Here is a 72,089-nt window from a genome sequence, read left to right as displayed (position 1 = left end):
AAACCAAGGAAGACAGAGGTGCCACACTTCAGCCGTCTGAGACGTACTTGGAAGGGGACAGGATGGAGAGCAGGGAGACAGCGTTTGCACAAAGGCACCATGTGATCTTGCAAGGTCAAGAGGCAGGAGCTGTGAGCAACAACTTCTATAGACAGGCTAAGGTAAAATACACATTTTCCTAGATCACAAGTTAGGTATCTGGGCCCTCTTGACACATGGAGAACACTCTTCAGCAGTATCATCTCAGAATAATGGAAGACAAAGACAAACACAATTGATACAACCACTATGGAGGGCAATTTAGAGGTTCCTTAAAAAATTAAAAATAGAGTTACCATATGATCCTTGATTCCCACTCCTGGGCATACACCCAGTGCATGCTTAGTCACTTCAGTCATGTCCAACTCTTTGTGACACTATGGACAGTAACTCACCAGGCTCCTCTGTCCATGAGATTGTCCAGGCAAGAATACTGGGTGGGTTACCCTTTTAATAATTCAAAAAGATACATGCACTCTAATGTTCACTGCAGCATTATTTAGAGTAGCCAGGACATGGAAGTAACCTAAAAGTCCATCAGCAGAGGAATGAATAAAGATGTGGCCTATGTATATAATGGAATATTATTCAACCATAAAAAAGAAACGAAACTGGGTCATTTGTAGAGATGTGGATGGACCTAGAGACTCATACAGAGTGAAGTAAGTCAGAAAGAGGAAAACAAATCCATATGAATGCATACATGTGAAAAATGGTATAGAAGACCTTATTTGCAAAACAGAAAAAGGGACACAGACATAAAGAATAAACATAATGAACACCAGGTGCAGGTGAAGGGGGTTGGGATGAATTGAGATATTGAAATTGACATATATACACTATTGATACCATGTATAAAATAGGCAACTAATGAGAACCTAGTGTATAGCTCAGGGAACTCCACTCAGTGCTCTGTGGTGACCTAAAAGGGAAGGAAATCCAAAAAGGGGGCTCTCTCTCTACATATATCTACATATATCTACATATATGTATAACTAATATACACATATAGCTAATTCACTTTGCTGTGCAGTAGAAACCAATAGAACATTGTAAAGCAATTATACTCCAAAAAAATTAATAAAACAATGAAGCCATGTAACTTGGCAGCTTCAGTGATATCAACATACATTAAATGTGCCAGCAGCAAATGCTTACTTTCCTAAGGTATGATGACACAGAGAAGGGAGACCAATTGTTCTTCCTCTCCGAGAGGAAGTACACTTAAGTAGCATTTCAGGGGTTACAGGGCAGTGTAAGAAGATCCTTTCTGATGGGAATGTCCTGAGACACAGACACAGCATGGATTACAGCGCAAGGCTAAGGAAGTTCCCCCTAGGGGGCGCTGCCTGCTCTCCTCTGTATTCTATGTGCCCTATTTCAATAAACTCTTACTAAACGTGGTTCCCATTGGAAAAGACCCTGATGCTGGGAAGGATTGGGGGCAGAAGGAGAAGGGGACAACAGAAGATGAGATGGCTGGATGGCATCACCGACTCGATGCACATGAGTTTGAGTAGACTCCGGGAGTTGGTGATGGGCAGGGAGGCCTGGCGTGCTGTGATTCATGGGGTTGCAAAGAGTCGGTCATGACTGACCGACTGAGCTGACTGAAACGTGGTTCTCTAACTTGTGAGCGCCGAAGAATTGATGCTTTTGAACTGTGGTGTTGGAGAAGACTCTTGAGAGTCCCTTGGCCTGCAAGGAGATCCAACCAGTCCATTCTGAAGGAGATCAGCCCTGGGATTTCTTTGGAAGGAATGATGCTAAAGCTGAAACTCCAGTACTTTGGCCCCCTCATGCGAAGAGTTGACTCATTGGAAAAGACTCTGATGCTGGGAGGGATTGGGGGCAGGAGGAGAAAGGGACGACAGAGGATGAGACGGCTGGATGGCATCACCGACTCAATGGACGTTCCGGGAGTTGGTGATGGACAGGGAGGCCTGGCCTGCTGCAATTCATAGGGTTGCAAAGAGTCGGACACGACTGAGCGACTGAACTGAACTGAACTGAACTTGTCCTCATTCCTTGAAACCTGACAGAGTCTGAAGCACAACTTGAGATCCTCCATGCCTCTGCTCCTGACATTCTCCGTCTGACAGAGCATCCGTTAGCCACTAACTGGCTCCCTAGACATCTCTGGCCCGGCATAATCTTTCAATGTTATAAATCTCCCTCTAAGAACTGCTTTAACTGCATCCCACAGTTCTTTATATGCCGTTATTTTTTAGTTGTTAATTTGTTTTATTACCCAGAATATGGTCTATTTTGATGAATATCCCTGTGCACTTCAGGACTGCCCCTGTGGCTCAGCTGTAAAGAATCCGCCTGCAGTGCAGGAGATGTAGCAGGCATGAGTTCGATCCCTGGGTCAGGAAGATCCCCTGGAGATGGACATGGGGACCCACTCCAGCATTCTTGCTTGAAGAATCCTGTGAATAGAGGAGTCTGGCAGGCTCCATGGGGTCTCAAACAGTTGGACACCGGTGAAGCAACTGAGCACGCATGCACACGTGCACTTCAGTGTGAACTTTGCTGCTGTTGAATAAAACATTCTATAAGTATCAATTAGATACATTTGGCTGAGACATTATTTTGTTCTGTTTCATCTCTGATTTTATTTTGACTTGTTTTTCATAACTGAGAAAGAAATGTTGCAACTTTAATTTCTCCTTTTATTTCTATCACTTTTCCCTGTATTTTGAAGCTTTTTGTTAGGTATATAAACATTTAGGTTATTATGTTCACTTGGGGTTTTATCATTATGCAGTGTCTCCCTCTACCCTTGTTAATTTTCCTTGCTCTGAAATCTACTTTATGTGATATTTACATACCACTTACTTATATAAGATTTTCCCTTATTGATTGCATAGAGGGTATCTTTTCCATCCTTTTACCTATCTGTATCATTATTTTAAAGTGGGACCCTTTTAGATAGTATATGGTTGGATCTTCTTTTTATCCATAACGACAGTCTCCATATTCTGTTCACTTCCTCTGTTTTTCATTCCTCTTTTTCTCCTTTGATGCTTTCTTCCAAATTATTTGAATTTTCAAGTATTTTAATTTTTCTATGGCCATGTATAATTATTTTAGTGGTTCCTTTAGGAATTACAATATATATACAAACTTAACTTTTCATAGTGTATTTAGGGCTATATTTTACCACTCCAAGTGGGATGTTGAAAACTCCCCATCACAGAAATTTCTTTATTCTCCCCCATCCTTTGTGGTAGTTGCCATGTATTACATCTACACACTTCAAAACTCCATTGTTATCGATAATGCTATGACATTATCTCTCAACTGCATACTTGAGCCAAACAACATAAGAGGGAAAGAATAGTTTATTATTTCTATTTATATATTTATGATTTATTTCATCCTTCCTTCATTGCTGATGTTCCAAGTTTCTCTCTGATATAAATTCCCTCTACTTGAAGAATTCATATTAACATTTCTTTTATATAGCAGGTCTGCTAACAGCAGATTCTCTTATTTTTCTTTCATCTGAGAATATTTTTATTTCATTTTTCTTCCTATAAAGTTTTCTTTTTTCTTTTTTTTTTTGCTAGATATGCAGTTCTCAATGGATGGTTCTGTTCTTTCAGCACTTTTATAATGTTGTTGTACTGCCTTTTCTTTCCCTGGTTTCTGATGAGAAATATGTAGTCATTCTAATCATTGTTTCCTTATAGGTAACACATTTATTTCTCTAGCTCCTTTTTTCTATTGCTTTAATTTGCAGTTGTTACATCATGTCTGGGTGTGGATTTCTTTGAGTTTATCCTTTTGGAGATTTGTTGTGCTTCTTACATCTGTAAGTTTATGTCTTCTGCTAAACTCAGGAAAATTTCGGACATTTTTTCCCCTCAAGCAGGTTTTCTCTTTGCGTTCTCTTCTCCTTCTTGGATTCTGATGACATAAATACTAGATATTTTGTTTTCCAGAAGTCTCTGAGTCTCTGTAGAATTTTTTTAAACAATTTTCTCTCTGCTGTTCAGATGGTATAATTTCTTTCTTCAGTTCATTGACTCTTTCTTCTGTCATTTTTGTTTTGCTATTGACCTCATCCATTGAATCACTATGTCAACTTTTGTATGTTCTAGCTCTCAAATTTCAGTTTGCTTCTTTTTTCATATTTTCTATATCTATGCTCAGATTTTCTATCTTACTGTTTGTTTAAAGAGTGTTCAGCCTAACTTCTTGGAACAAAGTCATGTTCACAGCTTTTGATTGCTTTTTCCATGATAAATTGAAGTTTATCTGTTTTTCATTTGCTAAGCCATTTTGGATTATATCTTGAACATTTTGAATAATGTATCATGAGATTGTAGATCTTATTTAAATCTTGAGGAGACTGTTGACTTTTTTGACTGTTTGATTTAGCAAACAATTTATCTAGTTAGTTTTAGTCTGCAACTTCTAATCTACCTTCTTTCAGCTATGGTTTCAATACCCATTTATTTTCCTTTGGCGTGCTACTTGGGCTGATCTAAATGGAAAACCTGAAAGCCAGTCTGAGACACGACTGGTTGTCTATCCTCTAATGAAGTTCTCAACACATATAGTACACTATTTATAGTTAGATACAATCATGGACAGCTCTCAGATAAATCTAGTTCATAAATAACATTATTGCATTGACCTCTTTATCTCCTTTGTTTCTGCAATATCCTTGAAATTTTCTTTTCAAAAAATTTTAAAATATTTATTGATTTGGTTTTATTTCTTTGGTTGTGCAGGGTCTTAGTTGTGGCATGCAGAATCCTCATTGCAGTGTGAAGAATCTTTTAGTTGTGTTATGTGGGATCTAAGTTCCCTGACCAGGAATTGAACCCATGCTCCTTGCATTCGGAGTGTAGAGTCCTAGAAGCTTGACCACCAAGAAAGTCCTTCTTTGAAATTTTCTTGATCCCAGATCTCCCTCTCACTTTGCCAGCACTTTAGTCAGAAAGCCAGAGCTTTATTTTCTCTTTTCAGCTTCACAGTTCCCATAACTGCATTTGTATTAGGACCACGAATCATAGAGCAGAGAAAAAAAACAAAACAAAACAGCAATAGGCATTGCCCCACCCTCTTGTGAGTACAGTTCCTCTGGTCAGAGTGAATTCTTTCCCTTTAGGGTGGTTCCCTTAGGCCCACTGCTGCCATCATCCTTGCCTCTAACATATCATCATGGTATTGTCAGGGGGCTGAGTAGAAAAGAAAAGAAATAAAGGAGGGATTTCTCCCTCTCTTTACAACACTTAGGAGTCTTGTGGCCTGCTCTTGGACTTATAAGAGAGACATTCTTCCAAAGTTTTTCCATCTCCACCTGCTCTACGTCTTCATCTGGGTTTTGGCTGCTTTTTAGCCCAGGCAGAATGATCCTAAAGGAAAAAAAAAAATGAGAAACTCCCTGCCAGTGTCATATTACATCAAGTTAGGGTTTCTTTTCTTAATTATGCCTGCTATCATTTACTTTTGAGAGTCGTTAGGGAGTTGTTTTATGGATTCTGTCCAGAGTTTATAATTGTGTTTAGTGAGAGAATGTCACAGGATAGAGTGTATTTACTCCATCTAGCTTGGAGTCAGAACATTCTGGACAGGGTAATTTTTGTTAGCTAAACTTTGTCTGTTACATAAGGAAACATCCCAAATTGTTGGATCTGACCAGTCAGATATGTCTTAATTTTTTTGGATCCTTGTTTTATATTGTTAATAAAATGATGTTGTTTTATTCTCATAGTATAGTACATATGTCTTTTTAGTCTCTTCTGAAAATATTCTCTTTATCATACCATTGATGTAAAGCTATTATGCTTTATGTTGAACTGGTGTGGTTAAATCCAATTGAATGTCTTTGACACATTTCACCAACTGAGATTACAGCTTTTCTTCTTTTATTTTTTTAACATCAAGACTTCTGAATTCACAGCTGCTTTAGGGCAAAAAGGCTTTATAGAAAAAGTAACTTATTAGATAACCATAATTGTATCACCATATTCAAAGAGAGTTATTATTCTTAAATAAAGTGACAATTCAGCCATTTAAATAGGTCCAGATTGAATAAAAAGTAGAGATGGAGAAGAAGGATCGATTTTCCACAGTAGCCAACAATAAGATGTGGTCAATATGAGGTCCCATATGGGATTCATGGTCTGTATTACAAATGACTGGTAGAGACTGATCAGAAAAGCCAATAGTAACTTGCAGTTAGTCTTCTGATAACAAAAAATAGCATTACAAAACTCACAATGTTTCATGTTTTCCTAAAGAATTAAAGAAAAAGATTACCTGTAAACTTTTTTCAGCTAATTTTGAAACACATCAAATTTTCCTCATGCTGCTGCTAAGTCGCTTCAGTCATGTCCGACTCTGTGCAACCACATAGACGGCAGCCCACCAGGCTCCGCCATCCCTGGGATTCTCCAGGCAAGAACACTGGAGTGGGTTGCCATTTCCTTCTCCAATGCATGAAAGTGAAAAGTGAAAGTGAAGTAGCTTAGTCGTGTCTGACTCTACGCGACCCCATGGACTGCAGCCTACCAGGCTCCTCTATCCATGGGATTTTCCAGGCAAGAGTACTGCAGTGGGGTGACATTGCCTTCTCCGAATTTTCCTCATAATGACTCCTAATTGAAATTTTTTTAATTTGAGTTGAATATTTTTGCTTTTCCCTCTTTAATGATGCTTTAAAGAAAGACTTCTGTATGCATGTATATATAATAAAAATTAACATAAATATTTTATATAAAATAAAATTAACATTAAATATATATAAAATAAAAACTAACATAAAATAAAGACTTCCAGAGAACAATAGCAAAACCAGCATAGGCACATAACAATTCCAGCTCTCAGATTTTTATTTAAATAACAAATGGAAGTCAAAGCAGAGATCAACCTCTACCAGCATCAGGAATACCATCCACATATTAGAAACATCAGGAAATATAGTTAGCAGAAAGTAGTATAAATCAGACTCCATTTTTAAGAAACAGCAACTGCCTGAGAAGTTGTCAGAGAAGATGCTAATAAAACTCCTCTAAGGTCTCTTAACTCAGCAATAATATGAGAGCTAGAGGTGAGAAAAGACCACAGGAAGAATGGAGCCCTCTGTCACCTGGACGTGGCCAATGCAGGCAAGGCCATAGTTGTTGGTGTGATTGACATGAAGGGGGAACAGGGAGGGGACTGTCTCCTGCCATTGCTTATTTCTAGAGTTAGGCCATGCTAGAGGGAAAGCTGATTGCCGGGGAGCTTGTGTCCACCTTTTGTTTCTTCAAACACAGTGAAAGAATTTTAGAATCAAAATATGCTAGAATCAAGTGATAGTTTACCCACTTTGCTAGATTTGGGGGGTGTTTGCAAATTAATGCATAAATACAGTAAATGTCATCTTTTTCTTTTCATTCTGGATCCAAAATTTTCCTGAAGATGCTAATCCCATTCTTGGGATAACTATAATTCATGTTTAACCATAGACTAGTGTGTAAAGATGAACAAAAAGAAAAAAAATCATTGACTCTCTTAAAAAATATGGCATATCTATGAAAAAAAATTCTCTAGGAAAACAGAGTAACTTGCTACAAAGAACAGGAGGAAATTTTAGAGAATTTCTCATGTTCAATTCCAAGTGATTGAAGAGGACATTTTATCTTTAAAACAAATTTGAGCAGTCATGAATAGGGCTCAAGGGAGTCTGTGAAAAGAATGAAAATATATATGGGCTGGTTGAAGGATTATAAACAAAACAAGTAGAGTATGATAGATTAGCTTTTGCAAAAATCATATTGGAAAAATAGTAGACACATATGAGAAATTTCAAAGTTACATGGGAAAGATGAAAAGAAGAGAATAATAAATAAAAGCTAATTATGTCTACTACTATTGGCTGATCTATCTGAACAGTGTCTTAACTGTTAGCTGAGCAGCCTCTGTCCTGTTGAATGATTTAATAACTTGCTCTGCAATCAAAGAAGCGATGAATGTACTCCAACTACAGACGATACTCTGGACAACCTCTCTAGCAGAATCCTGGCGGTGATGGAGGTCAGAATGTGATGGGTTATTGTTCTTGGCCTGCACTTTATCAAGGGTGAGAAAGAGTTTAACCATAGATCACACAGTCAATTTGATGACAATAAATTTATCGGGAAAAGCAAATTAGGTTGTGATTCTACTTTTAGATTCATGGCTGAATTGTAACCATAAGTTGGCTGTAAATACTAGAGTTTGGCAAAAATCAGTGAAAGCATTTTGTGAGAATCAATTAGCTATATTGGATTTCAATAAAAAAGTATTGTAAATTTTTAACAGTTGTGTGCTACAATCCTTTATATCAGTAAAATTTTTATCCCTCTGTATATGTATGTGTGTATTGTATATATATATATATACACATATATACATATACATACATTTTCCAGAGTCAGTTATTAAACATCTACCAGCTGTCACTTTTTGTAGATGATATTTATTAAAAAAAAAAAAACAAACCTAACTGCATAAATTAAGGCAAAAATACTTATGGAAATATTTTTAAATTAATTAATTTATTTTAGTTGGAAGCTAATTACTTTATGATATTGTAGTGGGTTTTGCCATACATTGACATGAATCAGCCATGGGTGTACATGTTTTATTTGATAAAACTAAGTGTATTTGGTTTATTCATGAGAAAACAACTTATTCAGTAAAGAATCATTAAAAATTATATATGTATATATATATTTACATATACACCTGAGAAATACTATTTCAATTTAAATATTTGAAAATTTGCCACAAAGGGGCATGAAGTTAAGGCCATTTACTTTAGTGTGTGTATCCATTAAAATTCACTTTCTTACATAAATCACATTCATTAATCCAAAGACCTCAAGACACCTGTGACTTGGTGTATACAACCTGCCCAAGGTCTCACAAGCAGGTAAATGACAGAGCTGAGATTTGACCCCAGACAGTTTGGACACACAATCTGTATTCTTTAAACAGTTACCTTGGTTCTCCTGGGCAGATGCTGGAGAGCAGGAGACAGATCATTGTTCAAGAGGCATTAGCCAATAGGCCTAACAGAGACACAGAAGGAAGAGGCCTTGAGAGGATCTATTATAAGATTTGCTATAACTTTATAGCAACAATAACTAGTTTAAAAGTATTCTAAAAAAACAGATAATGACAAGTGTCAGCAAGGATGGAGAAATTGGTACCCTCATACAATGCTTATGGCAAAATTCAGATTTAAACTGAAGAAAGTAGAGAAAACCACTAGACCATTCAGGTATGACCCAAATCAAATCCCTTACAATTATACAGTGGAAGTGACAAAGAGATTCCATGGATTATAACTGATAGAGTGCCTGAACAACTGTGGACAGAAGTTTTTAATAGTCTACAGGAGGCCGGGATCAAAACCATCCCTAAGAAGAAGAAATGCAAAAAGGCAAAATGGTTGTCTGAGGAGGCCTTATAAATAGCTGAGAAGAGAAGAGAAGCAAAAGGCAAAGGAGAAAAAGAAAGATATATCCATCTGAATGCAGAGTTCCAAAGAATAGCAAGGAGAGGAAACAAAGTCTTCCTAAGTGATCAATGCAAAGTAATAGAAGAAAACAATAGAATGGGAAAGATTAGAGATCTCTTCAAGAAAATTAGAGATACCAAGGGAATATTTCATGCAAAGATGGGCAAAATAAAAGATAGAAATAGTATGGACCTAACAGAAGCAGTAGATATTAAGAAGAGGTGACAAGAATACACAGGAGAACTATACAAAAAAAGATCTTAATGACCTAGATAACCACAATGCTGTGATCACTCACCTAGAGCCAGATATCCTAGAATGCAAAGTCAAGTGGGTTGTAGGAAGCATCACTACGAACAAAGGTAGTGGAGATGGTAGAATTACAATTGAGCTATTTCAAATCCTGAAAGATGATGCTGTGAAAGTTCTGCACTCAATATGCCAGCAAATTTGGAAAACTCAGCAGTGGCCACAGGAAGGGAAAAGGTCAGTTTTCATTCCAATCCCAAAGAAAGGCAATGCCAAAGAATGCTTAAACTACTGCACAATTGCACTCATCTCACACGCTAGTAAAGTAATGCTCAAAATTCTCCAAGCTAGGCTTCAACAGTACATGAACTGTGAACTTTTAGATGTTCAAGCTGGATTTTGAAAAGACAGAGGAACCAGAGATCAAATTACCAATGTCTGTTGGATCATAGAAAAAGCAAGAAACTGAAAGCGAAAGTCGCTCAGTCGTGTCCGACTCTTTGCGACCACATAGCCTATACAGTCCATGGAATTCTCCAGGCCAGAATACTGGAGTAGGTAGCCTTTCCCTTCTCCAGGGGATCTCCCCAACCCAGGGATTGAACCCAGGTCTCCTGCATTGCAGGCAGATTCTTTACCAGCTGAGCCACAAGGGAAGCCCAGAAACAGTGAGAGAGTTCCAGAAAAACATCTACTTCTGCTTCATTGACTACACTAAAGTCTTTGACTGTGTAGATCACAACAGACTGTAGAAAATTCTTAAAGAGATGGAAATACCAGACCATCTTACCTGCCTCCTGAGAAACCTGTATGCAGGTCAAAAAGCAATACCTAGAACCGGACATCAGACAACAGACTGGTTCCAAATGGGGAAAGGCTATATATTGTCACCTTGCTTATTTAACTTATATGCAGAGTACATCATGCAAAATGTTGGCCTGGATGAAGAACAAGCTGGAACCTAGATTGCTGGGAGAAATATCGATAACTTCAAATATGTAGATAACACCACCCTTATGGCAGAAAGTGGAGGAACTAAAGAGCCTCTTGATGAAGATGAAAGAGGAGAGTGGAAAAGCTGGCTTAAAACTCAACATTCAAAGAACAAAGATCATGGCATCTGGTACCATTACTTCCTAGCAAATAGATGGGAAAACAAAGGAAACAGTGACAGACTTTCATTTCTGGGGCTCCAAAATCACTGCAGATGGTGACTGCAGCCATGAAATTAAAAGATGCTTGCTCCTTGGAAGAAAAGCTATGACAAACCTAGACAGCATAATAAAAAGCAGGGACATTACTTTACCAACAAAGATCTGTCTAGTCAAAGCTATGGTTTTTCCAGTAGTCATGTATGGATGTGAGAGTTGGACCATATGGAAAGCTGAGCACCAAGGAATTGATGCTTTTGAACTGTGGTGTTGGAGAAGACTCTTGTGAGTCCCTTGGACTGCAAGGAGATCCAACGAGTCCATCCTAAAGGAAATCAGTCCTGAATATTCATTAGAAGGACTGATGCTGAAGCTGAAACTCCAATACTTTGGCCACCTGATGCAAAGAGCTGATCCATTTGAAAAGACCATGATGCTGGCAAAGATTGAAGGCAGGAGGAGAAGAGGATGACAGAGGATGAGATGGTTGGATGGCATCACCGACTCAATGGAACTGAGTTTAAGCAAGCTCTGGGAGTTGGTGACGGACAGGGAGGCCTGGCTGTGGTTCATGGGGTCGTAAAGAGTTGGACACGTGAGCGACTGAATTGACTGACTGACTGACATACACTGCTAGTGGGGATGCAAAATGGTAGAGCTGTCATGAAAAATAGTCTGGTAGTTATTCAAATGGTTAAGTATAGTGTTACTATACGATCCATTAATTTCACTTCTAGGTATCTACCCAAGAGAAATGAAGACATGTCCACACAAAAACTTGCACAATAATATTCATAGCAACTTTATACAGAACAGCCAGAAAGTGAAAACAGCCCATATGCCAACAACTGCCTTTAAAAATCCCAATGAAATATTAATACATATGTTAATAAGTATAACATGAAATGCACTTGTTCTATATGAAGAAAATGCTATAACTTTGACTAGGAACATAGAAGAAACTTTGAAAAAAGAGACTTATGGATTTGTGTAAACAGAATTTTGTGTTCTGTGAGTACATAATGTGATGGAGAATTTGGTATTATAAGCAGATTAACTTTTCCAAAGTTATTTTAAATTTTAAAGTTAATTATTTAACTTATTTCAATAAAAATACCATCTTTCCCTGTTTTTGTACTTGTTTTAGGATTATAATGCTTACTTGAAATTTTAAACTATGAGAAATGTTTTGCAATTAAAAAAATAAAGTTTTATTCCACCACATATAAAATATTATCAATTTTCAGTACCTGTACAAGTATGAAGAAGTCAATATTTTAATTAACAGCAGTGCCCAAGAACATGATTTAATAGTATATGATTAAATTTGTATACAAAATAATTGGGGAGAGAAGCAATTGCTGAAAAACTTATGACAACTGTTAAAAGATAAAATATAATTATTACCTCACATCATACATTTAAGTACTTTTCAGAGAGAAATTATCCTAAGGGAATAAATAATAATGTTAAAAAGTAATGTAAGGACATTCATTATTGTATTACTGATTTTTACAAAAAATAATTAAACAGTAAAAACTTAATGATACCCAATAAGGCATGTTCCCAGAAAATTATGGTAAATCCACATGGTTGAAAATCACTAACAATCATGCTTTAAAAAAATTTAATCATATGAGGATAAAGCTCAATGATACATCATCAGAAACTTTATGCACATGATTTCAATTATTTCTATGTGTACACACATACACACACATATACATACACACATACACATGTGTGCACATACACAAAATTACCAAACCATGTGAAAAAATTTTGCACATGAACTGGAAAAAATATGCCAAGAAGTATATGACATTTATCACTAGTTAATGGCATCACCAATAATTTTCATTTTCTCTTCTAGGTTTAACTTTTTTCCAAATTGTCTATAGTAAATCTATTTCTTTCATAAGTGGGAATTAAGTTACTAAAATAAAAACATAATTTTAAATTGAAGGCATTACATAGAATTTTATGATTAAATCATGCATATTCTATCAACAAACATAGTGAGTATTTACTATGTGCCCTGCCTTATTCTCTGGTGGTGCTAGTGGTAAAGAACCCTCCTGCTAATGCAGGTAGACATAAGAAATGCAGGTTTGACCCCTGGGTCAGGAAGATCCCCTGGGCATGGTAAGCCCCTCCAGTATTCTTGCCTAGAGAATCCCATGGACAGAGGAGCCTGGTAGGTTATGGTCCATAGCGTTGCAAAGAGTCGGACACGACTGAAGCTACTTAGAACGCTGTATTGTTCTGGGTGCTGGTCATACAACAGAGATAAAACAGACAAATTTTTCTCCCATGAAGAACTTTATATCCTAGTAATAGATCACACAAAAACATCTCCCTCAGACTCTACTGCCAATACAAGTATGTTTTAGGGGCTCAAAGCAGTTAAGACTGAGAGAGGAATCTTATTTTAACTCAGCTAACTCAGGAGGAGTTCTCTACCTATGTGAACACTGCTAAACTTTGGACCACTCATAGGTAAACCACACATTCACATCCAAGGGCTCTGGTACTTGATGCCATAACAGCAATTATGAGTTATTTAAGTCCAAATTCATCCTCTTTTCTAAAACTCAGAATTGGTAATCTTGATTTTCCAAAGCTTGGCATTTCAAATGTCTATACTTTTATAGATGATTTGTAGAATTTTTGCTGCCTGGTTTATGCAAATTCATTAGTAGTCTCAGATCTGCAATGACATGCCTGCAAATCTGTAAATACAGCAAATGGGGGTGAAAATACTTATTCCGTCAACTCCATCAAAAGTGTCATTTAAATAAGTTCAGTTATATCCACATTTGTTCATTCACATTAGATTCTAAATTCTGGAAGAAAGGGACCCTAGAGGCTACTCTGAAGTTTGTACAGACACTAACTTAAACACATTAATTCTTAATAAGAACTCTAATGCTTCAGGATGATTAACACTGGGTTACTCAGTACACAGTAGCGAACTGTGCACATTATCTGATTAACGACTTACCTAGAGTGGTATATAAATGCTCTCTTACAAACTTGTCCATACATGCTTTGATAGTCGTGCTGAAAATCACATTTCCAGACTATTTATGCTAAATAAAGCTGAAGCTGCCACAAAAAAGTGTTTTATTCTTGCTTGAAAGGATGTAAGTATATTCTTGATGAATATTTTTGTATAGGAGTCTATATTATGATGGGCACAATATAATTATGTATTTCTGTTTCTTGGGGATATATTCAAGGAAAAAGAATATAGTTAGGGATAGATTATTTCTAGATCAACATATATATTGAATCTGTGAAGCAATGGTTTATAGTAACATATTTCATTTGTTCTATCTCTTTCCATTTCTGAGAAAATAGATTTTGGCTATTCTTGCACATTCACCATTTTGTTTAATTAGGACACATGCCCTATTATTAGGAGATCCAAGAAACATCCCAAAATCTAAATAGAACTCAGAAGACTATTTCATCATCATTTGACTTCTTAAAACCAGTACTTTAACCTTTTGTGAGCAGCAAAATCTCCTTAGAGCTTTTCAAAACAATTTCCTGGGGCTCATTCTCAGTGATTATAGTTTTAATAGATTTGGCTGCAACCAAAGATTGCTTCCCTGGTGGCTCGGATGGTAAATAAAGAATCTGCTTGCAATGCAGGAGACACAGGTTTGATCCCTGGGGTGGAAAGATCCTGTGGAGAAGGGAATGGATACCCACTCCAGTATTCTTGCCTGGAGAATTCCATGGACAGAGGAGCCTGGTAGGCTACAGTTCATGGGGTTATAAAAAGTCAGGCACGACTGAGTAACTTTCATACAAGGACTGCTATTTAAAACAGGCAAAAGTTACACAGGTGATTCTGATATGTCCTAAAGGTAGAGAACCATGATCTTGAAATACCCTAATAATTTGTCAATGATTTTAGCAATCATTTCAGAAAATTAATTGTTCACATGACAGAGTTTTCCCATATAATTTAAATATATATATTTGGTTCAACTCAACAAATATTTATTGAGAATATATTATGTACAAGCCACCTACCTCTGATTGGAGAATATGCTATAAACAAACAAACAAAATCCCAAACCTATTGCACAATTACTTTCATATTTAAGCTTCAAGGGGGAATCTGGTAGGATCTATAAGAGATGGAAAATGTGCTATGAGAGTTTGAAGGAGGGAAAGGTCTTCCTGATACCATAACATCTTTATTAAAGATGTATTTGAGATAAACACTGAAGGGTTGATGGCAATTTTGACAAGCAGAAGTTGCAGGGCAGGCCAGGGCAGGACACTGCAGAATGAAGGAATGGATAAATATGGGACAAATTGACTGGAGCTTAAGTAGAAAAAAAATAAAGTGGGAAAATTCTTTTGGGAAATTAATTCTATAGGCAAGAACTCAGTCCAAAGAAATGAAAGAAATTCCCATACCATGATAGAACTTAATAAAAACTCATTTTCAAAGAGAAAGCTCAGAAAAAATAATAGTAAAGACAATAGAATGAATTGAGGGGAAAAGTGATTGCAGTTAAAGCAATAAAACAAGGAATGAAATGACAGTATTAGAAACACATACATTAGAAACTATAATAAAGAGAACACTGTGCCTGAAATGTAATTATTATAATAAAAGCTTGAGATACAAGAGTTAGTACAGAGGACAAATATAAAAAAATAAAACATTAAGATAGATGATACCATGTTTCGTTAAATCAAAGGTGCCATCAACTGTAAGACACACCATTAGTTTATGTACCATTCAAAAAGGAAAAAAACACTGCCAATTACATTATGACATGATGCTGTCTTATGTCTTAGAATTTTTATATTTACCAAAGGAGTTCACTTAATCTTAGACATTGATTATTTTACATCACATATTGTTCTGGTGCATACAAAAAAGATACGTTATCAAGATATATACCAAAATAAATTAGTTAAGACATTCCTAGTTCTTCTCATAGTGTCCAATTGCTCTGAGTCCCTTTTCAACTCAGAATTGTTGATGTCTGTGTTTTTTTCTGTTTAATACTCAGCAAACCCAACATAACACAGCATCATCTAATTGTGACTATTACTGCTTGGTAAGAGAATACAGGGACTTCCCTAGCAGTCTGGTGGTTAACACACCATGCTTCCACTGCAGGAAGCATGGGTTCTATCCCTAGTTAGGGAACTAAGATCCTGCATGCCATGAGGCACAGTCAAAATTATGGGGGGGGGGCGGGGAAGAAAATATGTCAGTGAGTCATTCCCCAATTTGAATGAAAGGATATTTGTTTCATAAATATTTGTTTCAAAGTAATCCAATATATAAATGGTAGATGTAACTGAATAAAAAACTCAAAGATATACTCAAATTGTAAGGAAAAACTGTCCATAGGATAAGATATACTCTGATTCAGAAAAATACATCTATAGAATTTAGATATGTGAGAAATGCTGATTAAGACATCACATTTCAGAAATAAACTGTATGGTGTAGTTTTGAGGCATTTGGGGCTGGGAGTCAGACCCCCCCCACCGAGTTCAGACCACACTTCCGCCAGTTACCATCTGTCTTCCCTGGCAGTCTGTGCTACTCTCTGGAGGCTCAAAGTGTACACATCTCACAGGGGTGTCATGAGGATTAACCAACTGTCAGTAACTGTGTCACTAACTGTTAGGTACCACTGCCATAAAAAAATAATCACTCAGAGTTCCATCTGGCCAACAAAGAGTAACAAGGACTGGATTTACTCTCCCCCTTGACACTAAAAAATAGACCAACCATATGAAACAAAGGTTTTAAGACATTAGATTCCCAGGCAACAAACCACAGTGATCCCTGGGAGACTGGTAACAAGTTGAGCCTTACCACTGCCCCATTTTTCTTCCTGGGGAGAATTTCCAGGCTGCAGTGTAGAACAGGGTACCCCAGGCCAGTCCAAAGGGATTTCCTTGAGCTGAGGAGATGGAGGTGGGCATCCGGTGCCCAGAGGACCCAGGACAGAGTTCTGGACAGGAGAGAGCTGCCCAGAACCGGCTCTGGAGATCTGCAGGGTGCCCCATCCGGCCTGCAGCTGAGTAGGGCAACCAGTGCACTAGAGGGAGGGAGCTGAGAACCACTGAAAGGATTAGGGGAAATAGTTTCTGAGGTTCACACAAAGCCAGAAATTGTTCCTGTTCCCAAGAGGAGATGGCAAACCTCAAAAATCGTAGGCCATCCGGTAGAGTGTTCTACTGTCTCAATCATAAGAACAAATTCCCTCTAGACTAAATGCTGCTCTGGGTCTGCCTAATAAAGTTTAGAAGCAAGACTCAAAATGTTTTCAATGTGTTCAATGTTTCCAAGTAACTTCTTCAGTTATGTGTCTAACCAAGTTTTTGTCTTTCTTTTTCAGCTGAATTTTTAGTTTTCTATTATTGTTTCAAAAATTCTTCATATATTCTTTTTATACAGTTTTACTGAGACATATTTGATGTATAACCTTGTACTGGTTTAAGGTGTATAACATAATGATTTAATAGACATATATAATGCAAAGGTGACCACTCTACGTTTATTCAGTATCCATCAACTCACATAGTTACAAATTTTTTCTTGGGATGAGAATCTTTAAGATCTACTCTCTTATCAATTTTTAGATATACTATATATATATGTATATTTGATACAAGACCTTTGTACATATGCAGTTTGCAAATACTTTCTTCCAGTGGGTGGTTTATATTTTTATTCTCTAAGCAATATCTTTCAAAGACGGCAGAAATTCTCATTTTCTTAAGTTCCAATGTACACACACACACACACACACAAGTTCATAGCAGCTTTATTTGCAATATCAAAACTCTGGAAACAGTATAAATGCCATCAACAGGTGAGTGGATAAATAAATGTTGGTGAAAGCGTACAATGGACTAATCAGCAGTGATTCATATATGCAACAACATGGATGAATCTCAAAATAATTATGCTCAGTGAAAGAAGTCAGACCTAAAAACAGAGTGTACACTGTATGACTACACTTATATATAACACTAGAAATTGCCAGATAATTTGCAGAGCAGTGGTTTTCTGGGGAGGGGGAGATGTAGGCATGATGGAGCAATTAAAAAGGGGCACAAGCACACATTTGGGGGTGATGAATGTATGATCTTGATTATTTCAAAGTAATGTGCATTTTTAAAATAGTGGTTCTCCAACCTTTTTGGCACCAGGGACTGGTTTCTTGAAAGACAATTTTTTCATAATCTTTTTGGCACCATGTTGGGAGGAGATAGTTTGGGGATGATTCTCATAAGGAGCACACAACCTAGATCCCTTGCACACACAGTTCACAGTAGGGTTTGTGCTCCCATGGGAATCTGATGCCACTACTGATCTGAGCTCAGGAGGCAGAGCTCAGGCAGTAATGCAAGCTATGGGGAGCAAATATAAATACAGATGAAGCTTGGCTTGCACCCCTGCCACTCACCTCCTGCTGTGTGGCCTAGTTCCTAACAGGCCAAGGAGGGGTACCAGTCTGTGATCCAGGGGTTGGGGGCTCCTGTTTTAAAACATCAAATTCTACACTATAAATATGTACAGTTTATTGTATGTAAACTATATTTCCCCAAACGTTCTAAAAATTAGTTCTTCAAGTAATCTAAGTATAGGAATTGAGCTCTAAAAATGGTGAAAATTTCAAAACAACCTCAAATTTCTACATGACAATATCATTTTATTTTATTAGGTAGTGATTTTATGAAAACATTTGATGGAGTTTCTCAAGTATGTAAAAACCCAGAAGATATACCTCTATGACAATTTATTTAAAATCACAAATTGTTACAAAAGTGACCACAGCTTTAGGCTAGTTTTGGGTGCTGTTGGACTGTGGTCTGGATCCAGCCTGAGCATCTGAGAATGGTGTCCCTGGAGATAGCACATCTGGCTAAGATCAAGAAAAGTTTACTTTGTGAAGAGGAGTCAGAAGAGTGTTTTGGAAGAAAGAACATGTGCAAATGAGGTTTTCCTTTACAGTGAGCTCAAATATGCTTTAGAGGGTGGGTACCAGACCTTCGAAACTCAATTCAGATGTTTAAGGGCTTGGCCAAAGGCACACTTGGAAGTGACAAGGACTAGATAAAACCTAAACCACTCTATTTAACCTATTTGATCCCTTCCCCCGCAAAAAAAAAAAAAAAAAAAAAAAAGTCTGCAGAATTTAAACTTCTGGGCAGAAAAAAAAGAAGAGACATAAACAACCATTGGGAAAATACAGAAGACATATGCAGAAGTCTCCAAACATCTTTCTTTAACCAAAACAAACAAACAAAAAGATTCCCATTGCTTAGCAAGTTCTTCCTGGATAAAATTCAGACACATTTGTGCAGCATACAAGACTGCATCCTTTGCTTAAGACCTACTTTTCTGTATGTCCGTTCACACAGAACAACCTTGGACTCCCAAATGTCTTGCTGTCTTCCACCTTTGCTAGTTCGGTTCTCTCTATACAAGGCTCAGCCCCTCCTAGGCCATTAGCCACGCCCTCCACTGGATTGACTTCCACGAAGCCCTCACTTGGGTGGAGCCTCTTTGGCAGCACAGAGGATGTGCTTCACCAAACCTGCCCACATCCTTGTCATTTTTCAAACCTCAAAAGGAATTATAAAGAGAGATCTGGAAGTTAAGCGTCTTAAACCACAACATTTCATGGGTTGATGGGCAACACTGAATTCCCCAGGAGAGAAAGATCATTTTAGAAATGCTGAACTCACACTGGGATGTGGTGTTTTTGAAACGTTTTGAACGATGGAGGCTCTTTCTTTTTTTCACATGAAACGTTACTTTAGATTCCAACATATAATATAGATGAAAGAAGAACTTTATGAGTCAAAGTCTAATTTATAATTTCACATTTGTAAGGGCAATCAATAAGAATAATGGGGCAGTTTAGGGAAAACCACATTTTGGTACGTAACGCATCTGAGCATATGTGCTTTTTTTAAGCTCAATTTTATTAAAAGCTTTTAATGTGTTCTTTAAAAAGCCATTCAAACATTTGCAGACCCTGAAGCAGTCCTGAACCTGGCTTGAAAATGACTGCTTTAAATCGGGAGGAGTAGGGCTTAGACTGGAATGAACGGGCATTCAGGGAATTCAATGGTGTTGCTTGATTTAAGCCTGGGTCTTTCCAATTCTGAAACCCTGTACTCTTTCCATTGCATCACTGCTCCGCAGGCTTTGTGAATTCGCCCTGAGGAGTTACAGACAGGCGTTTGCAGTCCTGAGTCTCTAATTAACAGACCAGAAAATGTACTGGCCAAGGCAGGAGTGAAGGACCCCGACAACTCGGCACTCGCTCTCCTGTGAGGCGTGCAAAGCCCTGGTCCTGCAACCCTCCAGGAAAATGCATTTGATGAGGCCACAATGCACTGGGCTTGGGCAGCTGAACAATGATAAAAAGGGAAGGTTTTTGACTTCATCCAAATACTTTTAGCAACGGCCAGTCTCAAGTGCATTTGTGAGGTTCCTTCACTCAAAGAGAAGCAGAAGGTTCTAAATGGAGTAATTGTGCACAGGCTTAGGGGCAATCTGAGACATGGCCAAACCACACGAGGATAATAGCCATCTCAGCACAGCGACTGGAGCTATGTAAAGCTAATACACACAGACGCTATAGGCTTCAGCCTGTCTAAAAAGGCAGGGAGGTTGCATGGTATATTAAATTCACTGAATTTTACAGCCAACATCTGGCCTCAAGGACAGCTGTGGTCAGGTTTAGTGAAAGACTTCAGTGAAAAATGGTAAAGTCAAAGTATGTGAGCCTCTCATTTGCACTAAAGCAATTTGCTAATCAGGTGATCAGCATTGTGGCTTAATATTTAGTAGTTTTATTTTACTTGAGGCAAGAATAAACTTCTCAAAGAATTAAGCAGTCTCTCCTGGTCTCAAGGGAGTCTTACTCATGTATCACTGTCTTTTCTGTTCGAGAAACATACATTTTTATTGTTAAGAAATTATGAATGTTTCTCTTAAAAATCCCTTGAATTTTATGTACTTTGATATCACTAGGCACTCAGTGATGAATAAATAGTGAATAATGAGAATGTTGAATAATCAGCAGCTAAGCCAGCCACATCTGAGATTTTGAATAAAAGACTGGTTAGCATAAATAAGAACTCTTCCTCATAAGCATGAAAACCAAACTGTGGGATTTTCTATTCAACGCAGAAAAGTTGCATCTCAGAGCTGTTGAGTTCATTTAGCTGTCTGTTTCTAATCTTGCAGAAAACACAACATGGATTTAATGTGACCCTGAAGGGTATAAGCAAAACAGGGCTTGCCCTCTGATCCTCCATTTGAAGCTTGTTGAATTAGTCCAAGCACATTTGAAATGAATCAAGATGGTTAACATCTGCCTCTCTTTATTAGAAAATTTCTCTTTTTATTATAAATAAACACTTTGTCCTGGTAAGATTGTGAATTCCATTAGTCCAAGGACTGGCGTTTCCTGAGCAACTTGAGTGCTGAGCCAGAAGCACAAGGTATGATTAAATCTCGCTAGAATCCATCAGTGGACACAGAGTAGACAATTAGCTAGTCCATGGCAGGCTTTTTGCTTCATCCGATGTAGCAGCTGATTCAGCTACACTGAGTCTTAGAACAGGGTCTTGATTTTCCTGATTTACATCACGACCGAATGGTGCAGAGAGGCTTGGCACTCCTTTGAGAGAAACACGCCTCAGTCAGCACTTTGCTAATTATCAGAACACAGGAGAGGCCCATCAGATAGTTGCTTTGCCTTTCAGCCTCCTCACTGTGGGTGTTTGCTGATATCGGGGGGTAAAGTAGACCCAGATGAGATAGCTTTTTAAGAGGCTGTGGGTATTAGAAAGTAGGATCTTTAAGAAGGGTTGGGTTTGTACCTCCTCCCCTCCCCCACTCACACCCACCATCTTTCCTCTCCTTCTCCAGCTCTCAGGAATGCACAGAATGTGGTTTTAGTGTGGCTCTTCAGTGACCACACTGATGTCACTTACACCTCATTTAGTGGGTAAGGCATGATGGGTTCTGTGAATTCAAAAAAGTAATTTCTCACTCAAAGCTGGAAAAAGTAAAAGCCTCTATTAGAAGTGAATTTTTCTTTCTCTCACACATACCCCTTACTCAAAGAAAACTGATTTGGTCTGAACACTAAATTATTACTATGTGACTTTGGACATGATTCTTCACTCTTTTAAAACTAATTCTCTAAACTGAAAGTAAAAGAACATTGACTTTGAAGAATAATCTTCACAAAATGTCTCCCCTTACATTGTGTAATTAGTGTCCCCAAGTAACCCAGTGATGGAGACATGATCAGCCCATTTAATCCAGGAGGAAAAAAGTTAAGCCCGGATATTTGCACTTGTAAGATACAGAATAGGACTGTCTAGGTCTCCCATTTTTCAGTCCTGTGCTCATTTCAAAACACTAAATCCAAGACACTTAAAAATAAAAACAACAACAACCCTGAAAACTGTCATTATTCTGTTTTACAAAGCTTGATGGAAAGAAAGATATTCTGGTTTTTGGTATATGTCAGGCTACATACCTGCATCAACCCACTGAAAACAAACATACTGAATGAAAAAAATTTTTTAATCTTGTTAAAACAACCACTCAATTGTTGTGATATCAATTTTTCGAAAGGACTTTTGTCTGTTTCTTACCCTGCTATATGCTAAGAACATAGAATAGTAGCTGCCTTATTGCAGGAAGTCCACATGTATTTGTTGAATAATTGATTTGGTGAGCTAGCAAGAAAATAATGAACCTTTAGGCCAAAATCTAAGTGCAGATGAGAACCTGGAGAAGCAAGTATGGCATTTCATCTGCTATTTTTACCTTAAGATTTGAAGACCATAACCATTTAAGCTTTTATGATCCTGAGGGGTGTGGAGGCCAAAATAATAGAGTGCAAGAATAAGACAATAAATATAAACCCAAATACAGCACATTACACATTATGGCAAATGTAAATGTCTAAATAATCCAATTAAAGTGCTAAAGTTGTTGGGTTGGATTTTTTAAAATCTGACTCTCTTTACAAAAGGCAGATTCCCAACAATAAGGATAGAAGAGGGTTTAAAAAAGTATGAAAAATATGAATCATGAAATATTAATGATAAAAACAAAAGTCATTGTATGTTAGTAATATACAAAATAGATCCTAAGGCAAAAGTTTTCTTAGATAGAGGTTAATTTTAAATAATTAATTATTTAATATACCAGTAAGATATAAGAATTCTAAATGTGTGTGCACCAAATAACATAGCTTGAAAAGCCATGGAGATGCTGTTGTGTTGCCAGGAAGAAAAGTGATGATAGACTTTAGACCTTTCAGTAAAATTCACTTCTAGACAAAAACGACCCACTCTCCTACCCTGAATGCAATATGTGCATATATATATATAGCTAAATAATTTGTGTTACGCTTATGCAGTGGAATACTAGAGAGTAGTGAAAATAAATGAACTACAGCTTGATACACAGAAGAATCACAAAAACATAATGATAAGCAATAATATCAAGTCAGAGAAAGTACATGGAGTACTGTTTCAGAAACAGACCAAACTAAGCAAAACAGTACTTGGATACATTCAAGAGTTGTAAAATCCTAAAGAAAAGCACAGCAATGATGATCACAAAAGTCAAGATAGTGGTTACATGTGGTGGGCAGATAGGAGCAAGGCACAGAGAGGATATCTAAGAAAGTGGCACAATCTATTTCTTTACATAGGTGTCAAGTTCTCAGGTATTTGCTGTATTACTTTTAGCAATCTATTTGAATAGAACATATACACAAAAATGCACAAACAGAAGTAAGCAGCTCAGTGAATGAAGTTGAAACAGTGAATTAGCACCAAAACTTTCCTACATCTGAATCAACTAGCTATCCTACTGAAGGACAAAGATACTAAGTGTAAATACACAAAAAAGAAATGGCAAGTTGCTAACTCCCTCTCAAAGGTAAATGTGTTCTTACTGCCAACATCATTGATCAGTTTTGCCTGTCTTTGAACTTTATATAAATGGAACTATATAATATATGCTCTTTTTTCCTGGCTGCTTTCCATAAATGTTTTGTTTGTGAAATTATCTATGTTGTTCCATGCATAAATAGTTTGTTCATTCTCTGATTTACAGACCTACCTTGTTTTATTGCATTTAGCTTTATTGTGCCACATAGATATTGCATTTTTTACAGATTGAAGGTTTGTGACAATCCTGTATCCAGAAAAATCTATCTATGTCATTTTCCCAACATCATTCACTCATTTCATGTCTCCATGTCACACTTTGGTTACTCTCACAATATTTCAAACTTTTCTATTACTATTATATTTTCTGTAATTATCTGTGATCAGTGACCTTTGATGTCACTCTTGTAGTTAGAGATTTTTTGTATTTTTTCATCAAGATATGTATATTGCTGGTTTTTCAGATGTAGTGCTAGTGCACACTTAATAGACCACAATAATAGTGTAAACATAACTTTTATATGCAGTGGGAAACCAAAAATTTCATGTGACTCACTTTATTGTGGTTCTTGCTTTATTGTGGTGGTCTGGAACTGAACCCACAATGTCTACAAAGTATGCCTGTATTATTTTAAAATCATACATATGTATTTTATATAAGTGCATATGCTTTACTTTACAGTAAAACACATGAAAATAAAACTTTGAAAGATCAGATTCAGTAGTTGGGTAGTTGCTGTTACCCTTTGCAGGTCCCTTATAGTTGTAAATCGTAACTATCCAAATATTTTAGACATTAAATATTTCCAGAGAAGCTGAAATGAAAGTCATTTCTCAAACACCTCAGTTTTTCTGTTTTTGCTGCCAAGTTCAGACCAGACACAGGGATAACAAATATGGACTCTGTCAAGTAAGTTCACCTAAAGTGTTTATAAGACCAAAATTCAAACAGCAAGAACAAAGAAGTGCTCACCCAGCCAGATTTCCTCAGCAGATCTACTTCTGGCAAAGTTATGGAGCCAGTGAACTGTCTCAGGCACATGGCTCTCACAGTCCTCAGCCCCTTCACACACATACATACACCTGTTTGTCCTTTTGTCCTGTGTTTACCTTTTTGATCTGGAAGTTCCACCCCTGAACAATGATCAATCCTGATTTCTCCATGCATGATGAAAAAGAGCCTGATAAAATAATTCACAGTGGAATGTGAAAAAGGAGAGATTATTCTATATTTCCAGAAGCTGTCTACATTTTACAAGAGCAATGGTAAGGGGAAAGTTATCACAAAGAAGAATCAGCCATGGTAATACACTATTACGGGCGATTTTGGATGAGCTTTTTACATCAAATTAGGATGGCATTACCCAAGTTTTCTTGCAATGAGCAGACCCAAGACCTTCTGCCCTGGAAGGCTTTGTCTATTCTAGGCAAGGGGACTTCTGAAGGCAGGAAGAAGTCTTTAACTTTATCCCTGTGGCCTCCAAACCAGAAACCACAATTCAAAGATGAAAGCTAATCTTCACAGCAGAAAATTTTTTTCTTAGCTGCTGCCACTGAAAAAAGCAAGAAGTCAACCTCAGCTGAGGCCATGATGGGAAAACATCCAAGCACTGCTGGCTCTTCTGACCAGGCTGAGCAATGCCTGGAAATGCCTGCATCTTTAGTCGTGTTTGAAGATGGAGATTTATTGGTCTAGTAGGAAACAGGTTTGGGAACAGCTACCTGAAGTTAGAATCATGCTCAGCTAAAACTGAAGCTGTTTTCCTGAGGATGCTACCTTCAATCTATTCTTCTCTCGGGTTGATGTTCACACTTCCACAAATGTGACCTTATTTTCTGATTTGCCTCATTGAGTCCTGGTTTATGACTGCTGTTTTGGATTCCAAATCCCTTTTGGTTTTGCATTTGTCCTGGATTTTTCATTTTCTAAGAAGATATAATATAAGTAGTAGTAACTGCATTAATGTATCTTTCTACTAGATTGGATGCAAGGTTGAATATACCTATACTTTTATCTCCAGCTTCTGCCGCAGTCCCATCTGGGAGTGGAGGAGTTACATGATTAGTGAGCGGAGTTCTCACTTTATGGCCTGGTTAGAGCAGAACGCAATCGGTGATAAACTTCTCTCTAATCTCTAGCTTTCCCACGTGAAACACTTCTTTTGTGAGACAGCATGCAGGATAGTGGCTGACAGACCAGTTTGGTCAGACACCAGTTGTTAAAAATAACTCCCTCCTTCCCATCTCAGTGATATGGCAAGGGAAGCACTCTGGGCCATCTGGTCTACCAGTTTGTGATTCCTTGGTCAGCACTGCAGACAGTGAGGCACAAGAAGCCACAAGGCCATTAGCGTAGATCTTACATTTAATAAGTGGTTGAACTGGTACACAAACCCAGATGTATTTATCTTGAAAACTCTTGCTCTTAAACACACTACAGTACACTCTCTCATTTTCACTAAAGACAATGGCAAAAGACTCAGCCTCTCTCTTCATTCCATGTTTCTTTCTTCCCAGGTGAAATTCATATCCTTGTGGTCAGTTACACCATCATTTCAAGTTCACAGGCCCATGCCTACTGGTGCCTTGATTGGTTTAGAGCTGAAACTCTGGGCATTAGTGTAGTTACAATATCCTAGTACTTCTAGGAACAAATTCCTAATTCTCCTAGTAATATCTTCTGACAACTCCTTTGCTAGTCTTTGATTAGCTCAGTCTTTACCTAAGCAATATTTTAATGGACTCACAACTTTTCTCAAGCCCTCAATCCTATACTTACCCTTCTTTCCAAAGGTGACATTGTATTCTATAACATTTTTGGAGGATATTGAGGGGCTTGACTATGGATTTTTCAATCTTTATCAAGCGCTCCCTCCCACCTAGTTCTTCCCTCTATTAATAGCCACATTAACTCTTGATCTCTGCTTTTGTCTCCCAAAGACCTGACTCCCTCGCTTATCACTATAATGTTTTGCCTTCAATCTATCCTATTCTACTATCTCATTTCCTCTGGTTTTTAAACTTGATAAAGTCTCCCTCATCAAAACAAACACAGAAACAAGTAAAAACCCTAAAACTTAAACCATTTCCTTAACAGTATACTTTTACCCTTGACTCAGTCCACTTCTCTTGTAAGTTGAAGATCCTGAAAAAGTAGAATATATTTCCTCACTAAATTTTTTCATTGCCCATTCTCACCTCAGAGTCTCATAATAAGCTTCTACCCTCACTAAAACCCTAAAACTCCTCCAGAAAAAAAAAAAAAACAACAACTTTCTCTTCATTGATATTTCAATTAAAAAATAATTATCTTTTGTTACTACAGAACTTGATTATCTGCATAATTTGATTCATTCTACTATTATACTTCTTGGAATATTTATCCTAAATATTTTTCAAAATTCCTCTCATATTTTGTATCTTCTATTCTCAGGCTCTCAATCCTTAATCTTTCTCTTGTTTCTCCTCTTATACTCTCTTTACGCCACGCTGTTAGCTTAGTGCTAACATTTCACTCAAATTTTTAAACAAAACTTTCCATGAGTTCCCTATTGGCACAGGGTCGACTCTGGGCTCCCTAGATGGTAGACATGGCTCTCCATGGTGTGCATGCTGAGGTTAGAAGCACACAGAAGCATCTTCTCTTCCCTGCTGATGTGAAATCTGAACATGCATAAACCAGCGACAAGGTGATGTAATCCCATCCAATTTCCACAGATAATATCCAGGATAGAAATGTTTCCAAACCACAGCTGAAACACACATGTGGTTTTATTCGGCATGAAATTCAGCAAGTAATTAATACTCAACTCTGTCATGCTCCTGGAAGCAAGGTTTCTCTTGGGGCTTTGGAGAGTGAGAATGAGACCCTTGCCCTGGTCTATATGGACTCCCTCTTTCCTACCAGGGCAGGCTAAAACCTCTCATACCTGTTGCTGTGTAATCACACACCTGTGTGGCTGCTTCTTGAGGTGCTTGGAAGAGTATCAATGTTTCTGGATGATTACCCAGAGAGCACCCAGAATCAAGTCTATTTTAGGGATTATCTGAGGCTATTTCTGAGGCTGATTTTCCTGTCAACACTGCCCAGCAACGGTACACAGCTAAAGACATCTAGAAGAAAAAAAAAATCTAACTAAAGTGAAAGTGAAGTTGCTCAGTTGTGTCCGACTCTTTGCGACGCCATGGACTGTAGTCCGCAAGGCTCCTCTGTCCATGGGATTCTCCAGGCAAGAATACTGGAGTGGGTTGCCATTTCCTTCTTCAACTAAGGTGTTATACTATTGGGTTAGCCAAAAAGTTCATTATGGTTTTCCATAAAGTGGCATGGAAAAATCCAAATGAATTTTTTGGCCAACCCAATATTCTAAAGAACTCAGATGCTAGAAGCCTTAAAGACTAGCTGAAGGGAACCATAGGACCAAACTACAGGAGTGGTCAGGCTTCAGCAAAATGAATGTAAAAATACCTCATCTGGAAACTTCCCCTCAAGAGCATTTTTAAAAACATTTGTCCCATAACCAGTAAGGAGTTTTCCTTTTTCTCCAGTGCTTTCCTTTGCTCTTCTTCTACCAGTCATTCAGTTCAGTTCAGTTGCTCAGTCGTGTCCAACTCTTTGTGACCCCATGAATTGCAGCACGCCAGGCCTCCCTGTCCATCAACAACTCCCAGAGTTCACTCAGACTCACGTCCATCGAGTCAGTGATGCCATCCAGCCATCTCATCCTCGGTCGTCCCCTTCTCCTCCTGCCCCTGATCCCTCCCAGCATCAGAGTCTTTTCCAATGAGTCAACTCTTCGCATGAAGTGGCCAAAGTACTGGAGTTTCAGCTTTAGCATCATTCCTTCCAAAGAAATCCCAGGGCTGATCTCCTTTAGAATGGACTGGTTGGATGTCCTTGCAGTCCAAGGGACTCTCAAGAGTCTTCTCCAACACCACAGTTCAAAAGCATCAATTCTTTGGCGCTCAGACTTCCTCACGATCCAACTCTCACATCCGTACATGACCACAGGAAAAACCATAGCCTTGACTAGATGGACCTTAGTTGGCAAAGTAATGTCTCTGCTTTTGAATATACTATCTTGGTTAGTCATAACTTCTCTTCCAAGGAGTAAGCGTCTTTTAAATTCATGGCTGCAATCACCATCTGCAGTGATTTTGGAGCCCCCCAAAATAGAGTCTGACACTGTTTCCACTGTTTCTCCATCTATTTGCCATGAAGTGATGGGACCAGATGCCATGATCTTCGATATCTGAATGTTGAGCTTTAAGCCAACCTTTTCACTCTCCTCTTTCACTTTCATCAAGAGGCTTTTTAGTCCTCTTCACTTTCTGCCATAAGGGTGGTGTCATCTGCATATCTGAGGTGATTGACATTTCTCCTGGCAATCTTGATTCCAGCTTGTGCTTCTTCCAGCCCAGCGTTTCTCATGATGTACTCTGCATAGAAGTTAAATAAGCAGGGGGACAATATACAGCCTTGACATACTCCTTTTCCTATTTGGAACCAGTCTGTTGTTCCATGTCCAGTTCTAACTGTTGCTTCCTGACCTGCATACAGATTTCTCAAGAGGCAGGTTAGGTGGTCTGGTATTCCCATCTCTTGAAGAATTTTCCACAGTTTATTGTGATTCACACAGTCAAAGGCTTTGGCATAGTCAATGAAGCAGAAATAGATGTTTTTCTGGAGCTCTCTTGCTTTTTCCATGATCCAGTGGATGTTGGCAATTTGATCTCTGGTTCCTCTGCCTTTTCTAAAACCAGCTTGAACATCAGGAAGTTCATGGTTCACGTATTGCTAAAACCTGGCTTGGAGAATTTTGAGCATTACTTTACTAGCATGTGAGATGAGTGCAATTGTGCAGTAGTTTGAGCACTCTTTGGCATTGCCTTTCTTTGGAATTGGAATGAAAACTGACCTTTTCCAGTCCTGTGGCCACTGCTGAGTTTTCCAAATTTGCTGGCATATTGAGTGCAGCACTTTCACAGCATCATCTTTCAGGATTTGAAATAGCTCCACTGGAATTCCATCACCTCCACTAGCTTTGTTTGTAGTGATGCTTTCTAAGGCCCACTTGACTTCACATTCCAGGATGTCTGGCTCTAGATTAGTGATCACATCATCATGATTATCTGGGTCATGAAGATCCTTTTTGTACAGTTCTTCTGTGTATTCTTGCCACCTCTTCTTAATATCTTCTGCTTCTGTTAGGTCCAGACCATTTCTGTCCTTTATCGAGCCCATCTTTGCATGAAATGTTCCCTTGGTATCTCTAGTTTTCTTGAGATCTCTAGTCTTTCCCATTCTGTTCTTTTCCTCTATTTCTTTGCATTGATCGCTGAAGAAGGCTTTCTTATCTCTTCTTGCTATTCTCTGGAACTCTGCATTCAGATGCCTATATCTTTCCTTTTCTCCTTTGCTTTTCACCTCTCTTCTTTTCACAGCTATCTGTAAGGCCATTTTGCTATTTTGCATTTCTTTTCCATGGGGATGGTCTTGATCCCTGTCTCCTGTACAATGTCACGAACCTCATTCCATAGTTCATCAGGCACTCTATCTATGAGATCTAGGTCCTTAAATCTATTTCTCACTTCCACTGTATAATCATAAGGGATTTCATTTAGGTCATACCTGAATGGTCTAGCAGTTTTCCCTACTTTCTTCAATTTAAGTCTGAATTTGTTAATAAGGAGTTCATGATCTGAGCCACAGTCAGCTCCTGGTCTTGTTTTTGTTGACTGGATAGAGCTTCTCCATCTTTGGCTGCAAAGAATATAATCAATCTGATTTCGGTGTTGACCATCTGGGGATGTCCATGTGTAGAGTCTTCTCTTTTGTTGTTGGAAGAGGCTGTTTGCTATGACCAGTGCATTTTCTTGGCAAAACTCTATTAGTCTTTGCCCTGCTTCATTCCGCATTCCAAGGCCAAATTTGCCTGTTACTCCAGGTGTTTCTTGACTTCCTACTTTTGCATTCCATTCCCCTATAATGAAAAGGACATCATTTTTAGGTGTTAGTTCTAAAAGGTCTTGTAGTTCTTCATAAAACCATTCAACTTCAGCTTCAGCTCTCCCTAAGGTTTCTCAAATCCTCACAGAGATCCTGAAACTGGAAGTCTTCCTGAAACATCTGGGTTTCAGGGCGGCCCACCTTTTCTTCCGAGTTTGGTGGCCCTGCCGTGAGAGGCTGTCTGGGTAGTTGCATGAGGCCAGGAGTGGCTCAGTCTCTGCCTTCCTGATTGTATTCCCAGGGAAAGGACTCAACAGTTAAGTAAACAGACAGTCCCGTGGGAGCAGAAGAAACAGGTGGGGCTTGTCTCTTAAGAAAACTTCTCATTAAAACAACAAACTTTTGGTGTCTGCTTAAAGCCCGCTAGACACGATTTGCAGAAAGGAAGAGCCATTTGCGCTTTTGGCATGTGAGTTCCTAGAAGGTGGTGTCTGCAGCCTGCTGCTTCAGACGCTGGTCCTAGCCTCGAGGGGATGCAGCAAAAGCAGCACTCCTTTCATCCTGGGAAATAACCTCTTACCAGGCATCCAGGCCCGGCCCTCCTGATGAAACTTGTTCTGAGAACAGCATCTGCTCCTAGGGGTGAAACTGAGGGTCACAGGGGCCCACGGCCTGCCCCCCTGGTCTCAGCCTTTCTCTAGGGTGACCTTTTGCTGACCCCTCCCCCTTGGGGCAAAATCCAGGCGAGGCAGCTGCTGGTTCATTCTCAGCAGTAATAGGACCCCTTCTAAATGCTTATCAGCATGCCAGGCGCTGAATGTGAGCTCTGGAAATTACTTTCGCTGAAAGATCCCTGGTGCCTGCCCCTGCATTTGGTTTCCAAAAGCTCTGACACCACTGGGTGCTTCACTGAGCTTTCTTTTTGCAGTCAGTTTGTAAGTCCTGGATGACACTCATTCCAGGGCTTTCTGAGGACTTGTATGCTGCCTGTTTATGAGCCAAGCTGGAAAGCTCAGCCTTTCCGGGGGAAGATTTCCACCCGGCCATATGTGGGTGAGTGTCAGAGGGCATCCGGGATTAGCTGAGCCTAAAAGCCAGAGGAACGTTTGTCCTGTTGTTGAAAGGGCTAATGGGATGCAGTCTGAGGCTGGGAAGAAAAGTCCAAGGGTTGCTATCTATCCCTCAAGGCCAAGGTTATAAAGAACAGGAACCAAACTTTGAATTAAATCCAGTAACCCTTGAGCATTTCACCACACCAAGCCCCTCACTTGGGCAATCCACCTCCCTCTGCTTGGAGAATTTACTTTTCCTTGTCTCATATATCAAAGCAATTGGCAAAATTTAGTTAGTTCACTCACTAGTAGATATTTATTTATGGTGAGAGATAGAATCGTGAAATAGATACCTCGCATATCTTAAAGAAGCATAATTATAAAAGAACAGAAACAGACTCTCAAGGTTGGAAAGGTCTTAAGCATTCTCTAGGCCAGCCAGTCCTGGGAGCTCAGATCTCCTGGCTTCTCTCCTTATTGGGCAGACTTCAAGCCCAAAAAGAAGGCCCCTGGTGACTCACTGTGCCTTAAGTGAAAGGCATTGGTTCCTCTTCCAAGGAGCAGCTCATCATTTATCAAATTCAGTGTCCTCTGTCCCTCATAGCACTGTCTCCAGAGCCTTCAATCATTTCTCTATGATGTGGTGATGTGGTCCATGGAGGAAACTCATCTACTCCTAAGCCTCATTCTGTGTTTGTGAGACTGATTATTTTTAGGTCTAATGTCATCATCCTATTTTTAGTCTTTAATAACTTCATCTTTTATATTCACTCTAATATTTTGCTCTAAATCAGTGGTTGACAATAGTGGCCTATGTGCTAAATCAGACCCACTCCCTGTTTTATATTGCCTACCATCTAAGAGTCATTTTTATATTTGTAAATATTTTGGTAAAAAAAAGAAAAATATTTTAATGATACATGGAGATTATGTCAAAGTACCTGCATAATATCCTCAATTTTACCTCTTGGATCACAAAGCCTAAGATATATTTACTGTGTGTCCATTTACAGGAAAAATTTGTCAAATCCTCATCTAGATTTTTAATTCTAGAATTAAAAACAGAATAACCCACCCCTTTTACACAAAGGCTCCATTCTTATAAGGATAATGTTTCATAACATTTGTGAAATCTGAAATGAATAGTCCTGTACAGATGTGAGAGTTGGTCCATAAAGAAAGCCGAGCACTGAAGAACTGATGCTTTCAAGTTGTGGTGATGGAGAAGACTCTAGAGAGTCCCTTGGACTGCAAGGAGATCAAACTAGTCAATCCTAAAGGAAATCAACCCTGAATATTCATTGGAAGGACTGTTGCTGAAGATAAAGTTCCAATCCTTGGCCACCTGATGTGAAGGGCTGATTCACTAGAAAAACCCTGATGCTGGGAAAGATAGAAGGCAAAAAGAGAAGGCAGAGGCAGAGAATGAGATGCATCACCAACACAATGGACACGAATTTGGGCAAACTCCGGAAGATAGAGGAGGACAGAGGAGCCTGGCATGACGCAACTTAGCAACTGAACAACAACAAAATGAATACAGAGTAGGATGAGGTTAAGAATAGTTTTGGGTCCTGTCATGTACCAGTAATGCCTCCTCCAGGTAATACCAATCATAATCAATGGACCCCTCTAGTTCAGTTCTTTACAAATTTGTCTTGTGTCCAAGGATATCAAGAGAGCCATGCCAGTTTTCTTGTTTACACCCAGAGATAACAAATGCACTGGTATATCTCTTGTTTCAATAAGAAGTTATTTCAATCAGGACTGCAGTTAGTCTCACATAATTATTCTTGGATACGAGTCTCCTTTTCTAACATGTAAGATTTGGCACAACATTTTTCCAGGACTTCATGGTACACTCTCTGACCTGTGCTTGAGAAACCTGTCTGAATTGGTAGGGTACTGCTGGCTACCATAACAGGTAAGCTCTACAATCTCAGAGGATTAATGAAATAAAAGTTAATTTCATTCTCAGAGTAGTTATGATTCTTATAATGTCTATGTCATGGTTTAGGGACTTAATTCCTCATGTTGCTGTTATCCACCAGGAAGAGTTCTGATTACAGTTTCAATTGTATTTTCCAAGAGAAAGAGAGCTGAGAAGGGACACCTGCTCCTTAACTTTCAATCACCTTTACCCACATCACTTTACATGACACGGGTGACAACCAGTCACCTGTTTACCAAACGAGAGTGTTGCTACAGTCTCTTCCAGTCGCACACTAAGCTATGGAAATGGAAAGAAAATCTTTGGTGGGCAGCTGGTCATGTCTGCTATATTTCCTGTCTTTCCTTCTGAAAGTTTTAACTCTGTTTGCAATTATCATATCTCTCTTTTCTCTCATTTTGTTTTGTCCTTGATAATTGCTGACATGGCATCCAAAAAATTTTTAGAAAGTTCTGTTAAAATTACTTCACTCATTCATTCATTGTTTCTATTTTTTATTTAATTTTTACTGGAGTGTAGTTGCTTTACAATGTTGTGTTAGTTTCTATTGTACAGCAAAGTGAACCAGAATATCCCCCTCTTTTTTGGATTTCCTTCCCATTTAGGTCACCACGGAGCACTGCTAGAGTTCCCTGAGCTAAACAGTAGGTTCTCATTAGTAAACTATTTTATATATATCAATAGTGTATATATGTTGATCTCAATCTCTCAATTCATCCCACCCCTCCTTTCCTCTCTTTGTGTCCATATATTTGTTCTCTATATCTGTGTCTCTATTTCTATTTTTCAAATAAGATCATCTATATAATTTTTCTAGATTCCATATATATTCGTTAACATATGATATTTGTTTTTCACTGATTGTATTTTGGCTTGTTTCTTACTCATTCAGGTTTTAAAGTCATTCTCTTTAAGATCAATTTAGTGAAGATATTTAACAGCAAGTGTTAGAAAGCCAACTTAAATTAGCACAAGCAAACAACAAAAAAAATACTAGGGTATATATCTTGAAACAATAAACAGAAGAAACTGTAACATTGGGGGTTGGAACCAGGATGAAATATATCCTGGTCTTTCTCCGTCCATCTGCTTCTTCACTTGTCCATCTGACTTCACTCCGGCAACCTCCATCATAGCCCCAAATGCTTCTTACCTAATTTACATTAAGAGATTTTGGTTCTGATAGGCTGGACCTGAGACACCTGCCAGTTCTAGACCAATCATCATGTCCCCTGAAATGGGACTAGAGTAATGGGTCAAGCCCAGGCCAGCTCCTTACCACTCCACCCTGACTGTGGATGGCTAAAGATCAGGGTAATGGAAATGCTTGTCAGGCAAACAAACAGAAACAATTCCCATTTTCTATAGAGAGACTATGGGAATAAACTAAGAGATGAGGGTTCCTCTGTTATCTGTATCACACCAGGGCCACATACATCCTACCCTAACACTTGGGTTTTTGGTTTGGTTTTTTTTTTAAGTTGTTCAGTTTCATCTTTTTGTTTTTGCTGTTGTCCATCCTAAAGAAAATCAGTCCTGAATATTCATTGGAAGGACTGATGCTGAAACTCCAATACTTTGGCCACCTGATGCAAAGAACTGACTCATTTGAAAAGACTCTGATGCTGGGAAAGATTGAAGAGGGGAGAAGGGGTGACAGAGGATGAGATGGTTGGATGGCATCACCAACTCAATGGACATGAGTTTGAGTAACTCCAGGAGTTGGTGATACACAGGGAGGCCTGGCATGCTGCAGTGCATGGGGTCTCAAAGACTCAGACACGACTGAGTGACTGAACTGAACTGAAAAAAAAGTTTACTGAAAACAAAGAAAAGTATACTACATAAGATGATTGAGACATGAATAGAGTGCTAAAAAGTTTGGAGGCAAGAGAGATGCTTTGTGATATCTGGAATACAACTTGAAGGCTGTATAGGATTTCAACTGGCAGCCATGCGGGAGGGCGGTGAGGAGCTGGACCAGCATTCCAGACCAACTAAAGGTTCTGAGAAAACCCTCAGGGGTGATCCGTATTAGAAAGGGTGTCAGGGTGATGGGCAGAGTGGAAGAGTTCCAGAGTGTTTTGAGAACAAGGAGTTTCTGGGTTTGGCTGAGGCCTGTGAAGGCCAGAGTATCAGAATACATCAATTCTGGTCTGTCTGTGTGAGAAACAGTCCCATTTCCTTATCGTTTCTCATTGTAGATTCCGTTTCCCTCATTAAATTCCAAGCTCCTTGAATCCCGGGGGAAAGAAGCTCCTTTATAGAAAGTCAGCTGTGTGCTGATGTTTTTTTAAGTCTTCATAAATCATGTGAGCTCTTTCATAAATCACATGGAGCTGCCTTCACAGTACAGCTGCACTGCACTGATACTTCAGGGTAATGCTCCTATTTGTCCCAGGCAAAACTATCAAACTTGGGCAGTCCCAGATCCCCTCTGCTTCTTGCTGGTACCTCTCTCCCTTGCCCTCCCTTTGCCCAAAGGCTTCTTACTGTCTTTACTCCCCTTCCTGCTCACCACACACCTATGAAAACAGGAAAGACTCTGTTATCAGTCACTTACCCTTGATGATGGATTGATTAATTGCACTTTAACTGAAATCTAGTCACACAAGTATAACCTGTGCTTTCAACTGTTCATTTGCATTTTAATCCTTTTATCTTCCAATGTGGAATGAAAGCCTATTTTCTATGTTACAAGCTCACAGTTGGATGGTAGTGGTAAAGGAGAAAGAAGGAAAAGACCAGAAATAAGGAGGGGAAAAGGGACCAGTTGAAAAGCAGAAGATATACAAGAGATTGAAGAGGCATATGAACTGACATAGAGTATAGTTGATAAATCAGATGTTCATTAAATATTGATTGAATAAGTGCTCATGGAATGCGTAAATGGTTGAGTACTAGATTCAGAGAAATAGATTAGAAGAATTTTCTCTTCCAACTGGACAGAAAAATTCCTCAGGGCTGGGAAATGTCACTTATTTTTCTTAATCCCATGGCATCTAGGATATATTGCCCTACTTAGTAAGTACGTAGAGATATTTGTTTTTGTTGTTAAGTCGCTAAGTCGTGCCCAACTCTTTGCAACCCCATGGACTATAACATGCCAGGCTCCTCTAATCTCTACTATCTCCTGGAGTTTGTTCAAATTCATGTCCATTGAATAGGTAATGCTGTCTAACCATCTCTGTCACCCCCTTATCCTTTTGCCTTCAATCTTTTCCAGCTCAAGGTCTTACTTAATACTTAATAAATACAAGTCATTTGAGGTGTTTTATGTATATTTAGCATACACTGCCAGAAAAGGAGTCTGTCAATAAAATAATTTCACAAAACCCCTAAACCTCAATGTTTTACTTCTAGACACTTGGCTTTTCAATCAATTAGCTATGCCTCTTTAGTTCACTGGTTGACCTTGTCTGCTAAATAAGGAGTTTAGTAGATCAGCAAATTTGAACCCATACTCTATGTAACCCTAGAGATTTTGAAAGCACCCCCAAAGCAATCATGAGGTAGAGAGGTGCAAGGTAAAAATCAGGTGGTTAGGGCAGAAAACCCTCCTCCATAGCCTTGTCTCTGTCCCCTCCTCCCCATCCCTACCACCTGCAGTGGCTCCATATCAAGGAAAGCAGACCTGCTCTTACCTTTCAATACTTTAGCATTCTGAGTAAATATTTATTGGGGGGATGGGAAAAGTTTCAATACCACTGGACTTGACCTTTAAACTCATCATTTCTTCAACATTTTCATTTATTATTTTAGGATATTTTTCCTAGCACTAGTGCCTAATTGAGCAGATTCTCAACTTTTTTATGATTAATATCTTTAAAATTAGGAATTCAAAGCAATTACAGTTTCAAGGCATTTGCCAAATACCTTCACATACTAGATGTTAGAGTGAAAACAGATTTAGACATAACCTTGAAATTACTATTAGGACATTTTGATGTGCTTTCCAAAATAGTTGCAAAATCCTCATGCTATCTTCAAAATATTCACTGAATGGACAGTTATTAAAATTAATTTTTTAAAACATCTCTTTTTCTAACCAGAATGCTGAGTCAGATTTTGTGAATTCCTAGAGGAGAAGCAGTTTCCAACTAATAATTTCTCTAGTGAGTTGTAATAGAAAAATATAAAATCTCATGTCAATGAAAAAGAGAACAGAAATAAATTATCAATTGGATAATGACTGGTGAATTAACTGGCCTATGAAAATACAGGAATCAAAGGAAAATATATGTCCAACTTCTGGCTTGATGATAACCACAATCAAAATGTCCATATGTTTAACCTAATGTCTGTTCATAAATACAAGGTGGAAGATATGGGTCAACATATTACATGAATAGAGCTTCCCAGGTGGCCCAGTCAGTGGTAAAGAATCCCTCTGCCAATGCAGGAGATGCAAAAGATGCAGATTTGATCCCTGGATTGGGAAGATCCGCTGGAGGAGGAAATGGCGACCCACTCCAGTATTCTTGCCTGGAAAATTCCATGGACAGAGGAGCATGGTGGCTATAATCCATTCAGTGACAAAGAGTAGGACACGACTGAGCACACACACACACACATATATGCACACACACGTTAAAAGAATTGCAAGTGATTTTAGAATTCACGGACACCTCCATGCCAGGGAGGAATTATTGGAAGCCAAGCTTTAAGTAATTAGTGTAGGTATGCAATTATATGTGTGGTTGTGTTCTTACAGTTCATCACATGAAGCTAGAAAACAGAAAGATTGTACTTCCTGACTTCCTTGAGGTGGGATGGCATCATGTGACCTGTTCTGGCCAAAATCTGAATTGGGTCAATTATGAGCTAAGCACTTAATTGCTAAGACAAGACCTTCCAAAGCAGTCTTTCAACCCATCTTGACTCTCAGCAACTGGGTCCCTGAGTGCCCATAACGACCATGATGGTTGTGTAGTTGTGTAACATGAATGAAATAAACCATTGTGGTTTAGCCATTGATATGTGAGAGTTCATCAGTGAAGCCTAGTCTGATAAAATATGTGAAAGAGAAACCTGTTTCAACCAGGAAATAGCCTTTCTCTTCCAGGCAAATTGGGAAATTTGGATGAGACCAGACCATAGGCAAGAATTTGTGGGATAATGTAGCACATCCCTTCTGAAAAAAAAGTATAAAACTGCACCAATTTCTCAGGCTCCCATGGAATACTTAAATGCTCTCTGGGAGACAAAAAGAACCTATTTTAATTGAAAGCATATGACTTTTCTTCTCCCATCTTGAAGTTTTTAAGTGGCATGTGTCATGTTTTCTTGAAAACAAAACCAGTTGAGGTAGGAAAAAAAACAAATCCCTGTAATGTTTCTCATTTGAACAGGATTCAGACATTTTTCCATAAAACTTTATTTTTCCAATTTTTCCAACTAAGATTTTTTAAAATTTTACAATAAATGCTACAAAAAGAAAAAAAAATTCTTTAGCACATCCGACTCTCACAGTCAGACTCTCACAGTCCTTGTGTCTTCAAATACATAGACAACACACCAACACATGATTTTTTCTAGGCAATGTTGGTGGGTCTTGATATGGTTAATTTAAAAAGCTGAGCTAATAGCTGATGGACGAGGTCGAATCCCCTTCAGAGAATGGCAGAGGAAAGTTCTTTCCCGGAATGAGTCACACGGTCCTCACAGCGGCTGAGTTCAACGGTTCCTGTTAGTCAGAGTGCCAGAGTTTATTCCCCCCACTCTTTGTTTTTACAGCAATATTAATTCCATTCCTATGAACTGAGGTTTGGACAAGTTCCTCCTTGATTTTTAAAAACATATTAGTAGTGAATCAGGATGGGCCCCAAAATAAGAAAACACACACACACAAAACTTCTGCATGATTCCACTTATATTAGGTCATAAATTCATCCATTTCTTATGCTTTATACTTCTTTTCCGTCATTTGGTCTTACCAGAAAAAAAAAATGAGCGGAATATTCTCAAATATGTCCTCTAATTAACCAAATAGTCCCTGAAAGTTTCATTGGTGAAGCAGAATGAGACTTAAGTAATTTATTTGAGAGGTACCCCTCAGGAATTTTTTAAGTTCATTTCCCTCCTCCCCTTCAAATGCTCACAAATGCCAAGGACAATCTGTATTTTATGTGTGTTTGTTTGTGTTAGTCACTCAGTCGAGTTGACTCTTTGTGACTCCATGGACTGTAGCCCGCCAGGCTCCTCTGTTCATGAATTCTCAGCCAAAAATACTAGAGTAGATTGCCATTTCTTTCTCCAGGGGATCTTCCCAACCCGGGAATCAAACTCAGGTCTCCTGCATTGCAGGCAGATTCTTTACCATCTGTGCTATTAGAGAAACCTAGTATTTCATAGTTTCACTCAAAAAAGTAAGAAAGCAAGGCATTTAATATTCATGGATACTTAATTAATGTCAGTAATTATTAAGTATAGGAAAGGAAAGTCACTCAGTCGTGTCTGACTCTGCAACCCCATGGACTGTAGCCTACCAGGCTTCTCAGTCCATGGGATTTTCCAGGCAAGAGTACTGGAGTGGGTTGCCATTTCCTTCTCCAGGGGATCTTCCTGACCCAGGGATTGAACCTGAGTCTCCCGCATTGTAGGCAGACGCTTTACCCACTGAGCCACCAGGGAATCCCTAATTATTAAGTATATCTCTCTAAAATATAGTTTTTGAAACCATAATATATATAATTTTAGTTCTGAACTGAGATGTATTTTCCACATTTAACCATGGAATTTTATAACTTACTCTTTTAACAGTTAAACCTCACAAGGCTTTGAAAATTCAGGTTGATGATAAACACAATGGCCTAATATAGTCCACTTACAATAACTGATGGTAAGTTATCAGTTTATAAATTGAAAAGCAGACATTTTTGCTTGAGGGTGATAGTAGTATTCTTATATCACTTAGGCTTTTTCTGTTCACAGATTGTGAAACCGGTATTAGAACCTGTATCTCTTGAATTCAAATGGTTTCTTTGAAAAATAGTAGAAAACAAACACGGTTACAAAGGGGGATGGTGACAGGGAGAGATAAATTAGGAATTTAGGACTTCCCAGGTAGCACCAATTGTAAAGAACCCACCTGCCAATGCAGGAGACATAAGAGACATGGGTTCAATCCCTGTGTTGGGAAGATCCCCTGGAGGAGGGCATGGCACCCCACTCCACTATTCTTGCCTGGTGAATCCCATGAACATTGGAGCCTGATGAGCTACAGTCCATAGGGTTGCATAGAATCAGACACAACTGAAGGGACTTAGCATGCGTGCACATATATAAAATAGGTAAACAACAAGGACCTATTATATAACACACAGAACTCTATTCACTATCTTGTAATAACCTATAATGGAAAAAAATCTGAAAAAGAATGTATATATGTATAATTGAATCACTTTGCTGTATATGTGAAATTAACACAACATTGCAAATTAACTATGTTCAATTAAAAAATGCATAGTAGATTACAAGGCAAGATGGCAGAGGAATAAGATGGGGAGACCACTTTCTCCCCCACAAATTCATCAAAAGAACATTTAAACGCTGAGTAAGTTCCACAAAACTTCTGAATGCCGGCAGAGGACACTAGACACCCAGAAAAGCAGCCCATTGTCTTCAAAAGGAGAAAATTTTCATCTTTAACATAGATGTTTTATCAACGGTGCTGTATAGATGGAGAAGTCTTGAGACTACTGTAAAAATAAGACTGCAAACCAGAAGCAGGAGGCTTAAGTCCAAATCCTGAGAACACCAGAGAACTCCTGACTCCAGGGAACATTAATCGAAAGGAGCTCATCAAACTCCTCCATACCTACACTGAAACCAAGCACTACCCAAGGGCCAACAACTTCCAGAGCAAGACATACCACGCAAATTCTCCAGCAACACAGGAACACAGCCCTGAGCTTCAGTATACAGGCTGCCTAAAGTTACTCCAAACCCACTGACATCTCATAACTCATTACTGGACACTTCATTGCACTCCAGAGAGAAGAAATCCAGCTCCACCCACCAGAACACCGACACAAGCTTCCCTAACCAGGAAACCTTGACAAGCCACCTGTATAACCCCACCCACAGGGAGGAAACTCCACAAAAAAGAGAACACCACAAACTGCCAGAATACAGAAAGGCCACCCCAAACTCAGCAATATAAACAAGATGAAGAGACAGAGGAATACCCAGCAGGTAAAGGAACAGGATAAATGCCCACCAAACCAAACAAAAGAGGAAGAGATAGGGACTCTACCTGATAAAGAATTCCAAATAATGATAGTGAAAATAATCCAAAATCTTGAAATCAAAATGGAATCACACATAAATAGCCTGGAGACAAGGATTGAGAAGATGCAAGAAAGTTTTAACAAGGACCTAGAAGAAATAAAAAAGAGTCAATATATAATGAATAATGCAATAAATGAGATCAAAACACTCTGGAGGCAAAAAATAGTAGAATACCAGAGGCAGAAGATAGGATTAGTGAAGTAGAAGATAGAATGGTAGAAATAAATGAATCAGAGAGGAGAAAAGAAAAATGAATTAAAAGAAATGAGGACAATCTCAGAGACCTCCAGGACAATATTAAATGCCCCAACATTTGAATCATAGGAGTCCCAGAAGAAGAAGACAAAAAGAAAGACCATGAGAAAATACTTCAGGAGATAATAGTTGAAAACTTCCCTAAAATAAGGAAGGAAATAATCACCCAGGTCCAAGAAACCCAGAGAGTCCCAAACAAGATAAACCCAAGGCAAAACACCCCAAGACACATATTAATCAAATTAACAAAGATCAAACACAAAGAACAGATATTAAAAGCAGCAAGGGAAAAACAACAAATAACACACAAGGGGATCCCCATAAGGATAACAGCTGATCTTTCAATAGAAACTCTTCAGGCCAGGAGGGAATGGCAAGACATACTTAAAGTGATGAAAGAAAATAACCTACAGCCCAGATTACTGTACCCAGCAAGGATCTCATTCAAATATGAAGGAGAAATCAAAAGCTTTACAGACAAGCAAAAGCTGAGAGAATTCAGCACCACCAAACCAGCTCTCCAACAAATGCTAAAGGATATTCTCTAGACAGGAAACACAAAAAGGGTGTATAAACTCTAACCCAAAACAATAAAGTAAATGGCAACAGGATCATACTTATCAATAATTACCTTAATGTAAATGGGTTGAATGCCCCAACCAAAAGACAAAGACTGGCTGAATGGATAAAAAAAAAAACAAGACCCCTATATATGCTGTCTACAAGAGACCCACCTCAAAACAGGGGACACATACAGACTGAAAGTGAAGGACTGGAAAAAGATTTCCATGCAAATAGAGACCAAAAGAAAACAGGAGTAGCAATACTCATATCAGATAAAATAAACTTTAAAACAAAGGCTGTGAAAAGAGACAAAGAAGGACACTACATAATGATCAAAGGATCAATCCAAGAAGAAGATATAACAATTATAAATATATATGCACCCAACATAGGAGCACCGCAATATGTAAGACAAATGCTAACAAGTATGAAAGGGGAAATTAACAAAAACTCAATAATAGTGGGAGACTTTAATACCCCACTCACACCTATGGATAGATCAATTAAACAGAAAATTAACAAGGAAACACAAACTTTAAGTGATACAATAGGCCAGTTAGACCTAATTGATATCTATAGGACATTTCACCCCAAAACAATGAATTTCACCTTTTTCTCAAGTGCACACAGAACCTTATCCAGGCTAGATCACATCCTGGGCCATAAATCTAGCCTTGGTAAATTCAAAAAAATTGATATCATTCCAAGCATCTTTTCTGATGACAATACAGTAAGATTAGGTCTCAATTACAGGAGAAAAACTATTAAAAATTTCAACATATGGAGGCTGAACAACACGCTGCTGAATAACCAACAAATCACAGAAGAAATCAAAATATGCATAGAAATGAATGAAAATGAAAACAAAACAACCCCAAACCTGTGGGACACTGTAAAAGCAGTGCTAAGGGGAACATTCATAGCAATACAGGCATAACTCAAGAAACAAGAAAAAAGTCAAATATAACCTAACTCTACACCTAAAGCAACTAGAAAAGGAAGAAATGGAGAACCCCAGGGTTAGTAGAAAGAAAGATCTCTTAACAATTAGGGCAGAAATAAATGCAAAAGAAACAAAACAGACCACAGCAAAAATCAACAAAGCCAAAACCTGGTTCTTTGAAAGGATAAATAAAATTGACAAACCATTAGCCAGACTCATCAAGAAACAAAGGGAGAAAAATCAAATCAACAAAATTAGAAATGAAAATGGAGAGGTCACAACAGACAACACAAAAATACAAAGGGTCATAAGAGACTACTATCAGCAATTATATGCCAATAAAATGGACAACTTGGAAGAAATGGACAAATTCTTAGAAAAGTACAACTTTCCAAAACTGAACCAGGAAGAAATAGAAAATCTTAACAGAGATCAAATTGCCAACACCTGCTGGATCATCAAAAAAGCAAGAGAGTTGCAGAAAAACATCTATTTCTGCTTTATTGACTATGCCAAAGCCTTTGACTGTGTGGATCACAATAAACTGTGGAAAAATCTTCAAGAGATGGGAATACTAGACCACCTGACCTGCCTCTTGAGAAACCTATATGCAGGTCAGGAAGCAACAGTTAGAACTGGACATGGAACAACAGACTGGTTCCAAATAGGAAAAGGAGTACGTCAAGGCTGTATATTGTCACCTGCTTATTTTACTTATATGCAGAGTACATCATGAGAAACGCTGGGCTGGAAGAAGCACAAGCTGGAATCAAGATTGCCGGGAGCAATATCAATAACCTCAGATATGCAGCTGACACCACCCTTATGGCAGAAAGTGAAGAGGAACTAAAAAGCCTCTTGATGAAAGTGAAAGAGGACAGTGAAAAAGTTGGCTTAAAGCTCAACATTCAGAAAATGAAGATCATGGCATCCGGTCCCATCACTTCATGGCAAATAGATGGGGAAACAGTGGAAACAATGTCAGACTTTATTTTGTGGGGCTCCAAAATCACTGCAGCCATGAAATTAAAAGATGCTTACTCCTTGGAAGAAAAGTTATGACCAACCTAGATAGCATGTTGAAAAGCAGAGACATTACTTTGCCAACAAAGGTCTATCTAGTCAAGGCTATGGTTTCTCCTGTGGTCATGTATGGATGTGAGAGTTGGACTGTGAAGAAAGCTGAGCACCGAAGAATTGATGCTTTCGAACTGTGGTGCTGGAGAAGACTCTTGAGAGTCCCTGGGTCTGCAAGGAGATCCAACCAGTCCATTTTGAAGGAGATCAGCCCTGGGGTTTCTTTGGAAAGGAATGATGCTAAAGCTGAAACTCCAGTACTTTGGCCACCTCACATGAAGAGTTGACTCATTGGAAAAGAGTCTGATGCTGGGAGGGATTGGGGGCAGGAGGAGAAGGGGACGACCGAGGATGAGATGGCTGGATGGCATCACTGACTCGATGGACGTGAGTCTGAGTGAACTCCGGGTGTTGGTGATGGACAGGGAGGCCTGGCGTGCTGCGATTCATGGGATTGCAAAGAGTTGGACACGACTGAGCAACTGAACATAACTGAACTGAACAGACCCATCACAAGCATGGAAATTGAAACTGTAATCAGAAATCTTCCAGCAAACAAAAGCCCAGAACCAGACGGCTTTACAGCTGAATTCTACCAAAAATTTAGGGAAGAGCTAACTCCTATCCTACTCAAACTCTTCCAGAACACTGAAGAGGAAGTTAAACTTCCAAACTCATTCTATGAGGCCACCATTACCCTAATACCAAAACCTGACAAAGATGCAAAAAAAAAAAAAAAGAAAAAGAAAAGAAAACCATAGGCCAATATCACTGATGAACATGGATGCAAAAATCCTTAACAAAATTCTAGCAATCAGAATCCAACAACACATTAAAAAGATCATGCACCATGACCAAGTGGGCTTTATCCCAGGGATGCAAGGATTCTTCAATATCTGCAAATCAATCAATGTAATACACCACATTAACAAATTGAAAAATAAAGCCATATGATTATCTCAATAGAAGCAGAGAAAGCCTTTGACAAAATTCAACATCCATTTATGATAAAAACTCTCCAGAAAGCAGGAATAGAAGGAACATACCTCAACATAATCAAAGCTATATATGACAAACCCACAGCAAACATTATCCTCAATGGTGAAAAATTGAAAGCATTTACCCTAAAGTCAGAAATAAGACAAGGGTGCCCACTCTCACCACTACTATTCAACATAGTTTTGGAAGTTTTGGCCACAGCAATCAGAGCAGAAAAAGAAGTAAAGGGAATCCAAATGGGAAAAGAAGAAGTAAAACTCACTGTTTGCAGATGACATGATCCTCTACATAGAAAACCCTAAAGACTCCACCAGAAAATTACTAGAGCTAATCAATGAATATAGTAAAGTTGCAGGATATAAAATCAACACGCAGAAATCCCTTGCATCCCTATACACTAATAATGAGAAAATAGAGAAATTAAGGAAACAATTCCATTCACCATTGCAACAAAAAGAATAAAATACTTAGGAATATATCTACCTAAAAAACTAAAGACCTATATATAGAAAATTATAAAACACTGGTGAAAGAAATCAAAGAGGACACTAATAGATGGAGAAAGATACCATGTTCATGGATCAGAAGAATCAATATAGTGAAAATGAGTATACAACCCAAAGCAATCTATAGATTCAATGCAATCCCTATCAAGCTACCAACGGTATTTTTCACATAACTAGAACAAATAATTTCAAAATTTGTATGGAAATACAAAAAAAAAAAAACCCTCAAATAGCCAAAGCAATGGAACAAAATAGAAAGCCCAGAGATAAATCCACACATCTATGGACACCTTATCTTTGACAAAGGAAGCAAGAATATACAATGGAGAAAAGACAATCTCTTTAACAAGTGGTGCTGGGCAAACTGGTCAACCACTTGTAAAAGAATGAAACTAGAACACTTTCTCACACCACACACAAAAATAAACTCAAAATAGATTAAAGATCTTAATATAAGACCAGAAACTATAAAACTCCTAGAGGAGAACATAGACAAAACACTCTCTGACATAAATCACAGCAGTATCCTCTATGACCCACCTCCCAGAATATTGGAAATAAAAGCAAAAATAAACAAATGGGACCTAATTAAAATTAAAATCTTCTGCACAACAAAGGAAACTATAAGCAAGGTGAAAAGACAGCCTTCAGAATTGGAGAAAATAATAGCAAATGAAGCAACTGACAAACAACTAATCTCAAAAATATACAAGCAGCTCATGCAGCTCAATTCCAGAAAAATAAATGACCCAATCAAAAAAATGGGCCAATGAACTAAACAGACATTTCTCCAAAGAAGACATGCAGCTGGCTAACAAACACATGAAAAGATACTCAACATCACTTATCAGAGAAATGCAAATCAAAACCACAGTGAGGTACCATTTCATGCCAGTCAGAATGGCTGCGATCCAAAAGTCTACAAGCAATAAATGCTTGGCGAGGGTGTGGGGAAAAGGGAACCCTCTTACACTGTTGCTGGGAATGCAAACTAGTACAGCCACTATGGAGAACAGTGTGGAGATTCCTTAAAAAACTGGAAATAGAACTGCCTTATGACTCAGCAATTCCACTGCTGGGCATACACACTGAGGAAACCAGAATTGAAAGAGACACGTGTACCCCAATGTTCATCGCAGCACTATTTATAATAGCCAGGATATGGAAGCAACCTAGATGTCCATCAGCAGATGAATGGATGAGAAAGCGGTGGTACATATACACAATGGAGTATTACTCAGCCATTAAAAGAATACATTTGAATCAGTTCTAATGAGGTGGATGAAACTGGAGCCTATTATACAGAGTGAAGTAAGCCAGAAAGAAAAACACCAATACAGTATACTAATGCACATGTATGGAATTTAGAAAGATGGTAATGATAATCCTGTATGCGAGACAGAAAAAGAGACTCAGATGTATAGAACAGTCTTTTGGACTCTGGGAGAGGGAGAGGGTGGGATGATTTGGGAGAATGGCATTGAAACATGTATAATATTATATAAGAAATGAATCACCAGTCCAGGTTCAATGCAGGATACAGGATGCTTGGGGCTGATGCACTGGGATGACCCAGAGGGATGGTATGGGAAGGGAGGTGGGAGCGGGGTTCAGGATGGGGAACACATGTACACCCAGGGTGGATTCATGTTGATGTATGGCAAAACCAATACAATATTGTAAAATAATTAGCCTCCAATTAAAATAAATAAAATTTTTAATGCCTAGTTAAAAAAAAAAAAGAAAAGAAGTGCTTTGGTGAGTTAACATTTTGCTTGTTTGTTTTACTTAAATACATGTTTTTAATGCGTTTGGAGAGTTGAGTAGGTAAATATGGGGAAGGGAAAACTTAAGAAATCAAGGAATGATTTTCTGCAAATAGAAAAATCTTTTTTTTTTTAGAAACGTGATTTTTTTAAATTTTTTTTTTTTTTTTTTGGCTGTGATGGGTCTTCATTAGTGCATGGGCTTTTGTCTAGTTGCAGAAAGCTGGGGCTACTCTCTAGTTGTGGCACATGGGCTTCTCATTCTAGTGGCTTCTCTTGTTGTAAAGCATAGGCTCTAGGGCATGGGGGCTTCAGTAGTTGCAGTACATGGGCTCAGCAGTTGTGGTTCCTAGGCTCTAGAGCACAGGCTCAAAGGCTCAATAGTTGTGGTGCCCAGGCTTAGTTGTGGTGCCCGGCAGGTAGGATCTTCCTGGACCAGGGATTGGACTCGTGTCTCCTGCATTGGCAGGTGGATACTTTACCACTGAGCCATGAGGGAAGCCCTAGGAAAATCGTACTAGAGAAAGGAGAAGACAGGAGAGACCTCAAGTGAAATACTTAAGTCTTGTTTTCATTTCCAGCATCCCCACACCCAGAAGGATCCTGATCTCATTGACCTGCAGCCACAAGTTAAAAACTCAGACACAGAGTGGAGCCTGAGCATCCTCAGTGCTGACACCCAGAGAAAGGCCAGAGATACCAGAAGAGACATGGAGGCCCACCAGCTTCTGCAGCTCTAGCCAACATATTAGACAGAATTCCACCATGACACAAACTGCAAAGTCTAAAATAGGGCTGCATGGGCCTTGAGCTTTCTTAAAGGAAAGGGAATGGGTTTTCCAGGACAAAGTTGCCCAGGAATTCTCTGTCTGTGGAAAACATACATATACACATTTTTTTCCACACATACACCATTTGTTACATATATATATATATATATATATATAGATATATATATGAACTTCCTAATTAAACTTTTTAATATCTTCTCATGTTGAGTTCCAGCCATGTAATTTAGATATTTTGTGAGTGACTGGAGACAGAAATATGCCCCACGTGGCAATATTCATGAAACTAGCTGGAGAAAATCATGACATGGAAACATGAAAGAGATCCGGCCTTATTCCTAGTCATCTGGTTAAACGAACTTTCCCTGATAGACTTCAAGCATCCCAAATAGACTCCATCTTAGATGGAGCAACCAGGATCACAGAATGAGTGGTTTCAGGCATTTTGAGACTAAAATTCACCCTTTGTTTTCAGTCAACATGACTTCAGGATTATCATCTAGCATCCTCTTCCTTGCTTTTATATCCCTAAGGCATAATATTTCTATTCAGCTCAGTGCAGATTTTAATCTTCTGGACCAGCATGATGGAACCACCCCTCAGGGAAGGTGGTGGGGGGGCTGTCCACAGGACCACAGACATTTCCAATAAAGGGAGCTAGTCCACAGTGGATCAGGCCACCTCTCTCTTCTTGGGAAAATGTGGAGACACTGGCAAAGCCCTACTGTTTTGTAGAACAGGAGAGCTAGCTGAGAATGAATGGTCTCCTCTGGGAAAACTTTTCTTCTGTAGTTGTTGGAGCCCAATGGGGAATGTTTTTCTTTCTTTAAGATTTCCAACCTCCCTACTTGGTCTCATTGCTGCCAAGTTGCACACAAGCATGCCTTTGAATCCAGACTTTTGCTGGCCCCTCTGGTTTCATCCTGATTTCTTCTTCTGGTTAGGGTTCCATGCTGGGCCTGGTGCTCACACAGTATTGCACATGGGGAAATTGCCTAATAAATCACAGGGATCATGGGCTCCTTGTATAAATGGGGGTTTTCTTCATATATCTTCTACCTGGTGCAAAATGCATTGAGGGACTGATTTTCTATGAGTCATTGTGCAATTTTATGCATTTGCAAGAACCGAGGTCTTTAATAAATCAGACCTTTGGAGTCCTTGGAGTATTTTTCTTTATACCACGGACCTGAACATTTTGTATGGTTTGTGGTCATTTGTTTTTTTAATATTCTGGTTGGTTTTCAGTTTGCTTGGTGGTGTTGGCTGCAGACGCATAATTCCTGCTTGAGTTGAATTTTCCACTCAGAGCAATTTTATAGCTCTCCAGTGTTCACAGAGACCAGAACGGACATGTCTGCCAATTTGACCAACTTCATTGACAGACTCAGAATCTTAAGTGTGGGTCAAATAATGGGCATGATTCATATCTTACAAGCACCCCCATTGATTAGCCCAGGATCTGATGCTGGCCTTGTGTGAATAACATTCTCCAGCCTTCTCATCAGGGTGTCTTGGAGTATGCAAGGCCCTATCCCACACGGAACACAAATGTTATCCCTCATTTCCAGCACGTATTCTCAGGGTCAACAAAATCCTTTGGGAGAGATGCAATATCCACACAATCCTGAATATCTTTCTCCCTGATTATGTACAAAGTAAAGGAACACTGAGTGTTCAGAACTGAAGCAAAATTGTCACTCAGCACACTGACAGACTGGTTTTATGAAGAAAAACAGTACTGTAGCTGTTCTAGTGCATGGGAAGTTGACATGATTTTAGAAAGCCTTTCTCATTCTATTTTTTGTTAGTTTTTTTTTTTTAAGGTCATTGCCACCTCCAGATTTCCTGCCATTACTTTAGAGGATGTCCCCCTGGAACACAAGTGTTTAGAGGATGCTTACTATCCAATGTTTTGCTAAGAACCAAGGAATACATACAATTGAGTGAAAGTCACTCAGTCGTTTCTGACTCTTTGTGACCCAGGCCAGAATACTGGAGTGAGTAGCCTTTTCCTTCTCCAGAGGGTCTTCCCAACCCAGGAATCAAGCCAGGGTCTCCTGCATTGCAGGTGAATTCTTTACCAACTGAGGTTTCAGGGAAGCCATATACACACATTTAATGTAAGACAATTCCTGTCTTCTAGAAGTTTATATTCTAGGTGAAAAACATGTGGTCACCACATAGAATAGTATAAAAACAATGCAGAGTAGTACTGATCACTTATTTATTCACAGTAGAAGCGCTTTTTCCATAGCATAATTTATTTAGCACACACGTCCAAAACACTTGATATAGCTTCCAGTGTTAAAATACTTATGATACAAAACATTAAAAAACAAACCAGAAAGATCAGGAACAGTTCAGACAAAAAAATATTCAACTAAGAGTCCTCAAGTACAACAAGAATCCCTTACTATTGAAGCAGAAAGTAAAATCCAAACAGACTTTGATGTCCTCATTAGGTAAAGCCAAAGAATGAACTCTTTCTTGATATGAAACAGAATGAATTTATTTGAATAAATTCAAAATATAAGTTGACACTGTCAACAAGATATCAGAACCTCAGAGGATCACTTGGGAATTGGCTGTGATTAATAAGAGATTATTTAAGGAAATGCTACAGAGAACCAAATTAGGGCAAGTGTGTGGGTGGCAATGCAGATGATTTTAAGAATTAAGAATATTCAAAATTAAATACAGTAAATCACAGATTGAGAAAGGAACCTCCTTTTCAATGTTCTTTCAGTCAGACCATCTCAGCTTGTTGTTGTCGTTAACTCCAATGCTCGCTAATGTCTGCTAACTTTCCCTTTCAAAAAAAGAAACGGCAACCTTAGGCTAATTGCTTTCAATAGGTAGAAGTATCCAGTGATGATTTTAAACATGATTTTGGTTTTGGTTTATTTATTTATTTTCATGGTTTTCTATTTGTATGAAATGATATGAGTTTTCTACTTATTATTAAAAATATAACATTTCCCCATAATTTTTTAAGTGAGACTTTTCACCTATCCTGTTGGTATAAATTCAGAAGTCTAACACTTGCAAGCATTGAGGAAGGTATGAATTCAGAGCTATCTGTAATGATTGGTGGCAGAATAAATTGATGTGACTGCTTCGGAAAACAGGTTGGCATTGCCTCCTTAAATGGAATATTTGCCTGCTTTAATGAGTCACCATCCCAGCCTGTATGTTCATATCCAAGATATATTTTCGTACTTGAATGCAGGTGATATGCAGAATAAGGTTCACAGCAGTCCTCTGAACACTAAGGAAATCACGAACTCCACCAAATACCCAATAGCAAAAAAAGTAGATGAATAAATGCTGGTGAATTCACATAACAGAATATTATATAACAGTAAAACTGAATGAACTACAACCACTGAGGATAATAGAGATAAATCTGAGTTATATAAAATGAGAAACAAAGCAAAACTCAAAAGATTGCATAGAGTTAATTTTTTTTAAGGTTAAAAACAATTAGAGTAAAACATGCACATTTTCGATCTACATATTGATGAAATGAGACTATACAGAAAAGGAATGATGACCACAGGATTCAAGATTCTTTTCCTGGGGGCAATGGGTAGGTGGATAGGTTGTGGAAAGGGGTCATATAGACATCCCGGCTTTTGTTTGGGGTGGTGGTTTACAGACACATATTACATAGTCAAAGAAATTAAATAACAAAATAAGGAAATGTAAGCTTTGATGATGAGAGTGTGTCAAGAACAACAACAACAACAACAAATGATGAACTCAATTCTGTGTATTTCAGGTCCAACTGGAAATGTAAGGAAGAGGATTTAAGGAAAGATACGAAGCAAAATGAAGTTCAGGTGTGAAGAAGGATACAACTGACTGAAATTTGGAAAATGCTGCAATAAAAGAAGTTCTTTCCCAGGCAGGCTGGTTTTGGCAGCTCAAATGACTGAACCTTATAAGTCAGGTTAAGGGGTGATTTGGAAGGCATCTAAGTTGAAAATGAAGTCACCCACAGGGCCCAAAGGAAGCAAAGAATGTAGGGCAGCATGGGAACTTTGGAGAAAATAGGATGGTCAACGAAGGATCTGGCGAGGAAGCTCAGAGCATCTGGGGCTGTGATTTGGTCAGGGAGGTGGCAGCTCTAGTCAGTACCACGTGGAACACTTTTTGATATTTGAGACCTGACATATCTATTTCTTGAAGTGTCCAGCTGAAGGTCTGTCTGTGGTACTTACTGGTAACCTACCTTTTTTCAGAAAGAAATGAGGATGGCTTGCCATATTATCTGAAATACATTTGGGTAATGTAGGAGAGGAATAAAAGAGTTTTTAAAGGGGGGGAAAAAGCCAAACTGGAGTCAGCAACACTCCTAATACAAAAGAAAAAAAAGTGCCAGTGAGAGTGGTCCAGTGCACTTGCCACATAGCACATAGAGGAATCAGCAATGCTATCTTTGTACTTTCACAGGATTCACAGTCCATTTTTGAAAGCTGTATTGCAGCATTCCTCAAATGAAGACAAGTAGAATTCATGATCCTCTGGAAAAGCTTTCTTGAGAGAGACAAGCACATGCACTGGCTTTTGGTAACCTAATTTATGAGTGAGTAAAGGAACTGCAAAAATGGATGGAGAGTAATAAGCCTTATATGATGTCTACTAAATAATAGTTTCCACAGTACTTTTGGCAGGAACTCTATGAGGATTAGTTTTTCAACTGTGCCTGAAGTATATGTTCATTTTAAATGGGGAGCTCCATGTGCTTCAGACTTGTGATGGACAAGTGGAAGAGTTGACCTGGTTATGCTAACATGGAAAAATATGGTTTATATTCCAGTCCAGGCTGAATGCTGTCCATTTTTAATAACAAGGGAAGGATAGGATGTGGTCTTTAAGGATCGGTCTTTAAGCAGTGGAGTAACAAGAAAACATTGGTGGTTGGAGAAGGTTAACCAAGGAAGGAGTTATGGGCTTTATGGGGCTGGACATTGGAAGTATGAAGCAGTTAAGAACTTAGGTAGCAGCTGGGGCCCCAAAATTACCTCTCAGATGGTAGCCCATCTTTGTATGCCTCCTTCTTTCTGAGTGAGTATCCCAGCACCGTATGGGTATCTGTGTTACTGTGTACAATTTCAGCTGATTTAATTCCCTAACGTAACTCTTTTTAGTTGTCTAGGGAAATAATGATCATTTATAATAAACCCTTTCTACAAACACTAGTTCGGAAGCTAAAGAGTACACAAGATGCAGCAGGCACAGAAAAGAAATCAATATTGAGAGATAAGTTTCAAAATTCCTTTTTTTTTTTTCAATTTGGAACAGACTTGAGCAACATAAGAGCTGAGATTTCTGGCTGAACCATTACAAAGATGTCACATAGTTTCTCTTGAAAAGTGAATAAAGTTGAGATATTAATAAATCAATCTGAGGTATCCTTAAGCTCCTAAAGATGAGGCATGAAGCCAACAGGAATCTCCAAAAAACACAGAGTGTGCCCCCAAATCAAGGCCCCTCTTAACTTTGGTATCTTGCATCCTCTGGTGGTTCCGTTGTGCATTCATCACCACATTCTATCCCCACTTTCCCCCTTTGTTAAATCATAGCAAATCTTCAAATCAGATCCTTCTGGCAGAAAAGAAGAAAGCCAAACAAACCAAGATAGATATGAGCGGCTGAATGGAGGCCTGCCGTGGAGCATCAGTCCATCAGGGCAAGTAGTACATCCAGTGAAGACATGAGGGAAGGGAGAAATAGGTGGTTACATAGAGAAAGATGAGCCCAGAGGTACTGAAATTTCTGGTCAGCTCCTGAGTTTTTGTGCTAATGTAGTGTGAAAAACAAAAAGTATGGATGTTTCCATAAGTTGAACTTCCATGCCATGCCAAAGTCACACACGTTTCCATGCACCTGTAAGTCAGGTACTAATGGACAGTCCCCAGGCTTACAAGATCTTTGAGGCCGTTGACTTAGGCTAGAGGTGCTGGGAGCTGGGTTCCCAGAAGTGAAGAAGGATGGAAAGGAAGAGAAAGAAACATATCAATTTCCTTCTGACAAAAAGATTTCTTTAACATTAAGTTAAAGCTAAAAATGTCTTAGATCTTAAGAAATCATGTCCAATTAAAAACCTGATTCTACAGTATTCAATAAAAAATTTAAGTCCACTTAAAATGTAGCTTTTATTACCTTTACTAGAATATATTAAGTTGAACCACAAAAAAATATTCTATCATTTTTGACCTACCAAGCCAGACTTCATATGGTTCAGTCTGATACAATTATCAGGAAGGAAGGAGTGAGGTAGGGAAGGAAGGAAAGAGGATACAGGGGAAAAGGGAGGAAATACAATATGTTCCCTTTCTTACTGGATTATTCGGGGAGTAAATGACTGATTATATACACAGTGTTTTCAGCTTTTGGGAAATGCACTGCTTCAATCTCAAGTTATTTTATTGTCACCATCAGTAGAATAATTAGCTGTATCCACGGGGGCTCCGATGCATGTTAACGGATGTCCCACTTCTTCGACAGACTGGTGGTTATCTAGTTAAGAGATTTAAAAACTGGAAAGAAAAAGAATATGCAACAAACCCAACAAGAAGGCAGCTCAGTGCATGCGGAAGATGATCACATGGGAAGTGAGAGGAGACAAGGGAGCCTGAGACACGCTCACCACAGTCCCTGCGGGGCTGCTCCAGGCCAGCTCGGGAAGGAGTCCCGAAGCCGGCGGGCTCATTAATCCTGGCGGCAGCTCCAGGTGGGAGACAGAAAGTGCGTTTCCTTTGCACAGAGGCAGGGAGTGGGATGGGGACCATCCTCTGCTCCTGTGATCCCTCCCTACGCAGCCACAGGAAGACCTCCTAGTGCGTCCCTTGTGGCAACAGTAGGGTCTTCCAGATGAGAGTCCAGCCCTCTGGGCTGTTGCGGAGGAGGCCCCCGCCTCCCTGAGTCATTTCTCCCCAACCCCCTGGCTTCGCATCTCTGAAAAGAGGCTAGGGCATCAGCGGTCCCCGGACTAGAAAGAAAACCGAGCCAGCAAGCGGGTATTCCTTTCACACAGACTTCCGAGAGTTTTGTCGTTGCAGTTGTTTTAGTAAATTATGCGGGGACTTTCTTTAAATGGTTAACTTCTCCCCTTTTCCTTGTCAAGAGAACGAATTTCTTACACTCTTGGAATAAAATTGAAAATTCCCCTTTGCTGTCTCGTTCTGCTCTAGGGAAATGCACACCACCCACGTGGCACAATTTCAGGAGAGTTGGGAAGACCCCTTTACCCCAAGAGTCCCCTTACCGTGTTCCCACGGTGCCGTCTATACACACAGCTCCAAAACCAATACAGAGTCTTTGAACATTCCCTCTTTTCACCTCTGCATATGTGTAAAGGATTTCTCAATAAAACTTTCCATGAGAAAAAAGGAGACACATAGTTTTAAATGTGTATGCATGTACTCATGCACACCGTCATTCCTTAAGGAAGAATGAAAACATAGTAAATGTGTAAATGAGATCTGAATGAATTTCCTGTAAAGCTTACCTAAAACCAAGAGACAATGCAGAGAGGGGACACAGAAAGCAGGGATTAGTCTAACTCATTAATAAATAGTTTGAGAAGGTCATTAAACTACAGTGAATATGAGAGTCACAAATATAATTGCTCTTCAGCCCATTGTAATTCAGTTTTTAATTTTCTTATTATTGAGTTTTGAGCATTCTTTATATATTCTGCATACAAATCATTTATTAGATTTGTGATTGCAAATATACCTAGTCTAACCTTGTGTTTTCAGTCTCTTGACCATTTATTTTAACAGAATAACAGTATTTAACTTTGGTGATATCCAGTTTATCAACATTTCCTTCTATGGGCAGTACTTTTGGTGTCATGTCTAAGAATGTTTGCCTAATATAAAGTCATAAGGATTTTTTGGTCTATGTTTTCTTCTGGATGTATCCTAATTTTAGCTGTATCTTGGATCTATTTTGAGGTGACTTTTGTATAGATGTGAAGTTTAGGTTAAAGTTCTCTTTCTTTACTTATTTATTCATTTTCGATATGAATACCCATGTGTTCCAACATCAGTTATTGAAAGACTGCCATTTCCCAAATGAATTGCTTTTGCACCTTTGTCAAAAAATTAACTAGCCATATTTATGTGGGTCTATTCTGCACTCTTTATTTTCTTCCATTAATCTCCATGTCTGTCTCTTCATCAATATCACACTACTTTGATTACTGTAGCTTTTCAGTAAATCTTAAAATTTTATAATATAATTTCTCCAAGTTTATCTTCTTTTCCAAAACAGTTTTATCAGCTATTCTAAATTCCTTTCTTGTACATATAAATTTGGGTACTAACTCAATGGACATGAGTTTGAGTAAGCTCTGGGTGTTGGTGATGGACAGGGAAGCCTGACGTGCTGCAGTCCATGAAGTTGTAAAGAGTTTGGACATGACTGAGTGACTGAACTGAACTGATGCCTCTATCTACAAAAAATTCTACTGGGATTTTGATTGGGCTTGTGTTAAATCTATAGATCAATTTTGGGAAAATTGATATCTTTACTATACTGATTCTTTCAATTCATAAATATCATTATAAATAAATAGCTATTTTAGTAGCTATTAAAGTCAGTAGCTCTTTTAGTTAGAGCTGTTTAGTTCTTACTTGATTCCTTTCATCAGCACTTTGTAGTTTTCAGATTACAGATGGCATGTATGTTTTGTTAAATTTATCTCTAAGTATTTCATTTCTGAACCTATTTCACATATACTGTTATGAAAAATTTTGATTTCCATATATACTTCTAGTGTTCACAAATATATTTCTTTGTATTTCAAAATATTGGTCTTTGTATGTTGAACTTGTATTCTGCAACTTTGCCAAACCCACTTATTAATTCTAGAAGTTATTTTCTTATTCCTTGGCATTGTCTACATATACAATCATGTTATCTAAATAGATACAGATATATTTTTCTCTTTCCCATCTGTAAACCTTTTCTTTCTTTCCCCCTTCCTTTCGTCCTTCCTTTCGTCCTTCCTTCTTTCTGTCCTTGATTTTTCCCTTTTTGCTTTATTGCTCTAAGTAACAATCTAGGATGATACTGAATAGGAGATTTGATAGTAGGGAATTAACAAAATGGCAATTCTAAGTTCTACCTATTGAATAAGTGAAACTTTAAATGGAAATAGATTAAAACTTCTCCAAACAAAAAGACACAGAGTGACTGAATCCTTTTTAAAGGAAAACAGACTTTAATAACATGCTGCCTTTAAGAAACTCACTTTAAGGACACACATAGGCTGAAAGTGAAGAAATGGAAAAAGATAAATAAATGATCACACACGTGTACATACTCACAGAACTACATCATTAAATTCACAGTTAGCACTGGGAAGGAAATAAACAGCATGCCATAGAGTACCTAATCAGCACAGAGGGCTGTGGAAAGCTTCCCTGAGAAGTGATATTTAAGTCGAGGCTTAGTGGTGAGTAGGACTTTTGTGGGTGAAGAGGAGTGAGAAGAAGCATTCCTGACAGATATGATCCCATAGGTTGGAGCTTTTAAGATGCAAAGGAACTTTCCTTGGGCAAAGAACAAATGTTGGTATTGTAGAGCACATGGAAAGGGGGTAGGAGGAGAGAAGAGGAGGCCAGTATGAGTTGAGCAAGGTGTGCAGACCTGCCTCATGTAGAGGCTGAAAAGGATGGTCCCTAATCTACACCAGGCCATCTAGATCACCTGGGGTCTCCTTCTGAGAAGAAGCAGATGGAGGAAAGCAGGCCCCAGTACTTCTGAAGACTGAACAGAAAGGGATCAGAAGACCAGGATGATCCATTATATGTGTTTCCTACACTGTCTCCCCTGATTCTACAACCAGAAGGGTCTCTGGTGGTAATAAAGAAAAGAAAGAAAAAGAAAAGAAACTTGTATACATGGATGGACCTAGAGACAGACATACAGAGTAAGGTAAGTCAGAAAAACAAGTATCATATATTAACACATACATGTGGAATCTAGAAAAATGGTATAGGTGATCTTATTTGCAAAGCAGGAACAGAGACATGGATGTAGAGAACAAACATATGGACACCAAAGGGAGAAGAGCAGGATGAGTTGGAACATTGGAATTGACATATATACCCTGCTCTATATGAATTAGATAACTAATGAGAACAAACTGTATAGCAAGGAAACTCTACTCAGTGCTCTGTGGTGACCTAAATGGGAAGGAAATCCAAAGAAAAGGGGATATATCTATACGTATACTTGATTCAATTTGCTGTACAGCAGAGACTAACAACATTATAAAGCAACTCTACTCCAATAAAAATTAATTTAAAAAAGAAAGAAAAGACAAAAGAAACTTGTATGTAACCATTGTCTTTCACTGCATTGTTTGCCTAAGAACTGTGGAGACTAAACCCTCAAATTTGAGAAGTTACTTTGCAGTTTTTTTTCTGGCATAATACATTCATTATAAAGGTGTGCGATGAACAGTTATGAGGTCCAGAGGAATTATGAGTACAAAATAGCAAAACAAGTTAATGGCAGCAAGGCTGGGACAGAGCCCAGAACCCCCTCATGTTTGCCATGTGTGATGAAAGCCTAAGCGTTGATGTTGACATCTTTGCAGACCAAGCCCCCTTTTACTTCTCTAACTCAACTCACACTGCCTAGGAGACACAAGGCTCTTTGTCAGCATGATCTTTCTGCATGTAGCCATGTTGGTAGTTCTTCCAAAACCAATGGGTGGGATTAAATCTGTTCTAGAATGCTCCTGGAACTTACAACCTATATCCAAATGAGGTCATATTTTTCTGAATCCATTTTAAAATATTGTTTTCACATTTTAATGCTAAATCTCCTACATTTCCTGTCTCTCAACTCTGTCCACACTGAACATACTGATACAGGAAGTGTTTGGTTTCTTCTTTCATAAAACAAAACAATATGAAGAGCCTCAGCTTTACAATCAGCTTGACACATGTGAATACACTCGTAATGAAAAGTCAACTCTGTAGAACAGTCCCAAGGGCTGGGCAGATGTCTGAAAGTGGGCCTTTATCTGAAAATGAGGCAAGAGTCAGAGGTCTGCTTCCTGGGAACCTTGTTCACTGAAGCAAAAGGCTGGAAAGACTGGTTGTAAATTGAAGCTAGCCAAGAGGAATTGCAGTTCCTCCCACTGTTGACCGAAGAAAAAGCAAATAAGCCACTCACAAGGGAACGGCTACAGCCTCTTCTGCACCAATCTGTGGGGTATTCCTCTCTTGTCCCCCCACTTCCTACTCCCTTACTCCAGACACTGCTGCCCACACAAGTCCCAAAGACATTGTGAATTTTGATTTCACTGATGGCTGGCTTTGGGTGATGTCAAATAAGAACACTCATGTCAAGATGCAACTTGAAAGAATATTCCAGAACAAGCTGAGCTACTTCAGCATTTCAAGACATTTTGTCTGGAGAGGAAACAGCGTAGGACAGATAACACAGCTGTTTACAGATATCTTAAGGACCACCAAGTGGAAGTAGGGTTAGGCTTAATTAGTGTGGCTCCAGCACACAGAATTGTATTGGACTGGAGTTAAAACCAGCTGTTTTGCTCTCTTGCCTCAGTGAAAACAACTGTCACACTGTGAAAGTGAATTTGCCACACGTTGAGATTGCAACCTGAGAGTAACATGTAAGATGAGGTAGGTAATCACTTAGCCGAGATGATTCCCTCTTCCCTTTCAGAGAGTTATTTTGCCATCTGTGAAAATAATATAGCATCATTGCTAATCTCATCATTATAGTCATTAACTAGACTATTAGTTTTCTTCTATGATTTAAAGCCCAACGTAATAGTTATTATATTATTACACCCAGATTCTACAGAACTTTCAAAAAAATATGGCTCCAACTCTAAGGGAAAACAGATACATACAGGAGAAATTCCATTTTGTCATACTATTGGAACCCTTGTGTTCCAGTAGATAAAAGACACCTTCCTTGAAACCTCCATACTCTAATATTCACATGTTCAGACTTTTATGGAAATCCCTCATGGCTCAGATTGTAAAGAATATGCCTACAATGCAGGAGGCTTGGGTTCAATTGCTGGGTTGGGAAGATTCCCCAGGAGAAGGGAATGGCTACCCACTCCAGTATTCTTGCCTGGAGAATTCCATGGACAGAGGAGCCTGTGGGCTACAGTCCATGAAATAGAAAGAGTTGGACATGACTGAGCAACTAACACACTTTTAGACTTTTATATTCTTTGATTTGTCATCCCAGGATCTCTCATTTCCAAACCAAGCTGTGCATGGAAATAGTCAATAGTTGCCACTCTTCTTTCCCAATAACTGTCAGAATGTTTTCTGGTTAAACATTAGAAGTGAGAGGAATTAAATAGTGTGCAGAAAAGGTGAGCTGTAAATTCGCCTTTTTTTTAGCTACATCCTAATTTTTAGCTACCAGCTGCTAAACAGCAAAAGATCAGGAAGCCAACAGAGACGACCCACAGTGACCCTACCTGAGCTGTGTGTTTCTCTCAGGGTCGGAGGGTTGTAAAGAAGAGTGGACCTTTAATTTGCACAGTAGGAGAGAGAGAACTTCAAAAACTCCCTGTCTTTCTTTTGTGTCTGGAACTCTGCCAGAGCCAGGCATATTCTAGTTCCTTCTGGGAAAACCACCTTCTCCCCTGCAACAGAAAAACAAATCAACCCCAGCATTTAGACCAGCGGATGGCTTCCAGGGAAAATATAAATGATCCACCTGCTGAAGCAAGGAGATGACATGGAGTTGGCTATATTTGCAGATGACTCATGCTGCTGACTTCCTTGTGGTTGTCACTGTGCAGCTTCTCATGCCCCTCTAATTGCTGGGTGGACAGCTCAGCAAGACCATGTAGCCCTTACTGTCTGTGCCTCTGATCTGTCTCTACCCTGACCCTTGAGCCCTTCTGTGGTGTGGCTCTGACCTCATTTCCCAGTAGCCACAGTGATTAACCCACTTCCTCCCTCAAGCAGGCACTGGTGAATGTTTGTTGTGATGAACTTGAATCCGAGGAAACAGATGAAGATGGTAGTCTGTCTAGTTGTCTTTTAAGACACAGGTAGGCAGGTTTGTTTAGAACCAGTCTATTTTTAGAGTATTGCTGGAAAAGTCTAGCTAATTCTAATGTGCCTGCACTAAGTTGCTTTGCCTAGATTCATAGAACCTCCAGGTTGATAAAAGAGATCTTAAAGGCTACCCAGTCACACAGATCCTCTGAATACATTTATGTGTTTTCCTCCTGGGCAGCAGTGGTTCTTAACTCTTCTCAAAGGCACATATTCCATCCCCATCTCACAAGGACAAATACACTTTTGTCAAATAAAATGAATGCTCAGATTTCTAAATTAATTCTAGATCATGGATGAAAATCCTTTTTTCTTTCCTTTTTTCGTATATTTATTTTTTACTGACTAAGTTAAAAAGGAAAAGGTATATGAATATAACTATTAAGTTATACAGTCATCTTTACTGACATTATTTTTAGAAACAGAAGACATTTGAATTACCTCTTTTTAAATTAAATCATTCAAAGAATACTAAGTCCATACACAGTATAGCATTCTGTATATATACCACATACACATTTAGTGCTAGATCAATAAGCAGCCTTATTGACTATGTACCGTGTCCTCCCTTATTTTACTGAAAAGGACTATTAGGGACAGAGGAAAGGGGATACACCCCTGAATGTATAGTGGAAAAGCCAGTTAAAGGAGAAAGAAGCATAAATGGAGACTGAGGGAGAAACAAAGACCAAGGAAGAAAGAACAAAAGGGGAGAATTAAAGAAAGACAAAAAAATGGAAATAGAGTCACAGATGTATAAAAACTTATGGTTACCAGAGGTAAGAAGGGGGAGGGATAAATGGAGATTGGGATTGACAGACACATAGTAAATAGATAAATAATAAGTACCTACCTGGAGCAGCAAATGGCAACCCACTCCAGTATTCTTGCCTGGAAAATCTCATGGACAGAGGAACCTGGCAGGCTGCAGTCCATGAGATTACAAAGAGTCAGACACAACTGAGCAACTATCACTTTCACTAAGTACCAACTCTATAGCATAGGGAACTCTACTCAATGCTCTGTAATGACCTATCAGGGAAAAGAAGCTAAAAAGAGAGTTGATATATGTATATATACAACTGATTCACTTTCTTTTCAAATCAGAGAATTGATCTGTTCAAAGCATCATTATAGTGATTTGATTTCTAGAATAGTCTGGATCATGGAAAAAGCAAGAGAGTTCCAGAAAAACATCTATTTCTGCTTTATTGACTATGCCAAAGCCTTTGACTGTGTGGATCATAATAAACTGGAAAATTCTTCAAGAGATGGGCATACCAGACCACCTAACCTGCCTCTGTAGAAATCTGTATGCAGGTCAGGAAGCAACAGTTAGAACTGGACATGGAACAATAGACTGGTTCCAAATAGGAAAAGGAGTACGTCAAGGCTGTATATTGTCCCCCTGCTTATTTAACTTATATGCAGAGAACATCATGAGAAACGCTGGACTGGAAGAAACACAAGCTGGAATCAAGATTGCTGGGAGAAATATCAGTAACCTCAGATATGCAGAGGACACCACCCTTATGGCAGAAAGTGAAGAGGAGCTAAAAAGCCTCTTGATAAAAGTGAAAGAGGAGAGTGAAAAAGTTGGCTTAAAGCTCAACATTCAGAAAACGAAGATCATGGCATCCGGTCCCATCACTTCATGGCAAATAGATGGGGAAACAGTGGAAACAGTGTCAGACTATTTTTTGGGGGCTCCAAAATCACTGCAGATGGTGATTGCAGCCATGAAATTAAAAGACACTTACTCCTTGGAAGAAAAGTTATGACCAACCTAGATAGTATATTCAAAAGCAGAGACATTACTTTGCCGACTAAGGTCCCTCTAGTCAAGGCTATGGTTTTTCCAGTGGTCAGGTATAGATGTGAGAGTTGGACTGTGAAGAAGGCTGAGCACCAAACAATTGATGCTTTTGAACTGTGGTGTTGGAGAAGACTCTTGAGAGTCCCTTGGACTGCAAGGAGATCCAACCAGTCCATTCTGAAGGAGATCAACCCTGGGATTTCTTTGGAAGGAATGATGCTAAAGCTGAAACTCCAGTACTTTGGCCACCTCATGCGAAGAGTTGACTCATTGGAAAAGACTCTGATGCTGGGAGGGATCGGGGGCAGGAGGAGAAGGGGACGACAGAGGATGAGATGGCTGGATGGCATCAAGGACTCGATGGACGTGAGTCTGAGTGAACTCCGGGAGATGGTGATGGACAGGGAGGCCTGGCGTGCTGCGATTCATGGGGTCACAAAGAGTAGGACACGACTGAGCGACTGAACTGAGCTGGACTTTAAATCTTCTTTCCCATTGTGACTATGAACAGACCATATGTTCTTATTTCCTTACGTATAAAAACATAGTCTATTTTTGTCTCAACATTCATGGGACAGAAATTGCTCAGGTTGACTAACACATGTGGCTGTCGGGACAGTGCACACTTCTGAAAGTCCTCTAAGCCAAGCCTGTACTTGGGTGACCTTATCTCCACTGTGAGCTCAGAAATCAGTTTGTGAAATTCTCATTTGTTTTTCATTTTCATGCCCTATTCCTCTGTCCTTCATCCCTATCAACCAACTAGCATCTTCTAAGCTCTAAGCCACTTAGCATACTCTACTCTGGCATTTCAGACCACCCTTTGAAACACCAATTTGGATGCATGGCATCTTAGAGTAAATTGTTCATTGATACATCAGCTGCATTAAAAATCTATAGAGATCAAGGTAGGTCTAAAGTCTGGATGAATGCAATATCTGTCTTGGACAGTTCAGACATTCAAAGTTCACACAGTCATAAAATAGAACAAATATCATAGTCTGACCTTGTCAGATTTATCCACTGCTGTGATGAGCATAAACCATTTACTAGGAAAATTGATATGGTTTTATCATTATTATTTTCAAAATTGTGCCTTTGGTGAAACTGACTTGGGACAGAAAACAAAATTAAAGCTAGTTTAAAATGCATAAAACATAGAATGGCAACAGTAATTAAACAACCTAATTCCTCCCCTCCTCCAGAGTAATCCAACAGAAAATTTCATGGGAGTATTCCAGTTGAGAAATCCCAAGGAGTTCACTCTAGCCCTCATATAGTAAGTGTTAGTACTCCATTGTAACTCAGCTTCTACACTATCTTTGCAATTTGTAAAATAATTAAAAAAAAAAAAAAAGTTAACTCCTCGAACTGGGCACTTCATAAGGATGCTGTCAGACTGCTCATCATCTCCTCTGAAATGTGGGTATGTGAGCAAAGAGGGGCTGATTTTAGCCCTTGTTGCTTCTTGGAAATCTTCTCTCACTTGCCAGGGAGATTTTTATCTAGAGAGACAGATCTGGGAAAGACAAGGAGCAGAGACTAATATAAAAACTAAAACATTAAAGAAGTGGACAGGTATGTTTCAGAGAGTTATGTTTAGAAATAAGGGTGTAGTGAAGAACAGATACAGGTGGGTTCTTCTAGTTCTCAGTGACCATACCTGATTTTCTGTAGTTGACTTTTATGTTATGACTGTACAGCCATAGCTTTTTTTTTTTAAGTGGTCAAGCTCATTTATTTTTATTTTTTATTGGAGTATAATTGCTTTAAAATGTTACATTAGTTTTGCTGTACAATGAAGTGAATCACCTATATGTATACATATATCCCCCTCATCTTGGACCTCCCTCCCACCAAGCCCCATTGCATCCATCTAGGTCTTCACAGATCTCTAAGCTAAGCGCCCTGTGTTATACAGCAGCAGCCCACTAGCTATCTATTTTACATATGATAATGTATATATATGTCAGTCCTAATCTCCCACTTCATCCCACCCTACCCTTCCCTGCCTGTGTCCACATGCCTGTTCTCTACATCTGCATCTCTATTCCTGCCCTGTAAATAGGTACATCTGTACCATTTTTCTAGATCCCACATACATGTGTTAATATAAAATATTTGTTTTTCTCTTACTTCACTCTGTATGACTCTAAGTCCATACCCTGAATTATATTTTTCTCAGGGCATATGCCCTGTAGTAGGATTGTTGGATCATATGGTAGTTCTATTTTCAGTTCATTCGGGAACCTCCATACTGTTCTTCCTAGTGGTTGTACCAATTTCCATTCCTATTGTCAGTGTAGGTGAGTTCCCTTTTCTCCACACCCTCTCCGGTATTTATTGTTTGTAAATTTTTTGATGAAGGCCATTCATCAAAGGCCAGTCACTAGTGTGACTTCACACTAGTCAGAATGGCCTTCATCAAAAAATTTACAAACAATGAATGCTGGAGAGGGTGTGGAGAAAAGGGAACCCGCCTCCACTGACAATAAGAATGGAAATTGGTACAACATAATTAGTGATGTTGAGCATCTTTTCATGTGCCTCTTGGTTATTTGTATGTTTTCAATTGTGAAATTAAATTAGAATTGTGAAGTTTTACAATTAAAATTTAATTGTAAAATTGAAATTGTGAAATTTCATAATAAAAGTGTAATTGTAAAATTGAAATTGTGTATATTTCAAAATATTCTATGTATTGTATATGTCTGTGTGTATACCTACTGTGTATACATATATATACACATTATACATGTACATATAATATATATATATAATATACAGTAAACACCTGTGTGTCCAACATCCAGCTAAAAAATTAAATATTGAATATTCACTGAAATATATCCATATCCTTCCCTGGACCCTGAGCTCTTTCTCCTTCATACACACAGAGAAGAGCCTCATTTGTGGCTGGGTATTCAGAATATTCCCATAAACATTATTCAGAGAAGATTGCTTTGTATGTTTGTTTATTTATTTAAACTCCTATGTGGATTTCCATGAGCATTTATTTTTTTGATTCAAGGGCAGCTTCTGTGATTGACCCACCATTTTCCAGGGTAACATTTCCTGCTACCAAATGACTAGGTATTATGGACTGATTTGATCTGGAGTTAAGGAAACAAAAGGAAAGCATATTTCCTACCAGCTATGCAAAACTCCATGAGGGCAAGAATGACAATTTTTTCCTAGGGTCTTATCATATTTCTAGTTTTTAATACTAATGCCTGGCATATAGCGGTTGCTCAGTGAATACCTGTCAAGTGAAGAGATGAACAAATAAGACAGGAAGAAAGGAGTCAGGCTGTTTGCACTGCCTGATGCCGTTCCCTTGGCTGGTGTAGTTTAAGTGCTGAACTCAGCCCTTCATTGCAACAATGTATTAATGGCAGGGAGTAATTTCAGTAGAGGAAATCTGCAATGCATTTTGGGGGTGTAACCAGAGAAACGGATGCAACTTTTACAATTTTCTAAATGCTAGTAAAATGTAGCCAGGAGGGGCCTCAGTCTGTTACCCTGGCATTGAAGAGAAATGTAGGAATTGTTGCTGCTGCTAAGTCGCTTCAGTCGTGTCCAACTCTGTGCAACCCCATAGATGGCAGCCCACCAGTCTCCCCCGTCCCTGGGATTCTCCAGGCAAGAACACTGGAGTGGGTTGCCATGTCCTTCTCCAGTGCATGAAAGTGAAAAGTGAAAGTGAAGTCGCTCAGTCGTGTCCGACTCTTAGTGACCCCATGGACTGCAGCCTACCAGGCTCCTCCGTCCATGGGATTTGCCAGGCAAGAGTACGGCAAGAGGTTAAATTCTCTTGTCTGAATGATTCGATTTCCTTGAAATACAAGGTCACATATGGCCAATTTCATTCTTTCTATTCATAAAGAGGTCCAGATCAAAACAACTGAATGGAACCCAAATTTCACAGTTCTCTTCTCTCCAGGCCCAAATCAGAAGCTCAGAGGCATCAGCAACTGATGATTTTTATGACAAGCTCCAGTCTTGGCATAATAAGGTCCCTCAGTTAGCTTTAAAGCCTTTCATTTGCGATATAACAGCTCTGTTGTCATCAGCATTCGGTGACATCACAGTCATAAAACTCAGCAACAGCAAGAAAATTGTCTTGGTGTCGAAGTGGGAATTCTGCGGCAGCCAGCCCCATAGCCATCCTGTGTTCTTTGTTTAAACCCGGTCCTCATGCCGGGCTGGCTGTACCCAGTCATGGGCTCTGACAAATGTGCAGCCTGCTCATTTGTCACTGCCGTTTCCAGCTAAGAAACACCACTTGGCCTTGACCTTGGGCCTCCATCATCCTCTTTCTCTCTGGCCTTCAGGATCCGTAGCTCAGAGGCTTATATCTATGAGGGCCTTTGATGAGTGCTCAAGGAAAGCAGATAGGAAGTGTCACCACCAGAAATGTGTCCCTTTGTATATCGAAGGCATTTCTAGCTTCATTCAGTTCAGTTCAGTCACTCAGTCATGCCTGATTCTTTGTGATCCCATGGACTGCAGCATGCCAGGCTTCCCTGTCCATCACCAACTCCCAGAGCTTGTTTAAACTCATGTCCATCAAGTCAGTGATGCCACCCAATCATCTCACCCTCTGTTGTCCCCTTCTCCTCCCACCATCAATCTTTCTCAGCATCAGGGTCTTTTCCAGTGAGTCAGTTCTTCACATCAGGCAGCCAAAATATTGGAGTTTCAGCCTCAGCATCAGTTCTGCCAATGAAAATTCAGGACTGATCCTTATGATTGACTGGTTGGATCTCCTTGAAGTCCAAGGGGCTCACAAGAGTCTTCTCCAACATCACAGTTCAAAAACATCAATTCTTCAGTGTTCAGCTTTCTTTATGCTCCAACTCTCACATCCATACATGACTAGTGGAAAAAGCATAGCTTTGACTATATGGACCTTTTGTTGGCGAAGTAATGTCTCTGCTTTTTAATATGCTGTCTAGGTTGGTCATAACTTTCCTTCCAAGGAGTAAGCATCTTTTAATTTCATGGCTGCAGTCACCATCTGCAGTGATTTTGGAGCCCAAGAAAATAAAGTCTGTCACTGTTTCCATCATTTCCCCATATAGTTGCCATGAAGTAGCAGCTCCATCAGATTCTTCTTAAAATCTGAATGCTCTGGGATTGACATATATACATATACTACTATATATAAAACAGACTTCCCTGGTGGCTCAGACAGTAAAGAATCTGCCGGCAATGTGGGAGACCTGGGTTTAATCCATGGGTTGGGAAGATCTCCTGGAGGAGGGCATGGCAACCCACTCCAGTATTCTTGCCTGGAGAATCCCATGGACAGAGGAGCCTGGTGGGCTACAGTCTATGGGGGTCACAAAGAGTCAGACACGACTGAGCAACTAAGCACTGCACATATAAAATAAATAGCTAATGAGAATCTACTGTTCAGCCCAGAGAACTTTACTCAGTGCTTTGTGATGACCTAAATGGGAAGGAAATCCAAAAAAAGAGGGGACATATATATCCATATAGCCGATTCACTTTGCTGTACAGCAGAGACTAACACAAAACTGTCAAGCAACTATATTCCAATACATTTTTTTAAAATAATAAGAACAAAATAAAATCTTACAAATATTAAAAAAAAAAAATCTGAATACTTCCGAGAAAGGTCAGTCATCTGTCTGTGAGAGGAAGCATGCATGCTGTTGTCCCACCCTCAGCTCCTTCTCTTATAGCTGACCAGTTGCCCACCCTCTATGGGACCCACCCCAACCACAGGCCGACTGTTGAGGCCCATGTCCTCAGCTACTACACTCTCTCAGGCACAGAGCATGGGCATCAAGGCCTGTGCAGCCTCAGCAGACGTGGAGGGCAGAGGCAATGCAGAGGGAGGCCTGGGTTTAGCTATCCACCATCTGTGCTGGACTAAGAAAGGAAAATTGTTCACTCACCCCCCATTTGCTTCAAATGTTATTAAAAGTCATCAAGAGGAGAAATTGCTGTAGCAAAACTGGACCATTGTAGAGACAGAATGTTGCTATAAACATCTGCAGAAAAGAACTAACATACCAGTCTCCCTAGGCAAGACACAGCCATGAAAATGGCTTTAGCAGGAGGTGAATCTATGAAGTCACATCCTCAGAAAGTGGCAGCTCAGCTTCCAGATATCCTAAAGGAAGGAGAATGCTTTGTGCCTCTCCTGGCCACGCTCAAACCTGGGCATTTCCAATGAATCAACTCTGCTTGGGTTCTGTTTCCTCAGTAACTTGGAAAATTAAAAATAAACATCAAGATCTAGGAGTCTTATTCTCTTAGAGAAGCTCAAAGTGTTCCTTAAAGTCATCGTTTCTGTAACTAATTTGCTTTTCCAAAGCTTTGCAGAGCTGAGGAGCCATTCAATATTCCTGCCCTTGGAGTACTATTTCCTCCTTATTAACCAGGTAGGGTTCCTGAGTGTAGCTTTCAAAATCTGGTTTGGTCTTCTGGAATTCTGCATTTCCTCAACTAAAGTGGGCCAAGAGCTTTCTTTTCCTCACAGAGGTATTATGACTTTTAATTGCTCTTCCAAGGGACCCTGAAGTCCCTTTAGACCCACCTCTACAAGCTGTCTACTCTGCTCCCACAACCTGCTCTGCTCTGCATGGTACATGGACCAAAGCTGACTTCGGCTGTCTGAGGAGCCCATGGGGCATCTTTCCAGGTGTCAGCCTGTTTAGCCGCTTGTTTAAATCTGTGAACTTCCCAGAGTAAGCTGACCTCACCAGCCCTTCTTGAAAAGTCTTAATGACAGCTTCTCTAAGCTAGTTCAACAGGAACAAATCCTCCCACTCCTCCTGAATATCACTTTATTTCTACCTGAGCCTCTGCTCTGAGCTCTGAGAGGAAGATTTTGACCATCAGGCTTGTTTGGCAAGTGTTTCTCACAGTGGCTTCCGTGGAACACTCCTTTCACAGAATATTAATACGTGTCACAGGTTACAAACCTGCTCCACCTTCACATGTACATACTTACACATATACGCTGTGCTGTGCTGTGTTTAGTCAATCAGTTGTGTCCTAGTCTTTGCAGCTCCATGGACTACAGACCCCCAGCCTCCTCTCTCCATGGAATTCCCCAGGCAAGAATACTGGGGTGGGTTACAATGCACTCTTCCAGACACATACACTACACACATCTAAGCATCACGCAGCTGTGCAGGCTGCATGCAATACAAACACACATCCCTTATTGTACACACTTATACCCCACATACTGTCTGTGTGGTGATCAACTAAGTATAGAAAACCCAAATCAACATAAACCAATACTCTGCATCAACGCATCACACCCTTAATATAACAAGGTACATTATAAACTTTTAAAATAATGTTTCAGTATTAAGTATTTCCCAACTTATTCAAACAGTTGTTTCTTTGTGGACAGCACCTAAAATGGATGAGTGTACCATGGAAAGCTGTTTGCAAAAAATTCTATTAGAAGAATAAGACCACTAACACATATAAAACTGGAATGAGAGCAATGATCATTTTTAATAATATTAAAAGCAAAGATTTTCAAAAGCACTGAGAGATTAGGTCAGAGGTGGGCAAACTATGGACCACAAGCCAAATCTGTCCTGTGATTTGCTTTTGTACAGCCATCCAGCTAAGAATGCTTTAGATTTTTAAAGGGTTGTGAAAATAAAAGAAATAATATTTAAAATATTATATAATAATATAAAAAAGAAAAGAAACAATAGCCAGGACATGGAAGCAACCTAGATGTCCATCAGCAGACGAATGGATAAGAAAGCTGTGATACATATGCACAATGGAATATTACTCAGCCATTAAAAAGAATACATTTCAATCAGTTCTAATGAGGTGGATGAAACTGGAGGCTATTATACAAAGTGAAGTAATCCAGAAGGAAAAACACTGACACAGTATGCCGCTGCTGCTAAGTCACTTCAGTCGTGTCTGACTCTGTGCAACCCCACAGACAACCCCCACCAGGCTCCGCTGTCCCTGGGATTCTCCAGGCAAGATAATGGAGTGGCTCCAATACAGTATCCTAACGCATACATATGGAATTTAGAAAGATGGTAACGATAACCCTGTATGCGAGACAGCAAAAGA

The sequence above is a fragment of the Oryx dammah genome, unplaced genomic scaffold (assembly GCF_014754425.2).
Source record: "Oryx dammah isolate SB20612 unplaced genomic scaffold, SCBI_Odam_1.1 HiC_scaffold_18, whole genome shotgun sequence".
NCBI classification, from domain to species: domain Eukaryota; kingdom Metazoa; phylum Chordata; class Mammalia; order Artiodactyla; family Bovidae; genus Oryx; species Oryx dammah.
This window is presented reverse-complemented; position numbering follows the sequence as displayed.